This window comes from Pan troglodytes, chromosome 6, assembly GCF_028858775.2.
Source record: "Pan troglodytes isolate AG18354 chromosome 6, NHGRI_mPanTro3-v2.0_pri, whole genome shotgun sequence".
Lineage (NCBI taxonomy): Eukaryota > Metazoa > Chordata > Mammalia > Primates > Hominidae > Pan > Pan troglodytes.
Genome location: NC_072404.2, coordinates 11,029,571 through 11,100,690, shown reverse-complemented (window position 1 = coordinate 11,100,690; position 71,120 = coordinate 11,029,571). Strand labels below are relative to the sequence as shown.

General features: G+C 48.8%; 1 protein-coding gene across 1 annotated transcript; it reads left to right on the top strand.

Annotated features, from left to right (window-relative positions):
- Positions 1-36,849: 36,849 nt before the first annotated feature.
- Positions 36,850-51,779, top strand: LOC740445 (putative protein ZNF815). The gene is made up of 5 exons (XM_016957053.4): positions 36,850-37,101; positions 41,152-41,193; positions 45,885-46,011; positions 46,702-46,797; positions 51,433-51,779. Exons 2-5 carry the CDS (start codon positions 41,185-41,187, stop codon positions 51,777-51,779), a joined length of 579 nt encoding a protein of 192 aa, XP_016812542.1. The 5' UTR covers positions 36,850-37,101; positions 41,152-41,184.
- Positions 51,780-71,120: the final 19,341 nt, after the last annotated feature.

Below are 71,120 nucleotides of genomic sequence, written 5' to 3'. Positions count from 1 at the left end.
CAAACATCACGATAAGCACTTCAGCATGCATACTATTAACTAGAGTTGAATATGTGTTTACCGCTTCGTTTTTGGCAGGGGAAATTTACACGGTGCAATGCACAACTTTTGAGTGAACATTCACTGTGGTTAACAAATGCAGACACATGTGTGAGCCAAAGCCCTTTAAATATATATAGAATCAGCCAGGCGCGGTGGCGCATGCCTGTAATCCCAGCACTTTGGGAGGCCGTGGCGGTGGATTACCTGAGGTCAGGGGTTTGAGACCAGCCTGGCCAACATGGTGAAACCCCGTTTCTACTAAAAATACAAAATCACCCAGATGTGGTGGCACATGCCTGTAATCCCAGCTACTCAGGAGGCTGAGGGAGGAGAATCGCTTGAACCCAGGAGGCAAAGGTTGCAGTGAGCCGAGATCACGCCACTGCACTCCAGCCTGGGCGACAGAGTGAGACTCCATCTCAAAAAAGGCAAAAACAAAAACAACAACAACAACTATATATATATATTCTGGCCAGGTGTAGTGATTCATGCTTTGAGAGCACTTTGGGAAGCAAAGGGGGTGGGTGGGAATGGCTTGAGGTCAGGAGTTTGAGACCATCCCAGGCAATGTGGTGAAACCCCATCTCTAGTCGAAATACAAAATATTAGCCGGGGGTGGTTGCAAGACAGCACCACTGTGCTTCAGCCTGGACACAGAGTGAGACTCTGTCTCAAAATTAAAGAAAGAAAAAAAAAGAAAAAAGGATGGATGAATGTATCAAGGGATAGATACATGACAGGACAAATAGGGTAAGATGCCAGTAGTAGCATCTGGGAGGTGGCCATATGTGTGTTCATGATACAATTCTGTTAAACTTCTCTGAATGCTTGAAAAAGTACAAAATAAAAATGTTGGCAAAATTAACTGTCAGTGATTTATCTTTCTGTCTTTTTTTGTTTGTTTCTGTTTTAGAGACAGGGTCTGGCTCTGTTGCTGAGGCTGGAGTGCAGTGGCATGATCATAGCTCTCTGTAGCCTCAACCTCCTGGGCTCAAGTGATCCCCCTGACTCAGCCCCCCCAGTAGCTGGGATTACAGGCATGTGCCAACACGCCCAGTTGATTTTTAAAAATTTTTTGTAGAGGCTGGGCTCGGTGGATCATGCCTGTAATCCCAGCACTTTGGGAGGCCAAGGTTGGTGGATGACCTGAGGTCAGGAGTTCGAGACCAGCCTGGCCAACATGGTGAAACCCCGTCTCTACTAAAAATACAAAGGAAAAAACAAAAGAAAAAAAAATCAGCCAGGCGTGGTGGCATGTGCCTGTAACCCCCAGCTACTTGGGAGGCTGAGCCAGAAGAATTGCTTAAACTGGGGAGGCAGAGGTTGCAGTGAGCAGAGATCACGCCACTGCTCTCCAGCCTGGGCAACAGAGCAAGACTTCATCTCAAAGAAAATTTAAAAAAAAAAATTTTTTTTTTGTAGATATGGGTCTTGCTCTGTTGCCCTGGCTGGTCTCAAACTCCTGGGCTCAGGGGATCCGACCCCTTCAGCCTGCCAAAGTGCTGGGATTACAGATATGAGCTACCTTGCCTGGCCTGATTTCTCTTTCTTAGTAGTACCTAAGAGAAACATGCATCTTACAGGTGATGGTGCCCTAGATCTAATGAAATATGGTGTTATTTTTAAGCTCAGCCAGGACGAGTGCAGTGGCTCATGCCTATAATCCCAACACTTTGGGAGGCCAAGGCGGGTGGATCACTTGAGGTCAGGAGTTTGAGACCAGCCTGGCCAACATGGTGAAACTCTGTTTCGACTAAAAATACAAAAATTAGGTGGGCATGGTGGTGCACGTCTGTAAACACAGCTTCTGGCAAACCTGAGGCATGAGAATCGCTTGAACCCAGTAGGCAGAGGTTGCAGTCTGCCGAGATTGCGCTACTGCACTCCAGCCTGGGTGACAGAGAAAGACAACTCTCTCTCAAAAAAAAAAAAGATACAAAGAAAAATAAAAGAAGCTCAGCAGCCAGGAACCTAGGCACTGCCCTCAGTGGCCACCACCTGCCCATTTCCTTTGAAAACTCTGGACTCTGTCTCTTGGAATCTGCATTCTCTGATCCCCCCAAGTCAACGTGGAACCAGCTCCTGCCCTAAATGGCAGCACCACCTTTTCCGAGCACCCATGCGACACCCTCCTGTGACACTGAGTGTGTGGTTCCCCTACTTCCTTCCCTCCCCGGCACCTGGAGGACAGAGGCCAGACCCCTTACTCCAATTCTAGGAACCAGAGGGACTCCAATCACACCACACTGCTGCATGCCGCTGAGCCTTTGTGGGTGCTGGTGTTTTTGTTTTGTTTTTTGTTGTGGTGTTTTTTGAGACAGAGTCTCTCTCTGTCCCCCAGGCTGGAGTGCAGTGGCGTGATCTGCAACCTCTGCCTCCCAGGTTCAAGCATTCAAGCGATTCTCCTGCCTCAGCTTCCCAAGTTGCTGTGGGGACTACAGGCACGCACCACCATGCCTGGCTAATTTTTGTATTTTTAGTAGAGATGGAGTTTCACCATTTTGGCCAGGCTGGTCTCAAACTCCTGATCTCGGGTGATCCACCCACCTTGGCCTCCCAAAGTACTGGGATTACAGGCTTAAGCCACCATACCTGGCCTGCTCTTGACCTCTTTTATTGTTGTTTTTGTTGTGTAGATCAAGCCACGACGTCACTGGGTAGCTGTCAATCCATTAGGAACACCACTAGGTCTATTTCCCATTGCCACTGATTGCTTGGGGTTAGGACGCCATGGTTCTCATTCCAGCGTTGCCACCCGTATGATCAGTGTATTTCTCTCACCTCTGATGGCTAAGTGCTACCTCTTAGAATTTATTTATTTATCGTTATTATTATTTTTTCAAGATGGAGTCTTGCTGTGTCACCTAGGCTGGAGTGCAGTAGTGCGATCTCTGCTCCCTGCAACCTCTGCCTCCCAAGTAGCTGGGATTACAGGTGCATGCCACCATGTCTGGCTAATTTTTGTATTTTTAGTAGAGACGGGGTTTCACCATCTTGGCCGGGCTGGTCTCGAACTCCTGACCTCGTGATCCACCCACCTCGGCCTCCCAAAGTGCTGGGATTACAGGCGTGAGCTACCCCACCCCGCCTATTTATTTATTGAAATGGAGTCTCGCTCTGTTGCCCAGGTTGGAGTTCAGTGGCATGATCTCGGCTCACTGCAACCTCTGCCTTCCGGGTTCAAGCAATTCTCCTGCCTCAGCCTTTTTAGTAGCTGGGCTTACAAGCACCCACCACCACGCCCAGCTAATTATTGTATTTTTAGTAGAGATGGGGTTTTGCCATGTTGGCCAGGCTTGTCTCCAACCCCTGACCTTGGGTGATTCATCCTCCTTGGCCTCCCAAAGTGTTGGGATTACAGGAGTGGGCCACCGCACCTGGCCAATTTTTGTACTTTTATTTTATTTTTATATTATATTATTATTTTTTTTCTGAGACAGAGTCTTGCTCTGTCGCCCAGGCTGGAGTGCAGTGGCATCATCTTGGCCCACTGCAACCTCTGCCTCCCAGGTTCTAGGTTTTCTCCTGCCTCAGCCTCCCAAGTAGCTGAGATTACAGGTGCCCACCACCACACCCTACCTAATTCTTGTACTTTTAGTAGAGATGGGGTTTTATCATGTTGCCCAGGCTGGTCCTGAACTCCTGACCTCAGGTGATCCGCCCCCCTCGGCCTCCCAAAGTGCTGGGATTACAGGCATGAGCCATCGCGCCTGGCCAGCTCCACATTTTTAAACAAAGTTTTCTCTTCCTTAACCAATTAGAAATAAAAAAAAAATCTTTGAATCCACCTATGACCTGTAAGCCCCCACTTTAAGATATCCCACCTTTTAGGGCCAAACCAACGTATAGCCTCCATACTGATTTATGACTTTGCCGTAACCTCTGCCTCCTTACCTTTAAAGACGCCTACCTGCAAGCCAGCAGGGAGTTCTGGATGTAAAGCTGCCAGATTCTCCTTGCTTGGCGCCCTGCAAATAAATGCCCTCTTTTTTCTCGCTGCAAACCTTGGTGTGGGTGGTTGGCCTCACTGTGCCAGGCATCTGGACCCTGTGAAGGTCAGTCCTTGCTTCCTCTCACTGATTTTTTTTTTTTTTTTGAGACAGGGTCTCACTCCCTTCTCCCAGCTGCTGGAGTGCAGTGGCACAATCATTGCCCACTGCAGCCTCCACTTCCTGGACTCGGGTGATTCTCCCACTTCAGCCTCCTGAGTAGCTGAGACCACATGCATGTCACCACGCCTGGCAAATGTTTTGTATTTTTAGTGCAGGCAGGGGTCTTGCTATGTTGCCCAGGCTGGTCTCAAACTCCTGAGCTCAAGCGGTCCGCCCGCCTCGGCCTCCTAAAGTGATGGAAATATAGGTGTGTGCCACCGTACCAGGCCCAAGATGTTATCTTTAATTTCTATAGAGAACCAAGTATCTGGTGGCTCTAACTCCCTTGGCTATTGGTTTAAGCTACTTTTTTTTTTTTTTTTGGAGACAGAGTTTTGCTCTGTCACCCAGGCTGGAGTGCAATGGTGCGATCTCGGCTCACTGCAACCTCCGCTTCCTGGGTTTAAGCGATTCTCCTGCCTCAGCCTCCTGAGTAGCTGGGGTTACAGGTGCATCCCACCACACCCAGCTAATTTTTGTAGTTTTGTTTTGTTTTGTTTTGTTTTTGAGACACAGTCTCAGCTCTGGTGCAAGGCTGGAGTGCAGTGGTGCAATCTCGGCTCACTGCAGCCTCTACCTCCTGGGTTCAAGTGATTCGCCTGCCTCAGCCTCCCAAGTAGCTGGGACTACAGCGTGTGCCACCACGCCCAGCTAATTTTTGTATTTTTAGTAGAGACGGGGTTTCACCATGTTGGCCAGGATGGTCTTGATTTCTTGACCTTGTGATCCACCCGCCTTAGCCTCCCGCGGTAGTTTTTAGTAGAGACGGGGTTTCACCATGTTGGCCATGCTGGTCTCGAACTCCTGACCTCAGGTGACCTGCCTGCCTCAGCCACCCAAAGTACTGGGATTACAGCCATGAGCTACCGTGCCTGCGGATTCAAGGCTGTTATCTGTATCCTGAGATCTGTTCCTTCTGGCTCCTTCATCCCCTCACAACCCTGTAGTTGCTTTTCTTGCAGTTACCCGCCGTGATCCAATGCCATTTAACCTGAATCCATGCTCAGGGCTTCCCTGTAAGTGCTGGGCTCTCTCCTGTTGGAAAGAAATAATTTCTTTTTTTTTTTTTTTTTTTTTTTGAGATGGAGTTTCACTCTTGTTGCCCAGGCTGGAGTGTAATGGTGCGATCTTGGCTCACTGCAACCTCCGCCTCCCGGGTTCAAGCGATTCTTGTGCCTCAGCCTCCTGAGTAGCTGGGATTACAGGCACCCATCACCACGCCCTGCTAACTTTTTTGTGTGTTTTTAGTAGAGACATGGTTTCGCCATGTTGGCCAGACCGGTCTTGAACTCCTGACCTCAGGTGATCCGCCTGCCTCCACCTCCCAAAGTCCTGGGCTTACAGGTGTGAGCCACCACGCCCAGCCGGAAAGAAATATTTTCTGAGATACATAAGCTTTTTTTAAAAATTAAGGGCCGGGCGCAGTGGCTCACATCTGTAAGTGCAGCACTTTGGGAGGCTAAGGCAGGAGGATTGATTGAGGCCAGGAGTTGGAGGCTACAGTGAGCTGTGATTGCACCACTGCACTCTAGCCTGGGAGACAGAGCGAGACCCTGACTCTAACAATAATTACATCAATAAAATTTGAAAGTTAAAATTAAGATTCTTCAGCTTCTTTTGGGCCGGGTATGGTCGCTCATGCTTGTAATCCCAGCACTTTGGGAGGCTGCAGCAGGTGGATCACTTGAGGCCAGGAGTTTGAGACCAGCCTGGCCAACACTGTGAAACCCCATCTCTACTAAAAATACAAAAATTAGCCGGTGTGGTGATGCATGCCTGTAATCCCAGCTGTTCAGGAGGCTGACACAGGAGAATCGCTTGAACTTGGGAGATGGAGGTTGCGGTGAGCTGAGAGCATGCCACCCTATTCCAGCCCGGGTGACAGAACTAGACTCCGTCTCAAAAAAAAAAAAAAAAAGATTCTTCAGTCTCTTTTGATCTTCCTATGCCCACTTCATGGTGCCCGGAGCTGCTCATGTTTAGATTTGCCATGGGCGGTGCTCCCCTACATCTGAAGATGCAAAGATCTCTCTTCTTCCTGGTCACCTAATCCTGCTGGCCTTCTCAGGCTCATCTGCACAAGACCCCACTCAAAAGTAGGGTCTGGCCAGCCGCGGTGGCTCATGCCTGTAATCCCAGCACTTTGGGAGGCTGAGGCAGGTGGATCACCTGAGGTCAGGAGTTCAAGAACAGCCTGGCCAACATGGCGAAACCCCGTCTCTACTAAAAAATACCAAAATTAGCCAGGCATGGTGGTGGGTGCCTATAACCCCATGTACTCGGGAGGCTGAGGCTGGAGAATAGCTTGAACCTGGGGGTTGGAAGTTGCAGTGAGTCAAGATCATGCCACTGGGTGAAAGAGCGAAACTCCATCTCAAAAAAAATAAAAATAAAAAAAGTGGGGTCTTCTTCAGAAGATATGTTTGCATGATTTCCATGAGGAAGGCATGTGCTCTGTCCCTTTCTTCCCAATGCTCACTGTGTCTTTTTTTTTAATATATGTTTGCATGATTTCCATGAGGAAGGCATGTGCCCTGTCCCTTTCTTCCCAATGCTCACTGCGTCTTTTTTTTTTTTAATAGACTTGACTTTTTTAGGCCAGTTTTAGATTCATGGCAACATTGAGCGAAAGGTACAGAGAGTTCTCACATGTTCCCTGCCCGTGCTAATAGCCTCTCCCATTATCATCTTCCACCAACGTGGTACATTTGTTACAATCAGGGAACCTATATTGACATCATTTTCACCCAAAGTCCACAGTTTACATTAGGGTCCGTCTTGGTGTCGTGCATGTCATGGGTTTGGATAAATGTGTCAGAACATGCATCCACTGTTACAGCTCTCTCATTGGAGTTTCCCTGCCCGAAAAATCCTCCGTGCTCTGCCTCTTCATGCGTCCCTCCCTTCATGCATCCGTCCCAGGGACAAAAGGTTGTCCCTGGCAACCTTTTATTTCCAGACCCTGGCAACGGATCCTTTTACTGTCTCCATAGTGTGGCCTTTTCTGAATGTAATATAGTTGGAATAATACAGCATTAATTTTTTTTTCCACTGAGACAGAGTCTCGCTGTGTCACCCAGGCTGGAGAGCAGTGGTGCCAGCATAGCTCACTGCAGCCCTAACGTCCTGGGCGCAATTGATCCTCCCGCCTCAGCCTTCTGAGGAGCTGGGACTATGGGTATGCGTCCCCACGCCCAGCCAAGTGTCCTGGATTTTTTTTTTTTTTTTTTGAGATGAAGTCTTGTTCTTGTCCCCCAGGCTGGAGTGCAATGGCGCGATCTCGGCTCACTGCAACCTCCACCTCCCGGGTTCAAGCAATTCTCCTGCCTCAGCCTCCCAAGTAGTGGGATTACAGGCGCCCACCACCACGCCCAGCTAATTTTTGTATTTTTAGTAGAGACGGGGTTTCACCATGTTGGCCAGGCTGGTCTTGAACTGCTAGCCTCAGGTGATCCATCCGCCTTGGCCTCCCAAAGTGCTGGGATTACAGGCATGAGCCACTGTGCTCTGCCGTGTTCTGGATTTTTGTCATCCTAATAGGTTTGTAGTGGTATCTCATTGTTTCAGTTTGCATTTTCCCAATGACATATGATATGAAGCATCTTTTCATATGCATATTTGCCACCTGTGTATCTTTTTTTTTTTTTTGAGTTGGTGTGTTGCTCTGTCACCCAGGCTGGAGTGCAGTGGCGTGATCTTGGCTCACTGCAAGCTCCACCTCCTGGGTTCACGCCATTCTCCTGCCTCAGCCTCCCCAGTAGCTGGGACTACAGGTGCTGCCACCATGCCCAGCTAATTTTTTGTATTTTTAGTAGAGACGGGGTTTCACTGTATTAGCCAGGATGGTCTCGATCTCCTGACCTAGTGATCTGCCTGCCTCGGCCTCCCAAAGTGGTGGGATTACAGGCGTGAGCCACCGCGACCGGTCTCCACCTGTATATCTTCTTTGGAAAGATGTCTCTTAAGGTCTTTTGGCCCATTTAAAAATCAGGTTGTTTTCCTATTGTTGAGTTTCAAGAGTTCTTTGTATATTTTGGTTAACAGTCCTTCTTCATTTTTTATTTTTTTTGAGACCGAGTCTCACTCTGTCGCCCAGGCTGGAGTGCAGTGGTGTGATCTTGGCTCACTGCAAGCTTCCGCCTTCCAGGTTCACGCCATTCTCCTGCCTCAGCCTCCCCAGTAGCTGGGACTACAGGTGTATGCTGCCACGCCTGGCTAATTTTCTGTATTTTTAGTAGAGACGGGGTTTCACCGTGTTAGCCAGGATGGTCTCGATCTCCTGACCTCGTGATCTGCCCACCTCGGCCTCCCAAAGTGCTGGGATTACAGGAGTAAGCCACCGTGCCCGGCCAACCGTCCTTCTTTATCAGCTATATCTTTAGCAAATATTTTCTCCCCGTCTGTGGCTTGTCTTTTCATTCTCTTGACAACATCTTTCAGAGGGAAGACATTTTTTAATTCAGTGAAGTCCAACTTAGCAATTTTTTTTCTGTTTTTTTTTTTTTTTTGAGACGGAGTTTCACTCTTGTTGCCCAGGCTGGAGTGCAATGGCATGATGTCGGCTCACTGCAACCTCTGCCTCCCGGGTTCAAGTGATTCTCCTGTCTCAGCCTCCCCAGTAGCTGGGATTACAGGCATGTGCCACCATACCTGGCTAATTTTGTATTTTTAGTAGAGGTGGGGTTTCTCCATGTTGGTCAGGCTGGTCTCAAACTCCCGACCTCAGGTTATCTGCCCACCTCAGCCTCTCAAAGTGCTGGGATTCCAGACGTGAGCCACCGTGCCCGGCCTAGTTCCACCACTTCTAACCTCATGTATTTTGATGCTTTTGTTAGGTGCATACACATTAGGGATTAATTACGTGTTTTTGGAGAATTGACTCCTTTATCATTCTGTAATGCAACCCCCCCCCCCTTTTTTTTTTTGACACAGGGTCTCATTCTGTCACCCAGGCTGGAGTACAGTGGTGTGACTATGACTCACTGAAGTCTGGAGCTCCCAGGATCAAGTGATCCTCCAGTTTTGGTCTCCTAAGTAGCTGGGACTACAGGTATGCACCACCATGACCAGCTGATATATGTATATATATTTTTATTTATTGTAGAGACAGGGTCTTGCTATGTTGCCCAGGTTGATCACAAACTCCTGGGCTCAAGCAATCCCCCCCCACCACCTTGGTATCCTAAAGTGCTGGGATTATCGATGTGAATGGAACACCTGGCTGTAATGCCTCTTAAGCTCTGACAACTTTCTTTGCTTTGAAGTCTGCTTTGTTTAGTATTATCATGGTATAGCTTTCCCCACCTCTTTATTTATTTATTTATTTATTTATTTGTTTGTTTATTTATTTAGAGATGGCATCTCGCTCTGTCACCCAGGCTGGAGGCAGTGGTGCCATTTTGGCTCGTTGCAACCTCCGCCTCCCGGGTTCAAACGATTCTCCTGCCTCAGCCTCCCGAGTAGCTGGGACCACAGGCGCACACCGCCATGCCTGACTAATTTTTGTGTTTTTTTTAGTAGAGATGGGAGTTTCACCATGTTGGCCAGGCTGGTCTTGAACTCCTGACCTCAGTTGATCCGCCCTCCTCGGCCTCCCAAAGTGCTGAGATTACAGGCGTGAGCCACTGCGCCCAGCTGACCTTTTTAAAAAAACACCTTCTACAAAGCTTCTGGATGGTTTTTGCATTTTATTATGCCTTATAATTTTTTCTCCGATAACTGGACATAATTTATTGGGTAAAAGGAGCTGCTATAAATAGAACTGGGGGAAAGTAGTGGTAAGGTGTGGTGGGAGGAGAAGCCTTCTGTAATAGTCCTCTGAGCAGGTCTTAATCTTTGTTTTAAGTTATTATTTTTTAAAGATGAGGTCTCACTATATTGCTCAGGCTGGTCTTAAACTCTTGAGCTCAAGCAATCCTCCCACCTCAACCTCCCAAAGTACTGGGATTCTGGGCATGAGCCATTGTGCCCGACCAGATCTTTTTTTTTTTTTTTTTTGAGACGGAGTCTCGGTCTGTCCCCCAGGCTGGAGTGCAGTGTTGCCATCTGGGCTCACTGCAAGCTCCGCCTCCCGGGTTCACGCCATTCTCCTGCCTTAGCCTCCCGAGTAGCTGGGATTACAGGCACCTGCTACCATGCCCGGTTATTTTTTGTGTTTTTAGTACACACGGGATTTCACCGTGTTAGCCAGGATGGTCTCGATCTCCTGACCTCGTGATGCACCTGCCTCGGCCTCCCAAAGTGCTGGAGTTACAGGCGTGAGCCACCGCTCCCGGCTGTGCCCGGCCGGATCTTAATCCTTTAGTGAGCCTGTGCCTCTGGACTGGACTTCATAAGTGCTTATTAACACCCCAAGTCACCCGCTGAGGCGGGACAGGGTGGCTCCCGGGGGCTGGGGTTGGGTTTTTCCTTTTCTCCAGGTGGAAGTCAAGGGCCAGCTGGAGTTGGGTATTTTTCTTCCCCCGGGTCAGGTAGGCACTGATGAAGCCCCAGCAGGTTCAGCTGTGGTTAAGTAGTTTCTCCTGAGGGTTGACCTTGTTAAGAACAGAAAGCCCGGGCTTGTCTTTTTTCCCCTCCCGCTGCTGGAGGCACGAGGGGATTTTTCTCTAATATCCACTCTGAGAACCTGGTTGAGCCTCTGTAGGTAAAACTCACAAGAGCACAGGGCGCCCTGTCTGGGTCCGCTCGGAGGTTTTTTAAATTTTGTTTTGTTTTGTTTTGTTTTGTGATGGAGTTTCACTCTTGTCGCCCAGGCTGGAGTGCAATGGCGTGATCTCTGCTCACTGCAAGCTCCGCCTCCCGGGTTCAAGCGATTCTCCTGCCTCAACCTCCCCAGTAGCTAGGACTACAGGCACCTGCCACTACGCCTGGCTAATTTTGTATATTTTTAGTAGAGACGGGGTTTCACCGTGTTAGCCGGGATGGTCTAGAACTCCTGACCTCGTGATCCCCCGCCTTGGCCTCCCCAAGTGCTGGGTTTACAGGCGTGAGCCACCGCGCCCGGCCCTGCTGGGAGTTTTTGTCTCAGACTTCTTCAGCGGGGCACAGCAATTCAGCTCCTCAGCCTTCTGCTCTTTCCACCCCTCTTCACTGGGTCCCGTGTGGGGCTTCTGCCCGTGGGTTTCTACGCAGGTAAGTTTTAATTCTCTGTATCCGCCTGTCTCTCCAATTTTGTGGCGGGGAGTTTGCCCTGTGACCTCCCTCCGCGGACGGATTTCAGAGGAGTTGTTGACTTTTCAGTTTGTTCAACTTTTTACTTGTGAGCTCAGCGTGGTGACTTCCAAGATCCTTCTGTGCCAAACTGCAAGTCCTATCTGGCTGTTTGTAGGCACTTGGTCCACCCATATGTGAAACCGTAGGGTTGTGGGGGTTTGATAAGGCTGGTGGATTTCTCCCCCATGACCCTTGGTAGCTTTGGTCAGTTCTTGATGGAAGTGGGGATATTTAAATGAGCCTGTCAAATATGCGCCTGTAACACGAGGACATAGTTTTTTCAGGCCCAGATATGGTGGCTCCAGCCTGTAATCCAGCACTTTGGAAGGCCGAGGCAGGAGGATCACTTGAGACCAGCCTGGGCAACATGGCAAAACCCAGTCTCTCTTTTTTTTGAGATGGAATCTTGCTCTGTTGCCCAGGCTGGAGTGCACTGGCGCGATTTCGGCTCACTGCAACCTCCGCCTCCTGAGTTCAAGCTATTCTCCCGTCTCAGGCTCCGAAGTAGCTGGGATTACCGCGCCTGCCACCATGCTCAGCTAATTTTTGTGTGTGTGTACACATATATATATAAATTTTTTTTTAAATTGAGATGGAGTCTTGCTCTGTCACCGAAGCTGGAGTACAGTGGCCGGATCTCAGTTCACTGCAACCTCCACCACCGGGGTTCAAGCGATTCTTGTGCCTCAGCCTCCTGAGGAGCCGGGACGTCAGGCGCGTGCCACCACGCCCAGCTAATTTTTTTTGTATTCTTAGTAGAGACAAGGTTTCACCACGTTGGCCAGGCTGGTCTTGAACTCCTGACCTCAGGTGATCCGCTGGCCCCGATCTCCCAAAGTGCTGAGATTACAGGCATGAGCTACCACGCCTGGCCCCCAGTCTATTTTTTTTAAGATTTTTGTTTTGTTTTGTTTTTGAGACAAGGTCTCACTCGTCCAGGCTGGAGTGCAGTGGCTCAATTACAACTCATTATAGCCTCGACCTCCCAGGCTTAGTTTATCCTCCCATCTCAGCCTCCTGGGTATCTGGGAGTACAGGCATGTGCCGCCATGCCTGGCTAATTTTTTGTAGAGACAGGGTTTCACCATGTTGCCCCAGGCGGGTCTTAAACTTTTGGGCTCAAGCGATCCTCCTGCCTCGGCCTCCCAAAATGCTGGAATTACAGGCGTGAGCCACTGTACCTGGCCTTTTAAAAAGTTTTTTTCAGCACCTGATATATGCTGGAAACTGTGCTAGATGCTGAGGATGCAGAAATGGATGCTTTCCTGCCCCCAGGACGTTTCTTGCTTGGAGAGGATTCATTCATCTTTTTTATTTTTTGGAGATGGAGTCTTGCTTTGTTGCCCAGGCTGGAGTTCAGTGGCACTATCTTGGCTCACTGCAACCTCCACCTCCCAGGTTCAAGCAGTTCTTGTGCCTCAGCCTCCTGAGTAGCTGAGACCACAGGTGTGTGCCACCCCATGCTCGCCTAATTTTTTTGTATTTTTAGTAGAGACAGGGTTTCACCATGTTGGCCTTGAACTCCTGGCCTCAAGTGATCCACCTACCTGGGCCTCCCAAAGTGCTGGGATTACACGCATCAGCCTCTGCTCCTGGCCCCCATTCATCTTTGAAGTGCAACTTCCAATATCCCCTGCTCTGTTGATCTCAGCTTGTAGCATGTTCCTAAGGAGGCTACTGAGATATCCCCTGCTTCAGAGTTCATGGTTTTGAATTAGACCAAGACATAGCCAAAAGGTAGAGCCGATATCAGGATGAGGTATCGAACCCCCCACCCCACACATCCCATGTTTACATTTCATATTGTTACCCTCCGCCCTGGAGAACTTCCTTGAGGCCAGGAGTTAGTGTCAGGAGACTGCAGAGAAAATATTTCTTATTTCTTTTTTTTTTTTTTTTTGAGACAGAGTCTTGCTCTGTTGCCCAGGCTGGAGTGCAGTGACATGATCTCAGCTCACTGCAAGCTCCGCCTCCCGGGGGTCACACCATTCTCCTGCCTCAGCCTCCTGAGTAGCTGGGACTACAGGTGCTTGCCACCACGCCCGGCTATTTTTTTGTATTTTTAGTGGAGACGGGGTTTCACTGCATTAGTCAGGATTGTCTCAATCTCCTGACCTCGTGATCCGCCCATATCGGCCTCTCAAAGTGTTGGGATTACAGGCGTGAACCACCGCGCCCAGCAAATATTTCCCTTTTACAGTCCCCAGCTGATAAAAGAGAAGGTCGTTCTTTGCACGCCGACCTCAGAGGCAGAGAAGGATGCAATCTCATGAAGACGTGTTTCATAAATGAATGAGGAATTCTTGCCACAGCTCTGTGGTCTCTGATATCAACATCTCTACGTTCATCCCTGGCCGACTCGCTCTTCCTCCATCAATCAAAAAATTCTTTTTTGTTCCTAATAACATAGGACAAAGCCTCTGATTAAATCAGCCAAAAACCCAGCAGCCCAAGTGGATGTTCCCTGCTATCTTATTGGTATCAAAGTTCATTTTATTTCCAAACAACAACAAAAAAATAGGTACAAGGCTATGAAAGCTATCTGAATGGTAAACGACTCTTTTTGTTTGTTTCTGTTGGGTTTTGTTTTAATCTAAGAGGTTGGACTCAGCGCTGTTGCCACTTGGCTCCAGAGCACAGTGATTCTGCGATTCTGTGTTGCTATGGGGATGAGATGATGTGATTCAAATGCACAGCATGTTCTGTTGCTAAGGTAATTACAGGCGTCCTCACCCTCTTGATCAGGGCAGGCTTTGCCATAGATTTTAGCCATGGATAAACTGAGCGTGAGGTCTCGGGTGCAGACAGAGAAGGAAGAATAAGCTTTGTGTGAAAAGTTTCAGAGGAAGTTTGCCCTTTCTTTCTTTCTTTCTTTCTCTTTTTTTTTTTTTTCAGATGGAGTCTCGCTCTGTTGTCCAGACTGGAGTACAATGGCACGATCTCAGCTCACTGCAGTCTCTGGCTCCCGGGTTGAAGCGATTCTCCTGCCTCAGTCTCCCAAGTAGCTGGGATTACAGGCGTGTGCCACCACGCCCAGCTAATTTTTTTTTTATTTTCACCATTTTGGCCAGTGCTGGAACTCCTGACCTCAGGTGATCCACCTGCCTCAGCCTCCCAAAGTCCTGGGATTACGGGCATGAACCATCGCGCCCGGCCAGAGGAAGTGTTTTTTTTTTTTTTTTTAAAGTATACTCGCTGCTTGACCTGGGTGACTGCATGGTGACAGCCAGCAGAGTGGACAGCATGATTACTTGTGTCTTCAGGGAAGTGGCCGGTGACTGCTGTTTCGCAGGAGCCTGATGGGTAGATGGCTTGCCCAGAACCGCTGGCTGGCAGAGAGACCCAGAAAGTTTGAGTGCTCTGGGAAGTATCAGAACCTTTCCTATTTGCAGTCCAAGGGGAAGGGGATTGAGTGAAAAGAGACATGAAGGAAATTTCTGGGAGCATGGACACTGCTGTATCCTGATTGGGTTTCAGTTAGATGGGTGTCTTAACCCATCAAACTGCACACTGAGGTTCTGTGTGTTCGCATACAATGTACAGTTCATCAATAAAAGCAATCCTTTAGCTCTTTTAGGATGAGAAGGGAGGTGAGGGATGGGCGATGAGGACAGAAGTGGGAATGTGATGATCCTCCTGCCTCAGCCTCCCAAAGTGCTAGGATTACAGGCGTGAGCCACCATGCCCAGCCTATTTACTTTTAAGACAGAGTCTCACTCTGTTGCACAGGCTGGAGTGCAGTGGTGCAATCATAGCTGACCGCAGTCTTGAACTCATGGTTTGGAGGAGGTTTGGAGGTTTGCTCAAGCAATCCTCCCACCTCAGCCTCCCAAGCAGCTGGGACAACAGGCATACATCACCATGCCTGGCTAATCTTTACATTTTTTGTAGAGATGGGATGTCGCTATGTTGCACAGGCTGGTCTGGAACTCCTGGCCTGAAGTGCTCCTCCCACCTCAGCCTCCCAAAGTGCTGGGATTGCAGGCCTGAGCCACAGCGCCCCACCAAGACTGGAGTTTTGAACTACAGTGGTCTCCCCTCTTATTAACAGTTTCAGTTACCCGAGGTCAACCGCAGTCCAAAAATACTAAATGGAGAAAAGAGAAAGCAATCCTTCAGACTAGGCAGGGAGAAAGCAGCCTTGAAGAACCACAGGAGAGCAGCCGTCTCCTGTCTCTGGACAAGACTGTTTCACGTGCTAGAGAGCTGGCTTAGCATTTGCTACAGTGTGCGTTCCCTGCTTTTGGGGGGCAGGGCATGAAGCTTGGGCTTGGGTTTCATATACACGACGATGCAGGAGCCTCTGAGGATGTCAGTGCCAGCCTCACCCTCCTTTGCCCTCAGTCCAGGCCATCTGAGTTTCTTGTCGTCTTTCCTTCCAGGACTGGGACACAGTGTCCAGAGAGCATAGCATTGGAGTAGGAGTTTGGGAAGCAGATTTCTAGTCCCTACCTGGTATGGTTAGGGTTTGTGTCCCCACCTAGAATCTCATCTTGAATTGCAATCCCATAATCCCCACGTGTCAAGAGTGGGACAGGTGGAGGTAATCGGATCATGGGGGCAGTTTCCCCCGTTCTGCTCTCGTGATAGTGAGTGAGTCTTGAGGTGTCTGATGGTTTTATATGCACTGGTATTTCCCCTGCTTGCACTCACTCCATCCTGCCTCCTGAGAAGGTGTCTGCTGCTTCTTTGCCTTTCGCCATGACAGTAATTTTCCTGAGGCCTTCCCAGCAATGTGGAACTGTGAGTCAATTAAACCTCTTTCCGTCATAAATTACCCAGTCTTGGGTTTATTTATTTCTTTTCTTTCTTTTTTTTTTTTTTAATTTTGTTTGTTTGTTTTTGAGTCTGAGTCTCACTCTGTTGCCCAGGCTGGAATGTAGTGGTGTGATCTCAGCTCACTGCAACCTCCGCCTCCTGGATTCAAGTGATTCTCCTGCCTCAGCCTCCAGAGTAGCTGGGATTATAGGTACCCGCCACCATGCCTGGCTAATTTTTATATTTGTAGTAGAGATGGGGTTTCACCGTGTTAGCCAGGCTGGTCTTGAACTCCTGACCTCAGGTCATCTGCCAGACTTGGCCTCCCAAAGTGCTGGTATTATAGCCGTGAGCCACTGTGTATTTCTTTCTTTCTTTCTTTCTTTCTTTTTTCTGGGACGGAGTCTCGCTCTGTCGCCCAGGCTGGAGTGCAGTGGCGCAATCTCAGCTCAGTGCAAGCTCTGCCCCCTGGGTTCATGCCATTCTCCTGCCTCAGCCTCCTGAGTAGCTGGGACTACAGGCGCCCGCCACCACACCTGGCTAATTTTTTGTATTTTTAGTAGAGATGGGGTTTCACTGTGTTAGCCAGGATGGTCTCGATCTCCTGACCTCATGATCTACCCGCCTTGGCCTCCCAAAGTGCTGGGATTACAGGCATGAACCACTGTGCCTGGCCTTCAGGTATTTCTGTTTTGTTTTGTTTGTTTTTGTTTTGTTTTGATTTTTTTTTTTTTTTTGAGATGGAGTCTTGCTCTGTCACCCAGGCTGGAGTGCAGTGGACGATCTTGGCTCACTGCAAACTCCGCCTCCTGGGTTCACGCCATTCTCCTGCCTCAGCCTCCCGAGTAGCTGGGACTACAAGCGCCCACCACCACACCTGGCTAGTTTTTTGTATTTTTAGTAGAGACAGGGTTTCACCGTGTTAGTCAGGATGGTCTTGATCTCCTGACCTTGTGATTCATCTGCCTCGGCCTCCCACAGTGCTGGGATTACAGGAGTGAGCCACCACGCCTGGCCAGGTATTTCTTTATAGCAGCGCGAGAACGGACTAATATACTACCTGGCCACTAACTTACTGAACATTGGCTAAACAATCTGGGCTACAGTTTCCCCAGGTGCACAACAGGGTTAGTTGCTTTCAGGGCTACCATGAGGAGTCAAAGTTCACTGGAGGTGTCCTGTATACAAAGGTGAAACAGGTGCTCTGCAGAGGAGACAGGAGGCTGCCTTATGATGTTTAAAAAAAAAAAAAAAAAAAGGGCAGGGATCTGTTGGTGAAAAACCATTGGCAGCCACCAGGCAGTCAGGAGCCTCCATGGCTTCTATTTTTGGGGGAATGAAGAAATTGATCTTGGTGGCTCACACCCGCAGTCCTAGCACTTCGGGAGTCTGAGGCAGGAGGATCGCTTGAAGCCCGGAGTGCAAGACCAGCCTGGGCAACAGAGTGAAACCTTGTCTCTGCAAAAGATACAAAAATTAGCCAGGCATGGTGGTGTGTGCCTGTAGTCCCAGATACTTGGTAGGCTGAGGTGGGAGGATTTCTTGAGTCCAGAAAGTCGAGGCTGCAGTGAGCTATGACCACGCCACTGCCCTCCAGTGTGAGCAACAAGAGTGAGACCCTGCCTCTGAAAAGGAAAATATTGTGGTATAAAAATATATTATTTATATGTAATATATAATATGTATCATAGGCCCAGTGTGATGGCTCACACCTGTAATGCCAGCACTTTGGGAGGCTGAAGGACACGGATCACTTGAGGTTAGAAGTTCAAGACCAGCCTGGCCAACATGGTGAAACTCCTTCTCTATTAAAAATACAAAACAATGACCATGCACGGTGGCTCACGCCTGTAATCCCAGTACCTTGGGATGCCGAAGTGGGCAGATCACCAGGTCAAGACATCGAGACCATCCCGGCCAACGTGGTGAAACCTCATCTCTACTAAAAATACAAAAATCTGCTGAGTGTGGTGGAGTGCGCCTGTAGTCCCAGCGACTTGGGAGGCTGAGGCAGGAGAATCGCTAGAATCTGGGAGGCGGAGGTTGCAATGAGCCAAGATCGGGCCGCTGCACTCCAGCCTGGGCGACAGAGTGAGACTCTGTCTCAAAAAAACAAAACAAAAAATTAGCCAGGCATGGTGACACATGTCTGTAATCCTAGCTACTTGGGAGGCTGAGGTGGGGAGATCAGTTGAACCTCGGAGGCAGAGGCTGCAGTGAGCCCAGACTGCTCCACTGCACTCTAGCCTGGGTGACAGGGCAAGACTGTCTTAAAAAAAATAAAAAAAAAACATGGCTGGGCATGGTGGCTCACGCCTGTAATCCCAGCACTTTGGGAGGATAAGGCGGGCGGATCACAAGGTCAGGAGATGGAGACCATCCTGGCTAACACGGTGAAAACCTGTCTCTACTAAAAATACAAAAAATTAGCCGGGCGTGGTGGCGGGCACTTGTAGTCCCAGCTACTTGGGAGGCTGAGGCAGGAGAATGGTGTGAACCCGGGAGGGGGAGCTTGCAGTGAGCTGAGATCCTGCCACTGCACTCCAGCCTGGGCGACAGAGTGAAACTCTGTCTCCAAAGAAAAAAAAAAAAAAAAAAAGATACTATCTGTTACATATTATATATAATATAAACTATATATTATACGAACTATATAAGTCTTTATATATAAAAACATATTTAATATACAGTATTATATATAATATCTAATACAAACCATATTATATAAAATATATAATACAAACCATATTATCTAAAATATATTTTATAATTTGTATATCGTTTTATATTTATATATTTTTATATATAAAAATATTTGTTACATATAAAATGTATGCAATATATTACATACAAATAACATATTTTATATTACATATATATAATATATAATTTTTTTTTTTTGAGACAGAGTCTTACTCTGTCACCCAGGCTGGAGTGCAATGGTGTGATCTTAGCTTGCTGCAGCCTCCACCTCCCGGGTCAAGCGATTCTCCTGCCTCAGCCTCCTGAGTAGCTGGGATTGTAGGCACCTGCCACCACACCCAGGTAATTTTTATATTTTTAGTAGAGTCGGGGTTTCACCATGTTGGCCAGGCTGGTCTCAAACTCCTGATCTCAGGTGATCTGCCCACCTTGGCCTCCCAAAGTGCTGAGATTACAGGCGTGAGACACTACGCCTGGCCTATTTTATATTTATATTTTATATATCCATATTTTTATATTTTACATACAAATATATATTTTAATATTATAAATATATATTATATATAATATATATAAAATATCAAACCATGGAGACAGTGTTAAGCATCTTCCCAGTACGTGGCCCTGATAAAATGTCATTTTTCCTGTTGCTGTTTTTTCCCAGTGGAGACCTGGAAACAGGATGGCACAGAAGACGCGGAATGAGCCAGTGCGGTTAGCAAGAAGAAGCACAGTTCAGTGAGCTCTTGTTTAGATAATAGGATCCATACATCACTAGTGATATTTTCCTTCATTCTCTTGTGATCCATAGATTCCATTTCCCTCTCTTCCTTTCCTCCCTCCCTCTCTCTGTTTGCATTTTATTTGTAGAAAAAAGTGTAGAATTTGTTACAGCCTGGATCTTGCAGATTGTCTCATTGTGGTGTCATTTGACATATTTTTCTTCTGCCCTTTTATGTCCTGTAATTTGTTGATTAGATCAAGAGGCTTAAACTCAAGTTTTGTTTGTTTTTTTTCCCCAGGATTACTCATAGGTGATGTCGTGTACAGCCATATAGATGGACAGGGTGTCTGGTTTTCTTATTTTTTTTTTTTCAAAAAGATGTCAGTAGTCATTGGTGATCATTACCTAAGGGTGTTTTTGTTTGTTTGTTTGTGTTTGAGATAGAGTCTCACTCTGTCGCCCAGGCTGGAGTGCAGTGGCACAATCTCGGCTCACTGCAGCCTCCACCTCCCAGGTTCAAGTGATTCTCCTGCCTCAGCCTCCCCAGTAGGTGGGACCAACGATATTAATAATCATATTGCATGTGAATGTCTTAGTATGATTTTATATGATTGGTAGTAGCAGGATGATACTTTATGTTTACATTGATTTGTTACAACATACGTTTATTCTGCCTTTCAAATAAATGGAAAAAATGAACATCTATAAGCAGGGCTTTATATATATATATATATATATATATATATATTTTTTTTTTTTCTTTTGAGGCAGAGTCTCACTCTCTGGACTGCAGTGATGCAATATTGACTCACTGCAACCTCCGCCTCCTGGGTTCAAGCGATTCTCCTGCCTCAGCCTCCCGAGTAGCTGGAACAACAGGCATGCACCACCACGACCAGCTAACTTTTGTATTTTTATTATATATATATATATATATTTATTTATTTATTATATTTTTTTGAGATGGAGTCTTGCTCTGTCACCCAGGCTGCAGTGCGGTGGCACAATCTTGGCTCACTGGGCAACCTCTGCCTCCCAGGTTCAAGCAATTCTCCTGTCTTGGCCTCCCAAGTAGGTGGGGCTACAGGTGTCCACCACCACACTTGGCTTATTTTTCTTTGTTTTTGGTAGAGACAGTGTTTCACCATGTTGGCCAGGCTGGTTTTGAACTCTTGACCTCAAGTGAGGTCCGCCTCGGCCTCCCAAAGTGTTGGGATTACAGGTGTCAGTCACCATGCCCAGCCAATAAACAGGGCAATTAGAGTCCCTTGTCTCCAGCCCTATGCAGCATATCTAGGCAGCTATTACTGCTTATTATTTATTTTCCTATCCCTAGAACAGCAAAGTTTTATCCTCTGGTGAAATGGAGAAAATGAAAACATTAACTTCAACACTATGCGTAGTTTAACTCAGTTGGGAGGGAACTCCTGGTTAATATCACTTGTCTGTTTCACTTGTTCCCCCGGTGTTCCCTGCGTCCTATCTTTTCCCTGTGGTGGAGACCGCTGGTTATTTCCCAATATCTGTTCTCTCCTTCTAATGCAATAGAGCCTTCAGTTTTTAGCTAGGAGTTGCCCTCCCAGAATGGAGACTCCATTTTCCAGCCTTCTTTGTAGATGGAGGTGGCCACGTAACTGAGATCTGTTCAATGGGATATGAGCAGAAGTGACTTGTGCCTTTTCTGAATCAAGCTCTTAAAAGAAAGGGCATTTGGGCCAGGCACAGTGGCTCATGTTTGTAATCCCAGCACTTTGTGAAGCTAAGGCGGGCAGATCACTTGAGGTCAGGAGTTCGAGTCCAGCCTGGCCAACATGGTGAAACCCTGTTTCTGCTAAAAAATACAAAAATCAGTCAGGCATGGTGGCGGGTGATTATAATCCCAGCTACTCAGGAGGCTGAAGCAGGAGAATTGCTTGACCCCAGGAGGCGGAAGTTGCAGTGAGTCGAGATCCCACCACTGCACTCTAGACTGGGCAACAGAGCGAGACTCCATCTCAAAAAAAAAAATGTTGGGGTGGGGGGCATTCTGTCCCCTTCCTTTTCCCCTTTTACTGCTGACTGAAATACAGATGTGGCCAACTTGAACCTGCTCTAGGGATGGTAGAGCAGGTTTTTTTTTTTTTTTTTTTTCAGACAGTGTCTTGCTCTGTTGCCCAGACTGGAGTGCAGTGACACGATCATGGCTCATTGTAGTGCTTTGACCTCCTAGGCTCAAGCAATCCTCCCATCTCAGTCTCCTGAGTAGCTGGGAGTACAAGTGTATGCCACCATGCCCGGCTAATTAAAAAAAAAATTTTTTTTTTTTTTTTTTTTGAGACAGAGTCTTGCTCTGTCGCCCAGGCTGGAGTACAGGGGCGCGATCGCGGCTCACTGCAAGCTCCGCCTCCTGGGTTCACGCCATTCTTCTGCCTCAGCCTCCCGAGTAGCTGGGACTACAGGCGCCTGCCACCACACCCGACTAATTTTTTGTGTTTTTAGTAGAGACCGGGTTTCACCGTGTTAGCCAGGATTGTCTCGATCTCCTGACCTCGTGATCCACCCGTCTCGGCCTCCCAAAGTGCTGGGATTACAGGCGTGAGAAAAAAAAAGTTTTTTAGAGATGATGTCTTGCCATGTTGCCCAGGCTGGTCTTGAACTGGGCTCAATCAATCCTCCCACTGTAGCCTCCCAAAGTGCTGGAATTACAGGTGTGAACCACCAAGCCCAGCTAGAGCACTCATTTAGGAGTCTAGTTTTCTGACTTCTTCAGAGTCACATGGATTTTTTTAATGAGAAATAATCATTGGTGATTTTTTTTTTTGAGTTAGTCTCACTCTGTTGCCCAGGCCGTGGATTAGTGGCATGATCTTGGCTCACTGCAACTTCCACCTTCTGAGTTCGAGCAATCCTTCTGCCTCAGCCTCCCAAGTAGCTAGCACTACAGACAGGTGTGCACCACCACACCTGGCAAATTTTTTTTTTTTTTTTTTTTTTGGAGACAGAGCCTTGCTCTCTTGCCAGGCTGGAGTGCAGTGGAGTGATCTTGGCTCACTGCAACCTCTGCCTCCTGGGTTCAAGCGATTCTCCTGTTTCAGCCTCCTGAGTAGCTGGAACTACAGGTGCGCACCACCACACCCAGCTAATTTTTGCATTTTTAGTAGAGATGGGGTTTCACCGTGTTGGCCAGGGTGGTCTTGATCTCTTGACCTCAGGATCCACCTGCCTCGGCCTCCCAAAGTGCTGGGATTACAGGCATGAGCCACTACTCCCGACCAATTTTTGTATTTTTTAGTAGAGACAGGGTTTTACCATGTTGCCCAGGCTGGTCTTGAACTCCTGGCCTCAAGTGATCCACCCACCTCAGCCTTCCAAAATGCTGGGATTACAGATATGAGCCACCACGTTCGGCTTTATCAGTAATTTTTAGAGCACTTTTATTTTGGGAGCTCTGTTACAGCAGTTTTATCCATGTCCTAAATAATATAGTTGCATACGTTTTTAGCTCTCATTTTGTAATTAGAATTGGAATATTCCCCTTCCCATTCATTTTACAGGAGTTTTCATGTTATCTTGATATTAGAAGATGATAGCCGTAAGAGTTTTATTTTCTCTCTTACTAGGGAAGAGAGGAAAAATAATAAAGATTTTATCTTTGGAAAAATAAACAAGTGATAGACAAATCTCTGGTGACACTAATCAATATAAAAGAGAAATTGTTGGAAAACTCTCTAAAAATATATCTAGGAATTTAATTTTTTTTGCTACTGTTTCATAGCAACCATGAATTTATTGGGAAGGAAAACATTTTCAACCATTTATTATTACTTTTTCTTTTCTTTTCTTTTTTTTTTTTTTTTGAGAGGGAGTCTCGATTTGTTGCCCAAGCTAGAGTGCAGTGGCGCTGTCTCTGCTTACTGCAAACTCTGCCTCCTGGGTTCAAGCAATTCTCCTGCCTCAGCTTCCCTAGTAGGTGGGATTACAGATGCCTGCCACCACACCCAGCTAATTTTTGTGTTTTAGTAGAGACAGGGTTTCACCATGTTGGCCAGGCTGGTCTTGAACTCCTGACCTTGTGATCCGCCCGCCTTGGCCTCTCAAAGTGCTGGGATTACAGGAATGAGCCCCCTCCCCCAGCCTATTATTACTATTTTTTTTTGAGACAGGGTCTCGCTCTGCTGGTCAGGTTGGAGTGCAGTGGTGTGATCATAGCTCACTGCAGCCTCAAGCTCCCAGGTTCACGCGATCCTCATACCTTGGCCTCCCAAAGTGCTGGGATTACAGGTGGGAGCCACTGTACTAGCCTTTGTACCATAATAAAATAAAGTCAGCCCTTCATATTTGGAGGGGATTGGTTCCAGGACACAACCCCTTTGTATTAGTTCATTCTCATACTGCTATAAAGAACTATCTGAGACTGGGTAGTTTATAAAGGAAAGAGGTCTAATTGACTCACAGTTCCGCAGCCTGTACAGGAAGCGTGGCTGGGGAGGCCTCAGGAAACTGACAGTCATGGCGGAAGGCAAAGGGGAAGCAGGAATGTCTTACATGGCCAGAGCAGGAGGAAGAGAGAGAAAGACGGGAGGTGCTGCACACTTTTAAACAACCAGCAATCATGATAAGTCACTCACTCTCACGAGTACAGCACGAAAGGGGAAACCTACCCCCATGATCCAGTCGCCTCCCACCAGACCCACCTCCAACACTGGGGATTATAATTTTTTTTTTTTTTTTTTCCTGAGATGGAGTCTTGCTTTGTCGCCCAGGCTGTAGTGCAGTAGTGCAATGTCAGCTCACTGCAGCCTCTGCCTCCCGGCTTCAAGCAGTTCTCCTGCCTCAGCCTCCCAAGTAGCTTGGATTACAGGCATGTACCACCATGCCCGGCTAATCTTTGTTTTTTTAGTAGAGACGGAGTTTCATCATGTTGGCCAGGGTGGTCTCGAACTCCTGACCTCAGGTGATCCACCTGCCTCGGCCTCCCAAAGTGCTGGGATTACAGGTGTGAGCCAGCGCGGCCAGCCGGGGATTATAATTTAACATGAAATTTGGGCGGGGACACACACCCAAACCATATCACCCTCATACCCAAATCTGCCATACTCAAATCCCACAGTTGGCCTTGCGGAACTGTGTATATGAAAAGTTGGGCTTGTATTTATTTGAGTTTCACATCCCTCAAATACTGTATTTTCTATTTGTGTTTGGTTGAAGAAAAAAAACCCTGTATATAAGTGGACCTTCGAAGTTCAAACCCATGGTGTTTGAGGGTCTACGTAGTGTATTTTTCCCCCACTGATCTAAAATACAAATTTGTAGAGAAATCTTGAAAAAGTAATAGGCATAACAAATATCTGAGTTAAAAACATGTCCTGATTAAAGGACAATCTGGAAGAAAATATGTATAACCAAAATGACCTAAAGAGGAAGAAAGGAACAAATGACATAAAACCCCAAAAGGATTATTCTTTTATATGCATATATATAATTTTTTTTTTTTTTTTTTTTTTTTTTTTTTTTGAGACAGAGTCTTGCTCTGTCGCCCAGGCTGGAGTGCTATGGCGCAATCTCGGCTTACTGCAACCTCTGCCTCCTGGATTCAAGTGATTCTCTTTCAAACAATTCTCCTGACTCAGCCTCCTGAATAGCTGGGATTACAGGGCCCACCACCACGCCCAGGTAATGTTTTTTTTTTTTTATTTTTATTTTTGAGATGAAGTTTCGTTCTTGTTGCCCAGGCTGGAGTGCAGTGGTGCAATCTTGGCTCACTGCAACCTCCGCCTCCTGGGTTCAAATGATTCTCCTGCCTCAGCCTCCCGAGTAGCTGGGATTACAGGCATGTGCCACCACACGTGGTTAATTTTTTTTGTATATTTGGTAGAGACGGGGTTTTGCCCTATTGGTCAGGCTGGTCTCAAACTCCCGACCTCAGGTGATCCGCCCATCTTGGCCTCCCAAAGTGCTAGGATTACAGGCGTGAGCTGCTGGCCAATTTTTGTATTTTTAGTAGAGACGGGATTTCACCATGTTGGTCAGGCTGGTCTGAAACTCCTGACCTCAGGTGATCCACCCACCTTGGCCTTCCAAAGTGCTGGGTTTACAGGTGTGAGCCACTGTGCCTGGCCCCAAAAGGATTATTCTAAAAAGAGTTTACACCCACAAGATTTGTAAATGAATCATTTTTATGGAGATGATTTCTACTGTTTATTTGTTTTCTTTTTGTTTTGTTTTGTTTTTTTGAGATGGAGTCACGCACTGTGGGCTCGGGGCTGGAGTGCAATGGTGCTATCTTGGCTCCCTGCAACCTTTGTCTGCTGGGTTCACGCAATTCTCCTGCCTCAGCCTCCTGAGCAGCTGGGATTACAGGCCTACACCACCACACCTGGCTAATTTTTTGTATTTTTAGTAGAGCCAGGGTTTCACCATGTTAGCCAGGATGATCTCGAACTCCTGTCCTCGTGATCTGCCTGCCTCGGCCTCCTAAAGTGCTGGGATTACAGGCATGAGCCACTGCGCCCGGCCTAGTGTTGATAATTCTCTCTAGAACCACACGGTAGAAACCACAGGTAGAATCTACCACAAGTTAGAAATCTATGTAGTTGAATGTGCAAAGGACTCCAATTACTGATGTCCAAACTCGATCCAGGAAACCAGATACAAAACCTTTTACAAAGAGACAAAATATTTTTGTAGAAACAAAAGGAAAAGCCAGCTGGGCGGCTGGGTGTGGCGTCTTATGCCTTTAATCCCAGCACTTGGGGAGGCTAAGATGGGAGGATCCCTTGAGCTCAGGAATTCAAGACTAGCTTGGGCAACATAGACCACATCTCTACAAAAATTAACAGAATTAGCTGGGCATGGCAGCATGTGCCTGTGGCCCAAGCTCCTCAGGAGGCTGAGGTGAGAGGATTTCTTGAGCCTTGGAGGTCGAGGCTGCAGATCGCACTACTGCATTCCAACCTGTCTCAAAACAAACAAACAAACAAAAAACCAACAAGCGATCCCATGTTATAAAATAAAAGGATTGTTTTTCTCCCACTCAAAAAGAGCATGATTAGCTGGGCAGGGTGGCATATGCCTGTAGTTCCAGCTACTCAGGAGGCTGAGGTGGGCGGATCACCTGAGCCTGGGGAGGTTGAGGCTGCAGTGAGCCGTGATCATGCCACTGCCCTCCAGCCCGGGCAACAGAGTGAAACCCTGGCTCAAAACAACAACAAACCATAAGCCGGATCTAAGAGTAAATTTTAAAAAGTCTCAGTGGCTGTGTCCAATAATTCAAAATAGATTGATATGAAGCTTACTGTTTAAACATATTAAAAACTGAAATCATTGGATAATTTTCAAATAAAATCACATGGAGACATTCAGTGTCCCCCTCCATGATATATGAAACCATAAGGAATATCAATTTTAGATAACTATTATACTTGTTTGAACTCTACAGACAATTCCATTAACATTGTAAAACAGGAATTCTAATTTACTAAGTTAAATAAACTAGGATATCTCAAAGTTTTAAACATTACTAACTTCAAAGGTAGAAATAGTCAAGCATACAAAAAGCATCATTTTAAACTTTATTAAACTTCTTTTACTCTCACTTTGTAAGTTTTGGATAAATTTATTTTTTAAGTTATTTCATGATGGAGTCTCGCTCTTTCATTCAGGCTGCAGTGCAATGGTGTGATCTTGGCTCACCGCAACCTTCGCCTCCTGGATTCAAGTGATTCTTCTGCCTCAGCCTCCCGAGTAGCTGGGATTACAGACGCTTGCCACCGCACCCGGCTAATTTTTGTATTTTTAGTAGAGACAGGTTTTCACCACGTTGGCCAGGCTGGTCTCGAACTCCAGACCTCGTGATCCACCCGCCTCAGCCTCCCAAAGTACTGGGATTACAGATGTGAGCCACCGCACCCGGCCTTTTTTTTTTTTTTTTTTTTTTTTTTGAGATGGACTCTTGTTCTGTCGCCCAGGCTGGAGTGCAATAGTACGATCTCTACTCACTGCAACCTCCACTCCCGGGTTCAAGCAATTCTCCTGTCTCAGCCTCCTGAGTAGATAGGATTACAGGTGCCACCACACCCGGCTAATTTTTGTATTTTTAGAAGAGACGAGACTTAGCCATGTTGGCCTCAAACTCCTGACCTCAAGTGATCCACTTGCCTTGGCTTCCCAAAGTGCTGAGATTACAGGCGTGAGCCACTGTGCCTGGCCTACAGATAAAATTTTTTTAAAAAAAGAGATGGAGGTCTCACTGTTTCCCAGGCTGGAGTGCAGCGGTGCAATCCTGGCTCACTGCAGCCTTGACTTCTGACCTCAAGTGAGCCTCCCGCCTCAGCCTCCCAAGTAGCTGGGATTACACGAGCAAGCCATCACGCGCGGGTCCCAGACATCATTTTTATGCAGGGTTTCCTCCAAGGTAAATATTGAGATGGGCTACCTCTGATTCCTCCCCTATGAAATGAAAGTAATGACATCTATTTTGGGGACTATCATGAGGACTGAAGGATAGGCCTTAATACAAAAATAAAGTTTTTAGCCAGGCACTGTGGCTCACGCCTGTAATCCCAGCAGGAGGATTCATTGAGCCCAGGAGTTCAAGTCTAGCCTGGGCAACATAGGGAGACCCTATCTTTACAAAATAAGAAATAAAAAAATTAGCCAGCATGGTGGTGCGGGCCTGCAGTTTCAGCTACTGGGGAGGCTGATGGGGGAGGATCACTTGAGCCCAGGAGTTGGAGCCTGCAGTGAGCTCTGATCGTGCAGCTGCACTCCAGCCTGGGTGACAGAGCCAGAGCATAGTCTTAAAAAATTCTTGGCCAGGCGTGGTGGCTCACACCTGTAATCCCAGCAATTGGGAGGCCCAGGTGGGTGGATCACCTGAGGTCAGGAGTTCGAGACCAGTCTGGCCAATATGGTGAAACCCCATCTCTATTAAAAATACAAAAAATTAGCTGGGCATGGTGGTGGGTGCCTGTAATCCCAGCTACTAGGGAGGCCAAGGCAGGAGAACCGCTTGAACCTGGGAGGCAGAGGTTGCAGTGGGCCAAGATCATGCCACTGCACTCCAGCCTGGGCGACAAGAGCAAAACTCTATCTCTAAATAAATAAATATTCTTATGATCTCCCCAGGTAACAGACTATCTAGGAAGGAGGCCCAGTGCCAGTCCCAGGTGGGACTTCGAGTTCGGGCCAGCCATATCCCGCCCCACAGGATGGAACAGGGCTTGGGGCAGATCAGATCAGACACGTGGGGCTCATGAGGGCCACCCTTGGCCATGGGGGACATGTAAGAGGGCGCATTCACCCCCAGCTCTGTGTCAGCCAGAGCCATGGCGCCACACCCTGCCAGCCCATGGCCACCTCCCATGTGACTGCAGCCATGGCTGTGGCTGGAAGTGCAGGGTGGCCTAACCGGAATCATGGCATCGTGGGGGGTTCTGGGAGTTGTAGTCCCAGGGGGTTCTTTTACGCAGTGTTTTGAGGTGCAAGACTGCAATGCGCGCACCTCCGGACCCCAGGCTGTTCCCATGGCGACTGACACCTCAGACACGTGTGGGAGGAACGGCGTCTTGGCTCCCGGGCTGTGCGCAGCGCCAGCGTGGCCGGCACCCACTTGCTGCAGAGCCGGCACTGCACTGGGGTCCTGGGGGCGGCTCCTCCAGACGTCTCCGCGGGTTGTCGGTTGCTGCCAAGTTGGGTTGGGGGACACCACAGGTAGTGGTGGGTCCCGAGCAGCGGCTGGCCCCTTATCTCACTGCCCCTCCCCGCAGCTCTGCCTCCTCGGACCCCACCGTCCCCTGGAAGCTCGCGCAGGGCACCTGCCACTGTGACCACTTGGACGCGGGTGAGCTGGGGGCTTGTTCTCTGCATAGGGGACCCAGCTCTTCCCCAAGAGTGGGTTTGTTGCCGTCCCTTCCCCTGGAGCTTCTCTGCCCATCCAGGCCCCTGATCTCCACTGCACTGCGGTGCCTGGGTCTCAGGGGGGAAGAGTGGGGCTGTTGGGGAAAGTCCCTGTCTCTTGCAGAGGGTAACCCCCTTCTTCCTCTCCAACCTGGCTCATGCAGAACCCCGATCACAGCCAGTGGTGGGCACTGGGCTAGGAGGGAAACGAAGGCAGGATGCGGAGGGGTTATTTCAGGCGTCTGGGCTCATTCAAAACATCTACTGAGTGCCTGGGTCTGATCTGGGGGAGTACGGAGCTGGGGTCCCTCGTTGGATGCAGTCCTACAGAGGTGTTGGTCACGTTAACATGGGGCGATCCAGGGGTAGGCGCCCTGTTAGTTACCTCAACTATCAGGATGCATAGACACCCAGGGGAGGGAGGATCAGTTTCAACTGGGGAAGGAGTGACTTTAGGTCAGACTTAAGGAAAAATAAGATGTTGCAGATGAAAGGACAATAGGGTCTTTGAGGACCAGGGAGGAGCATCCCTAAGGAGTAATGATGGGTGGTACTGAGGACTCGGCACAGGGGGGGCGCCCCGTGAGGCTGGGGGCGGGGTGGGGGGCTGACCGGCAGGGTCCAAGGCTGGGGTCTCCCTCTTGCTCCAGCTGCAAATGCAGTACTTCAAGGCAGAGGCATGATCATATTTGGGTGTTGGTCAAAGTACCCCTGCAGGAAGTAGAGTTATGAGGGTTGGACTGAGGGTGTGAGAAAATTGAGTAGGGAGACGGGAGACGCCAGACTAAGGCGGGACAGTGCCAGCAACTCTGTTGGAGACTGGTGGAGAAGGAGGCGGCTGCGCCAGTTCCGTGTAGACTGTTCTTTTCCAGCCCTTGGTGAAGAAAGGTGAGCAACACTCGGGATGGTGTGATGTGATGGAGTTGGCGGAGGATGTCTGTCTGATGCTTTTTTAAAGATGAAACTCACTTGATTTGGGGAGAGAATGAAACTGGTACTATGGTTTTAAATCTTGATAAGAGCAAATGTTTTCGTGTTGGTGGTTTTTCTATCACACTTGCGCTTGGGTCTTACTGAAAGAGGTTTTTCTTTTCCTTTTTTCTTTTTTCCTTTTTTTTTGAGACTGAGTCTCACTCTGTCGCCCAGGCTGGAGTGCAGTGGCACGATCTCAGCTCACTGCAACCTCCACCTCCCGGGTTCAAGCGATTCTCCTGCCTCAGCCTCCTAAATAGCTGGGATTACAGGCGGGCACCACCACGCCCGGCTGATTTTTGTATTTTTAGTAGAGATGGGGTTTCATCATGTTGGTCAGGCTGGTCTCGAACTCCTGACCTTGTGATCCACCCGCCTCGGCCTCCCAAAGTGCTAGGATTACAGGCATGAGCCACCATGCCAGGCTTAGAGTAATCTTACAATTATAAAACTCGACCATGGCCGGGTGCTGTGGCTCATGCCTGTAATCCCAGCACTTTGGGAGGCCAAGGCGGGTGTATCATTTGAGGTCAGGAGTTGGATACCGGCCCGGCCAATGTGGTGAAACCCCGTGTCTACTAAAAATACCCCCCAAAAAAATTAGCTGGGCAGTAGTGGCACACGCCTGTAATCCCAGCTACTCAAGAGGCTGAGGCAAGAGAATCGCTTGAGCCTGGGAGGCGGAGGTTGCAGTGAGCTGAGATCATGCTGCTGCACTCTCGTCTGGGCGACAGAGTGACACCCTATCTTAAAAAAAAAAAAAAAAAAAAAAAATCAAACCTCGACCGTATCTGAAATTGTCTTTTTCATGCCTTCTCTTGCTCAATTGTGCCTGGATTCTGGTCGATTTTATTAATCTTAAATACAAACCAATTATTTTATTAGTTTTAATAAAACTTTTCCAAGAATTGATTTAAGTTTTTTCTTTTTAACTTATTGTAGTCCTAATATATGTATTAAATAAAAAGAATGAAACTTAATGACATTCAGCTAGGTGGTTAGCATATAAAAAGGAATAGGGCACATCCACTCCCATTTGTCCAGTCTGTGTCTCCCAGAAAAAGATATTTAAAAAAGAGAAAAGCCAGGCATGCCTGCAATCCCAGCACTTTGGGAGGCCGAGGCGGGCGGATCACGAGGTCAGGAGATCGAGACCATCCTGGCTAACACGATGAAACCCTGTCTCTACTAAAAATACAAAAAATCAGCCAGGTGCGGTGGTGGGCGCCTGTAGTCCCAGCTTCGCGGGAGGCTGAGGCAGGACAATGGCGTGAACCTGGGAGGCGGAGCTTGTGGTAAACAGAGATTGTGCCACTGCACTCCACCCTGGGAGACAGAGCGCAACTCAGTCTCAAAAAAAAGAAAAGAAAAGAAAAAAAGCACAAACCCCCAAAGCTAAAAGCATATGAGGAGAAATTAAAAGGAAGAGAGGAAGATTTACTCTGTTTTATGGAATAAAGTGTTTTCCCACTTAAAACAAAAAAATAGAGCAAGTTAAAACAAACAAATTTCTGCCACAAATGTATCATCTGAATCGAATCATGAGACATTAAACCTAAATTGAGTAATTTTTTTTTTTTTTTTGAGACAGTCTTGCTCTGTTGCCCAGGCTGGAGTGCAGTGGCACTATCTCAGTTCACTGCAACCTCTGCCCCCTGGGTTCAAGTGATTCTCCTGCCTCAGCCTCCCCAGTAGCTGGGATTACGGGCACCCACCACCACACCTGGCTAATTTTTGTAGTTTCAGTAGAGACGGTTTCACCACGTTAGCCAGGCTGGTCTTGAACTCCTAATCTTAGGTGATCCACCTGCCTTGGCCTCCCAAAGTGCTGGGATTATAGGCGTGAACCATCACACCTGGCCTTTTTTATTTTCTAATAGAGACAGGGGTCTTGCTATGTTGCCCAGGTTGGCCTTGAATTCCCGGGCTCAAGGGATCCTTTCGCCTTGGCCTCCCTGAGTGCTGGGATTATAGGTGTAAGCCACCATGCCTGGCCCCAGTTGTTTTATTTTGTTACAAATCTTTTTTTTTTTTTTGAGCTGTCACCCAGGCTGGAGCACAGTGGCGCCGTGATCTCGGCTCACTGCCAGCTCTGCCTCCCGGGTTTACGCCATTCTCCTGCCTCAGCCTACTGAGTAGTTTGGGACTACAGGCACCCGCCACCACGCCTGGCTAATTTTTTGTATTTTTAGTAGAGACAGGGTTTCACCGTGTTAGCCAGCATGATGGTCTTGATCTCCTGACCTCGTGATCCACCCGCCTTGGCCTTCCAAAGTGCTGGGATTACAGGCGTGACCCACCACGCCTGGCCTGTTTTATTTTTTAATAGAGACGGGTCTCGCTATGTTTCCCAGGCTGGCCTTGAACTCCTGGGCTCAAGGGATCCTCTCGCCTTGGCCTCCCTGAGTGCTGGGATTACAGGTGTGAGGCACCATGCCTGGCCCCAGTTGTTTGAATCATAGCCCAAGTACATGCAGATTTGTAGTGATTTAGAGATCTCTTGGTGTGCATACCTGGGAAACTGTACCCAACATCTGCCGGCCATGTATAAGACAAACCATGTGGCTATTAAGACCCCAAGGCTAGCTGGGAGTGGTGGCTCATGCCTTTAACCCCAGCATATTGGGAGGCTGAGGCAAGCGGATCACCTGAGGTCAGGAGTTGAAGACCAGCCTGGCCAACATGGGGAAACCCTGTCTCTACAAAAATTAGCTAGGCATAATGGCAGGGGCCTGTAATCCCAGCTACTCGGGAGGCTGAGGCAGGAGAATCACTTGAACCCGGGAGGCAGAGGTTGGAGATCGTGCCATTGCACTCCAGACTGGGTGACAGAGCAAGATTCCATATCAAAACAACAACAACAAAAAAACCCTAAGGCTCTCAGAGATACCCAGGAGCTGGCCCTGTGCCCTCTCCTGGGTAATGGCCCCCATGCCACAGCCCTGGGACGGCCTCTGGTGTGAGGGCCTTCCTGCCTGCACAAAGCCTCGCCCAGGTGCTGTCGTGTTTACTCTGCCACCTTGTGGTGGGACCTTTTTCATCAGCCGCCTGCGCAAATGTGGTAAAATGTTAATATTTGGGAGATCTAGATGAGAAGGGTATTTGGAAATTCTTTGTACTATTCTTGAGACTTTCCTTTGAGTCTCAAGTCACTTAAGTAAAAAGTTAAAAAGCTAAAATCACTTATTGGGGCCAGGCGTGGTGGCTCACGCCTGTAATCCCAGCACTTTGGGAGGCCGAGGCAGGTGGATCACAAGGTCAGGATATCGAGACCATCCTGGCTAACACGGTGAAACCCTGTCTCTACTAAAAATACAAAAAATTAGCCGGGCGTGGTGGCGGGCGCCTGTAGTCCCAGCTACTCAGGGGGCTGAGGCAGGAGAATGGCGTGAACCCGGGAGGCGGAGCTTGCAGTGAGCCGAGATTGTGCCACTGCATTCCAGCCTGGGCAACAGAGCGAGACTCCGTCTCAAAAAATAAATAAATAAATAAATAAATAAAATAAAATCACTTATTGGAAAGGATTTGTTAAACCTCCCCCCCCCAAAAAATTTTGATTTGTATTTAAAACTAATAAATTAAACAAACTTCAGTCTGCACTGATGAAGGGAGAATAGAAATAAGCTATTTATTTTTTTATTTTTTATTCTTTGAGATGGAGTCTCACTCTGTCACCCAGGCTGGGGTGCAGTGGCACGATCTCGGCTCACTGCAAGCTCCACCTCCTGGGTTCATGCCATTCTCCTGCCCCAGCCTCCCGAGTAGCTGGGACTACAGGCACCTGCCACCACGCCCGGCTAATTTTTTGTATTTTTAGCAGAGACGGGGTTTCACCGTGTTAGCCACGATGGTCTCGATCTCCTGACCTTGTGATCTGCCCGCGTCAGCCTCCCAAAGTGCTGGGATTACAGGTGTAAGCCACCGCGCCTGGCCAAAATAAGCTATTTTTAGAATGGAAGATGAGATGATTTCAGATACAGTAGATTTATTTTTATTTTTATTTATTTTTATTTTTTGAGATGGAGTTTGCTCTGTTACCCAGGCTGGGGTGCAGTAGTGTGATCTTGGCTCCACCGCAACCTCCATCTCCCTGGTTCAAGCAATTCCCCTGCCTCAGCCTCTGGAGTAGCTGGGATTACAGGCACACGCCACCACGCCCGGCTAATTTTTTTGTATTTTTAGTAGACATGGGGTTTCACTATGTTGGCCAGACTGGTCTCGAACTCCTGACCTCAGGCAATCTGCCCTCTTCAGCCTCCCAAAGTGCTGAGATTACAGGCGTAAGCCACCGTGCCTGGCCTTCTTTTTTTTTTTTTTTTTTTTTTTTTGAGATGGAGTTTCCCTCTGTCGCCCAGGCTGGAGTGCAGTGGCATGATCTTGGCTCACTGCAACCTCAACCTCCTGGGTTGAAGCGATTCTCCTGCCTCAGCCTCCCTGAGTAGCTGGGACTACAGGCATGTGCCACCATGTCCAGCTAATTTTTTTTTTGTAGTTTTAGTAGAGACGAGGTTTTACCATGTTGACCAGGCTGGTCTCGAACTCTTCACCTGAGGTGATCCACCTGCCTTGGCCTCCCAAAGTGCTGGGATTACAGGCATCAGCCACCGTGCCTGGCCAGTAGATTTTTAAAAAATGAGATGTTACTATAAATCATTTAATGGCATAACTCTGAAATTAAGTAAGACACATTTGTAGAAAATTGTAAATTGCTAAAATTGACTGACATATAGAAAACCTGAATAAACCACTTATACACATTGCAAAAGTCTTGAAGACAGTTTTATAAAATTCCTGAAAAACATATAGGCCTCGTGTTTCTTTGGGAATATTTTTGAGTATGGATTCATTTCATATTTGGTGGTTTAATTTTTTTTTTTTTGCATTCTTTTAATTTTCTAATTGTATTGTTTTTTTGAGTCAGTGGGATCTATGCAATATATGTATTTTTCTTTTCTTTTCTTTTTCTTTTTTTTTTTTTTTTTGAGACAGTCTTGCTCTGTCGCCCAGGCTGGAGTGCAGTGGTGCGATTTTGGCTTACTGCAAACTCTGCCTCCTGGGTTCACGCCATTCTCCTACCTTAGCCTCCTGAGTAGCTGGGGCTACAGGCGCCTGCCACCATACCCAGCTGATTTTTTTGTATTTTTAGTAGAGACAGGGTTTCACTGTGCTAACCAGGATGGTCTTGATCTCCTGACCTCATGATCCGCCCACCTCAGCCTCTCGAAGTGCTGGGATTACAGGCGTGAGTCACCGTGCCTGGCCGCAATATATGTATTTTTCTTTTGGTATTCAGGTTTGCTTTTTATGCTTGCCATTTTTTTTTTTTTTTTTTTTTTTTGAGATGGAGTTTCACTCTGTCACCCAGGCTGGAGTACAGCAGTGCAATCCCGGCTCACTGCAACCTCTGCCTTCTGGGTTCAAGTGATTGTCATGCCTCAGCCTCCCAGGTAGCTGGGATTACAGGCGCCCACCACCATGCCCGGCTAATTTTTGTATTTTTAGTAGAGACAGGGTTTCGCCATGTTAGCCAGGCTGGTTTTGAACTCCTGACCTCAAGTGATCCACTTGCCTTGGCCTCCCAAAGTGCTGGGATTACTGGCGTGAGCCACTGTGCCTGGCCTGTAGTAATTTTCTATTGTTGTATGACAGATTGCCACTCATTTGGTGACTAAAACCACGCCCACTTACTAACACAGAGTTTGGGAGGTCAGAAATCCTGGTGGCCTCACCTATGGGTTCCACGCTCCAGGTAGCATCAGGCTCTGAGAAAGGCGTGGGCTGGGCTGGGCTTTTAGCCGGAGGTTCTGGGAAGAATCTGCTTCTCAGTGCATTCAGGGGGGTTGCAGAATTCTGTCTTAAGACTTAGGTCCCCGATTTCTTGCTGGCTGTCAGCTGGGGGCCATGCTCAGCTCCCGAAGCCCACCAGCTTGCTTTCCAATGGGATCTCCTTTTTTTTTTTTTTTTTTTGAGACAGAATCTCACTCTGTCACCCAGGCTGGAGTGCAGTGGTGCGAGCTTAGCTCACTGCAACCTCTGCGTCCCGCGTTCCAGTGATTCTCCTGCCTCAGCCTCCCTAGTAGCTGGGATTACAGGCGTGCGCCACCACACCTGGCTAATTTTTGTATTTTTAGTACAGAAGGGTTTCACCATATTGGCCAGGCTGGTCTCCAACTGCTGACCTCAGGCGACGCACCCACCTCGACCTCCCAAAGTGCTGGGATTAGAGGCATGAGCCACCGTGCCCAGCCGGTCCCTCCATTTTCAAAGCCAGAAACAGAGCATGGACTCTGTCTCGTGTTCTAGGCTTTCTGACTTTCCCTTCTGCCACAGATTGGTTTCTCTCTATCAGCGGTAAAGGTAACCCTGCCAATGTCTTCTTTTCCCCCTGTAGAGGTGGGGTGTTTGTTGACTAGGCTGGTCTCGAACTCCTGGCCTCAAGCAATTCTCCTGCCTCAGGCTCCCAAAGTACTGAGATGACAGGTGTGCTAATATTTTCATGTGAGCCTCCCTGCGTCATTTTAATTTCAGGTTTTCCTGGTGTCTTTGCAAAAGCTCAGGATCGGACTTTGTCAGCAAGGTGGGTCCCTCCTCTCGGCATAGCAAGCTTGTTTCTACCCTGGTCCCGAGAACCTCAGAGGCTGAAGCTTGAGTCCCCACCTGAAGGTAAGTTCTCAGTAGGGGAGCAGAGCCTTGGCAGCCAAGTGGAGTTGCCCAAGTGTTCGAGACCCAGGCATGCTGGGAGTAAAAGCATTCCTATGAAGAACTTGACAACGGGGAGCAGGAATCTGCTTTGGAAAGCGAGACCCCAGTTCTGAGACCTCTTCACATAGCTTAGGGCTGAAGCCGGAGGGTCACGTGGAGGGTGGCAGCTCCCAAGGTCCATGTACCTGGGGCTGGGCATGGTGGCTCATGCCTGTAATCCCAGCACTTTGGGAGGCTGAGGCGGGCAGATCACCTGAGGTCAGGAGTTTGAGACCAACCTGGCTAACATGGCAAAACCCTGTCTCTACTAAAAATACTAACATTACCTGGGTGTGGTAGTGGGTGCCTATAATCCCAGCTACTCAGGAGGCTGAGGCTGGAGAATCGCTTGAACCCAGGAGGCAAAGGTTGCAGTGAGCCAAGATCGCACCACTGCACTCCAGCCTGGGCAACAAGAGCAAAACTCCATAAAAAACCCAAGGTCCATGTGCCTGAAATGGTCCCAGCCCGCTGGGGGACACAGCAAACATGGGTTTGCTGGGTGGTCACGTTGAGGGATCATCTAGGTTTCAGTTGAGTGGAAGGTTTGCTAGGAGGAGAAAGAGGCTCTTGCTTTAGGGAGTACAAGTTTGTGGGCTCAGGGCCAGAGCATGTCCCTGGTGCTCAGAGGACAAGCCCGGACCACACTGTCCCTGGATCCTACGCTATAGTCAAGCCATAGAATTTGCTTTCTTTGGGGTGGGGGTTGGGGGGGAGCCAATCTTTTTTTTTTTTTTTTTAAGTGACTGATCTCGGCATTCTGCAACCTCCGCCTCCTGGGTTCAAGCAATTCTCCTGCTTCCACCTCCCGAGTAGCTGGGATTATAGGCGCCCACTACCACATCCGGCTAATTTTTGTATTTTTGGTAAAGATGGGGTTTTGCCATGTTGGCCAGGCTGGCCTCAAACTCCTGACCTCAGGTAATCCACCTGCCTCAGCCTCCCAAAGTGTTGGGATTACAGGCGTGAGCCACCACGCCTGGCCAGAGTTTGCTTTCTTAAACTGAGTTTTTTGTTTCTCCTTCTCACGTCAAAGACCAAACAAAACGGGTGTGAGAGAGACATTCAGAACCGCCACGCACAGTAGAGGGTGAGCCGGCACTCACGCCCAGGGCTCCCGAGCACCAGACAGGGTCTTCTTCCACTGTTCCATAATCATGGCTAAGACTTGGCCCGTCCCACCTTCTCCGCCTTCAGCCCTCCCCATGGCTTCCCTTTCACCAGGGGAAGGACTTTGATAGGAGCCCATGGGGAGAAAACCCAGTAAAATGCATGTATATTCTTATGAAATATTTACATGTGAAACAGCACCAATTTATCGTTGAAGAAATTAGAAAATATCAATATGTTAAGAAAAAAATCCGCCCAGTGAGGCAGCTCATGCCTGTAATCCCAGCAACTTTGGGAGGCTGAGGCAGGAGGATCACTTGAGCCCCTAGGAGTTCGAGACCAGCCTGGGCAACATGGTGAAACCCTGTCTCCACAAAAAATACAAAAATTAGCCAGGCATGGTAGTATGTGTCGTAGTCCCAGCTACTTGGGAGGCTGAGGCCGGAGGATCAATTGAGCCCGGGAGGCAGAGGTTGCAGCGAGCTGTGAATGTGCCACTGCACTGCAGCCTGGGCAACAGAGCGAGACCCTATCTGAAGAAAAAACACCAAAACAAAACCAACCAAATGAAAGTCCTACGATGCAAAGATAATCATTGTTAATATTCTGTGTCTTTTCTTCAGAATCTTTTTTATTTTATTTTTTGAGATGGGGTTTTGCTTTGTTGCCCAGGCTGGAGTGCAGTGGCGCGATCTTGGCTCACTGCAACTTCCGCCTCCCTGGTTCAAGTGATTCTCCTGCCTCTCGGCCTCCCGAGTAGCTGGGATTACTGGCACCCGCCACCATGCCCGGCTAATTTTGTATTTTTAGTAGAGATGGGGTTTCACCATGTTGGTCAGGCTGGTCTCGAACTCCTGACCTCAAGTGATCCACCCGCCTCCGCCTCCCAAAGTGCTGGGATTACAGGCTTGAGCCACTGTGCCTGGCCCAGAATTTTTTGTTTATAGATGTATGTTTACAAACTTATTACATGTGCTGTAGTTTGTAGTCGATGTATACAAACAAGAAACAGGCCAGGCACAGTGATGCATGCTTGTAATCCCAGCACTTTGGGAGGCCAAGGTGGGAGGATCACTTGAGGCCAGGAGTTCGAGACCAGCCTGAGCAACATCGCAGGACCATGACTCTACAAAAAGCATATATATATGTTTTGGTTTTTAGACGGAGTCTCACTCTGTTGCCCAGGCTGGAGAACAGTAGTACGATCACAGCTCACTGCCACGTCCACCTCAGAGGCTCAAGCGATTCTCCTGCCTCAGCCTCCCAAGTAGCTGGTATTACAGGGGTGAAACACTGCGCCTGGCCTCTACAAAAAATAAAAATAGGCCGGGCATGGTGGCTCACGCCTGTAATCCCAGCACTTTGGGAGGCTGAGGTGGGTGGATCACCTGAGGTCAGGAGTTGGAGACCAGCCTGGCCAACATGGTGAAACCCCATATCTAGTAAAAATACAAAAAATTAGCCAGGCTTGCTGGTGTGTGCCTGTAATCCCAGCTATGTGGGAGGCTAAGGCATGAGAATCACTTGAACCCAGGAGGCACAGGTCGCAGGAAGCCGAGATTGCACCACTGCACTCCAGCCTGGGCAACAGCAAGACCCTATCCCCTCAAAAAAGTTTTCTTATTTTTTGGGGGGGATGGAGTCTTGCTGTGTCGCTCAGGCTGGAGTGCAGTGGTATGGCGCAATCTTGGCTCCCCGCAACCTCTGCCTCCCAAGTTCAAGAGATTCTCCTGCCTCAGCCTCTTGAGTAGCTGGGATTACAGGCACATGCCACCACACCCAGCTGATTTTTGTATTTTTAGTAGAGATGGGGTTTCACCATATTGGCCAAGCTGGTCTTGAACTCCTGACCTCAGGTGATGCACCTGCCTCGGCCTCCCAAAGTGTGGTGATTACAGGCGTGAGCCTCTGTGTCCGGCCTGTTTCTTCAGAATAAATTTCTAGTAATTACATTTTTGGGTAATGGGTGGGGATTGTAGTAAATTGCACATTGGTTACTGAGACACAGATGCACATACTCATTAAGAAAAACTCCAGTCAGTCGTGGTGGTTCACCCCTCTAATCCCAAGGTTTTGGGAGGCTGAGGCAGGCAGATTGCTTGAACCCAGGAGTTTGAGACCAGCCTGGGCAATACAGTGAGACCCTGTCTCTACCAAAAAATTTAAAAATTAGCTGGGCATGGCTGGGCGCAGTGACTTACGCTTGTAATCCCAGCACTTTGGGAGGCCGAGGAGGGCAGATCACGAGGTCAGGAGATCGAGACCATCATGGCTAACACGGTGAAACCCCGTCTCTACTAAAAATACAAAAAATTATTCAAGCATGGTGGCACACGCTTGTAGTCCCAGCTACTCGGGAGGCTGAGGCAGGAGAATGGCATGAATCCGGGAGGCGGAGCTTGCAGTGAGCCGAGATAGCGTCACTGCAGTCCGGCCTGGGCGAAAGAGTGAGACTCTGTCTCAAAAGAAAAAAAAAAAAAAAATATATATATATATATATATATTAGCTGGGCATGTGACACACCTATAGTCCCAGCTTCTCGGGAGGCTGATGTGGGAGGATCGCTGGAGCCTGGGAGTCCAGGGCTGCACTGAGTCGTGATTGCATCGCTGTGTTCCAGCCTGGGCGACACAGTGAAACCCCATTTCAAAAAACAAAAAAAAATCCAAGTCAGGCCTCACAAGATTGAGTCCCTATGACATTTGCAAGGTGAGGGCTTTGCTTTGATAATGGGGACCCTTCAGAGGAGGTTTTCTCCCACCTGTGCCAGGGCGGGGGTGGTCCCAGCAGTTGATTGGGAGCCCACAGGCAAGCATGGCCTCTCATATCCTCTCTCCCCACCCTGATGTCTGCCTTCACAGGTGTCCGCTTTTCCAGAACAGCAAGGAAGAACCATGGCCCAGGTGAGTGTGGCATTTCTTTCTACTGCATTTTTTCAGCAGGGATTTCGGATGCTCATAAGAACATGACTAATAAAGGCTGGGCGTGGTGGCTCACGCTGGTAATCCCAGCACTGTGGGAGGCCAAAGTAGGCGGATCACCTGAGGTCAGGAGTTCAAGACCAGCCTGGCCAACGTGGTGAAACCGTGTCTCTACTAAAAATACAAAATTAGACAGGTGTGGTGGCACGAGCCTGTAATCCCAGCTACTCAGGAGGCTGAGGCAGGGGAATCACTTGAACCCAGGAGGTAGAGGTTGCACTGAGCTGAGATCGCGCCATTGCACTGCAGCCTGGGTGACAGAGTGAGACTCTGTCTTAAAAAAAAAAAAAAAAAAAAATGGGTATCCGATAAAACAAAATGCAAACGGAAATCAGGATCAGTGAAAACAGGAAGAGAATGGAAGATCAAGGTTGTGGGAAGGGCAGGGTGGAGATACTGTAGAGGCTGCCGCAGTTATGAGATGCCTTATAAATTTTTTTTTTTTTTGAGACGGAGTCTTGCTCTGTCACCCAGGCTGGAATACAGTGGCATAATCTTGGCTCACTGCAACCTCTGCCTCCTGGGTTCAAGCGATTCTCCTGCCTCAGCCTCCTTACAGGCACTTGCCACCACACACAGCTAATTTTTGTATTTTTAGTAAAGACAGGGTTTCACCACATTGGCCAGGCTGGTCTCGAACTCCTGACCTCAAGTGATCCACACACTTCGGCCTCCCAAAGTACTGGGATTACAGGCATGAGCCACCACGCCCAGCCCGATGCCTTGTAAATTTATATCTGACATTTCTGTCACTTTAAAAAGGCAGGCAGATTCCATCTAATATATGACTTGTGTTGTCTGTTTTGGACAACCGTGTGTACTTCTCAGGGGAAATACAGCTCTTTAGGGCATTTAAAGATATATTTGATCTTTGTATGCAAGATGTAGCAGGCCCGTTCCTCAATAACAACCACCTTGAAAGAAACACAACAGGAAATCTCTTGTGACTTTTCTTCCTCTCTGTATAAACAGCAGATATTATGCCAAAGCAGCCGTCTGTGATTCTGGTTGTTTGGGGATGCAGAACACTCAGGTCTACAGAGACAGCCTTGTGCGGTGCCCAGTGACCTGGATGTAACACTGCATTATCTAGAGGAATGAATGAATGAACTGTGTGTTCTTGAAACAGCCTGCCATGTCTACCACCACACCACCCTGAACATGCCTGATCTCGTCAGAAATTGCTTGCCATAATGGTTTTTTTTAATTAAAAAAATTTTTTTTGAGATGGAGTCTGGCTCTGTCGCCCAGGGTGGAGTGCAGTGGCACTATGTTGGTTCACTGCAATCTCTACCTCCTGGGTTCAAGTGATTCTCCTGCCTCAGCCTCCTGAGCAGCTGGGAATATAGGCATGTGCCACCACGCCCGACTAATTTTTGTATTTTTAGAGATGGAGTTTCATCATATTAGCCAGGCTGGTCTCGAACTCCTGACCTCAGGTGATCCGCCCACTTGGCTGTTAGCTCTCTTTGCATGTGAGTGACATCAGTGTTTTCCATCAGCCTGGAAGCATTCTCCTTCTTCTGCTCTTCACCCCGGGTTCTAGGAATGTGTGAGTGTGGAGTGCACTGGTGAGAAGTTCTAATCCTTGAAGTTGGAAAAGCCAGAAATCCAACTAGAAGTAGGTTAGGATTAAAAAAAAAAAAGTAATTCTAGAACTTTGGGAAGCTGAGGCAGGAGGATTGCTTAAGGCCAGGAGTTCAAGACCAGCCTAGGTAATGTGGCAAGACCCCATCTCTACAAAAAATACAAAAATTAGCCAGGCGTGGTGGCACATGCTTGTACTCCCAGCTGCGCGGGAGGCTAAGGTGGGAGGATCACTTGAGCCTAGGAGGTCGAGGCTGCAATGAGCTGTGATCGTGCCTTTGGACTCCAGCCTGGGCAACAGAGGGAGAGCCTGTCTCAAAAAAAAAAAAAAAAAAAAAAAAATCTATAAGGCAGCACGCGAGCCCTGGGAAGAGCTGGTGTGCAGTCAGGCTCCAGAGGCATCTGGCAAACCAGGTATCGCCAGGAATCTTTGTTCCCTGTTCTCTGCCTCTGTGACTTTTTCTTTTTTTTTTTGGAGATGGAGTCTCGCTCTGTCACCCAAGCTGGAGTGCACTGGCGCAATCTCAGCTCACTGCAAGCTCCCCCTCCCGGGTTCACGCCATTCTCCTGCCTCAGCCTCCCCAGTAGCTGGGACTACAGATGCCCGCCACCATGCCTGGCTAATTTTTTGTATTTTTAGTAGAGACAGGGTTTCACCATGTTAGCCAGGATGGTCTCGATCTCCTGACCTCATGTCCGCCCTCCTCGGCCTCCCAAAGTGCTGGGATTACAGGCGTGAGCCACTGCACCCCGCACTTGTGTGACTTTCTTCTCATGCTGACTCTATGTGGCCAGAAATAGCGTGGCCCCAGCTCCTCTCCTCCCAGCTGCAAGTTCTGCCGCTGTGAGGGACTGAATCTCCCTTCATTGATCCAATTTTGAAAGCTCTTCGGGGAGGATTCTGTTGGTCCAGCCTAGCTCAGGTGTATTAGGCCCTCTGTCCAGGCAGCTGTGCACAGGGGCAGGAAGGGGCTGGTCCCAGAGGAAGATGAGGCCTCATGAACATTACCACTGTCCACTCCAGGAAGGAAAACTTTCACAGGGCCTGGGTTTCTTTGTGCTTTGTGAAGCCAGGGATGTCTGGGTGTTTCACACCAGAAATGTCTCAGAGCAGTAGGAGAGGCCAGAACAAGGTGGCGAGCCACACCCACCCTGTCTGTGAAGCTGGAGGTTTCCCTTGTTGTCTTTCTTGGAAGCCACTGTTGGTTTTTTGTTTTTGTTTTTGTTTTTTGAGATGGAGTCTTGCTCTGTCGCCCAGGCTGGAGTGCAGTGGCGCGATCTCGGCTCACTGCAACCTCTGCCCCCCAGGTTCATGCCATTCTCCTGCCTCAGCCCCCCGAGTAGCTGGGACTACAGGCGCCTGCCACCATGCCTGGCTAACTTTTTTGTATTTTTAGTAGAGATGGGGTTTTACCATGTTAGCCAGGATGGTCTCGATCTCCTGACCTCGTGATCCGCCTGCCTCAGCCTCCCAAAGTGCTAGGATTACAGGCATGAGCCACCGTGCCCAGCCAGAAGCCACTGTAGGAAGGCAAATCCCACTGGGAGTGACTCTGTGTTAGGGCAGTCTGTGTACTGAAGATGACAATGACCGGGTTAAACGCTGTCTGTCCAGCACTTTTGTGGTCTCTGTGCTTTTCATATGTTATTTCATGAATAAACCCATGAGAGGCATATCTATAGAAATTATATATTTACACGGAAATTATATATTTATATAGAAATTATGTATGAATAAATTACATAGAAATTACAGACATGAATTAACTATGTAGACATTGGATGTGTATGTATAAAAACTATGTAGACATTGTATATATATATACATGTATGTAAACTACATTGACTATATATATATGTAATGTATATACATATACTACACTACGTAGACGCCAGGCATGATAGCTCACACCTGTAATCCCAGCACTTTGGGAGGCTGAGGTAGCTGGACCACCTGAGGTCGGGAGTTTGAGACCAGCCTGGCCTCATGGTGAAACCCCGTCTCTACTAAAAATACATAAATTAGCTTGGCGTATGCCTGTAATCCCAGCTACTTGGGCCGCTGAGGCAGGAGAATTACTTGAACCCAGGAGGTGGAGGTTGCAGTGAGCCGATATTGCACATTGCACTCCAGCCTGGGCAACACAGTGAGATCCTGTCTCAAAAAAACAAGTCACTGGCTTCAGCAGCCTTTAGCTCTTGGTCATAAGTTTTCTAGAGATCAGAGTGTGGTCTGGAAGAGAACCCAGGGTCCGTAGGGTGATCAGAGCTCTGGGCTGCTTTGTGGATTGCCTCTCCCCACCCCCACATAGCTCCCGGTCCCTGCTGCTGCCCCCGGGCTGTGCCCTGCTTCCTGCCCCTCCTCTGCAAGCGCTTGTCTCACCATTGGGGACAATTTGGGTCACCCATTTGCCTATGAACATCCCTCACCACCCCAGCAGCATGTGTCTGGGGGACCCACCACAGCTCTTTCTACCCAGCATCCCCCCTTGACCTCTGCCACAGTGACGAAAGCCCCCCAACCCTCACATGCTTTTTTTTTTTTTTTTTTTTAAAGATGGAGTCTCACTCTGTTGTCTAGCCTGGAGTGCAAGGGCGGGATCTCGGCTCACTACAACCTATGCCTCCTGGGTTGAAGAAATTCTCCTGCCTGAGCCTCCCTGGTAGCTGGGATTATAGGCACCCACCAGCACATCCATCTAATATATTTTTTGTAGAGATGGGATTTCACTATGTTGGCCAGGCTGGTCTCAAACTCCTAACCTCAAGCAATCCACCCATTTCAGCCCCTCAAAGTGCTGGGATTACAGGCGTGAGCCACTGCACCTGGTCGAGATTTTTTTTCTAATGATTATTTTTTTTCTCTTCCACAAAGTGTAGTACAAAGTTAGGGGTGTGCTCAGCTTCCTATGTAACCTAATATGGGGAAAGCTGACCTCGGAAGGTGTAAGATCAGTCTCCTCTATGCCTTTGCCATGGTACCCAGTGCCAACCACTCCACATTAATCAGCCATGTGCTGTTCCAGGGATCACTGTCATTCGGGGACGTGGCTGTGGGCTTCACCCGGAAAGAGTGGCAGCAGCTGGACCTGGAGCAGAGGGCCCTGTACCAGGATGTGATGCTGGAGAACTACAGCCACCTGCTCTCTGTGGGTGAGGAAGACTTCCCCGTGGTCCTCGGGTTACATGAACGCTTTTTCTTAGTTGTATAAAACTGGGAAACTGCTCACGCACTGAAAGTGCTAGGCTGGGCATAGTGGCTCATGCCTGTGATCCCAGCACTTCAGGAGGCCGAGGTGGGAGGATTGCTTGAGCTACAGGTGTAAGACCCGATCTATACAAACAAAAAATAAAAAATTAGCCAGGCATGGTGGCATGTGCCTGCAGTCCCAGCTACTTGCGAGTCTCAAATGGAAGGATCACTTGAGGCCCGAGTTCAAGACTTGCCTGGGCAACATGGCAAAACCCCATCTCTACAAAAAAATTAAAAAATTAGTTGAGGGTGGTGATGCCTGCTTGTAGTCCCAGCTACTCGGGAGGCTGAGACGGGAGGACCACTTGAGTGGAGTGCAGGAGATTGAGGCTGCAGTGAGCTGTGATTGTGCCATTGCACTCCAGCCTGGGCAACAGAGCAAGACCCTGTGTGAAAAATAAAAGTGCTTGGCCTTGGGTTTCAGTGGTCAGAGTCTCGATCCCACTGGAGTCCTTGTGAAGTTATCCTGCCAAGCGAAACAGCTCTCTGTGGCTGAGACGTCCACCTTTTGTTTTGCAGGCTGAACTGTCTGCTTGCTTGGAAGGCCCAGCTGGCTCAGCACAAATCCTTTAACTGTTTCTCCCCAACAGGGTGTCAAGTCAGCAAACCAGCTGTGATCTCCAGTTTGGAGCAGGGGAAGGAGCCATGGATGGAGGAGGAAGAGATAAGGACGTGGAGCTTCCCAGGTGAGCGGGTGGCCTGCAGGGGGCCGGGGGATGAGGCTCCTGGAAGTCTGCAAAGCAGAACCCGTGGATGTTGTCTTGTCTTGTTTTTTGAGATGGAGTCTCACTCAGTTGCCCAGGCTGGAGTGCAGTGGCGCCATGTCAGCTCATTGCAACCTCCACCTCCCAGGTTCAAGCCATTCTCCTGCCTCAGCCTCTTGAGTAGCAGGGATTACAGGCGCCTGCCACCATGAGTGACTTATTTTGTATTTTTAGTAGAGACCGGGTTTCACCATGTTGGTCAGGCTGGTTTCAAACTCCTGAACTCAGGTGATCCACCTGCCTTGGCCTCCCAAAGTGCTGGGATTACAGGTGTGAGCCATGGCGCCTGGCCGGATGTCCTCTTGTTTCAGGCAACTGTTCTTAAAAGCCTGGGATTTTGGCTGGGCGTGCCGTTTGTTGTTGTTTTCATCTTTTTCTTTCACTGTGAAATGCCTCAAAAACATCTTTGCCACACGTAAAATTTAGTCCCCTTTCTCTTCTTCATACCCAGAAACTGGAGAAAGCTATTCCTGTCCTTTAGTGTACTTAATGACTATTTTTGAGATGGAGTCTCACTCTGTCTGCCAGACTGGAGTGTAGTGGCGTGATCTCGGCTCACTGCAACCTCTGCCTCCCGAGTAGCTGGGACTACAGGCGTGCACCACCACACCTGGCTAATTTTTGTATTTTTAGTGGAGATCCTGTTTCACCATGTTGGCCAGGATGGTCTCGATCTCCTGACCTCGTGATCCACCCACCTCAGCCTCCTAAAGTGCTGGGATTACAGGTGTGAGCCATTGCACCTGGCCAACTTGATGAGGTTAAATCACTGCTGTCTCCCTCCCAGCTCACCTTCCTGTGGCATTGATTTATGCTGATCACCCAGTTTCTGCTGCAGAAAACGAAGGGGCTGGGTTATTTTCTATTAAATGCTTATTCAGGGGCCAGGCATGGTGGTTCACACCTGCAATCCCAGCACTTTGAGAGGCTGAGGCAGGCAGATCACATGGGTTTAGGAGATTGAGACCAGCCTGGCCAACAGGGTGAAACCCCATTTCTACTAAAAATACAAAAATTAGCTGGGCGTGGTGGCACGTGCCTGTAGTCTCATCTAATCGGGGGCTGAGGCGGGAGGATCACTTGAGCCCAGGAGGTTGAGGCTACAATGAGTTGTGGTTCCTCCAGCCTGGGCAACAGAGCTTGACCGCATCTCAAAAAAACAAAAATCGAACATCAGCTGGCACCAGTAATGGAATCAGAAGTAATTAAACCCTCCAGGCATGGCAGCTGTCACCTGTAGTCCCAGCACTTTGGGAGGCTGAGGCTGGAGGATCGCTTGAGTCCAGGAGGTCGAGGTTGCAGTGAGCTATGATCACGCAAGACCCTGTTTCTTAAAAAAAAAAAAAAAAGAAAAAGAAAAAAAAAAAAGAAAAAGAAACTTGGCTCATCTTCAAGGTTTTTTTTGTAGAGATGGGGTCTCACGATGTTGCCCAGGATTGTGTTGAACTCCTGGGCTCAAGCGATCCTCCCACCCCGGCCTCTTAAAGTGCTGGGATTACAAGTGTGAGTCACTGTGCCTGGCCGATCTTAGAGGTTAATGTCAACTTTGTTTACTTCACGCATCTGGTTACTCTACTATCCAGCCTAGTACATTACCTTTTATATGACTTTTAAATTCTTCTTTCAAAACCATGTAATATGGCTCCATTCTGCCTAATGGGCTGTACTCAGTATAACCCCATGGGGAGAAGAGCTGTTATTTCATTTGTCCGTGTTTCTTTGAAAAGCTCTGGGGGACACTCCTTTAATCTCTCTTTGGATCAGGAGAAGGATTCTTTGTCACGTGTTTGTTCAGGACGCTGCTAATTAATTGATGATCCACACGAAAATTACTTGGGGAGCTTTAAAAATACCCCTGGATGGGTCTCACCCTAGAAATCTGATGGCGGAGATGAACAGGTGGTCTTTACCTCTCAGAAATTCAGCAGTTCGGCTGGGCGCAGTGGCTCACGCCTGTAATCCCAGCACTTTGGGAGGCTGAGGCGGGCGGATCACAAGGTCAGGAGATCGAGACTATTCTGGCTAACATGGTGAAACCCCGTCTCTACTGAAAAATAAAAAATAAAAAAAATTAGCCTGGTGTGGTGGCAGGTGCCTGTAGTCCCAGCTACTCGGGAGGCTGAGGCAGGAGAATGGTGTGAACCTGGGAGGCGGAGCTTGTAGTGAGCCAAGATCGCGCTACTGGACTCCAGTCTGGGCTACAGAGCTGAGACTCCATCTCAAAAAAAAAAAAAAAAAAATCAGCAGTTCAGCTCAGGAACTATTTTTTTTTTCTTTGTGTCAGAATTTCGCTCTTGTTGCCCAGGCTGGAGTGCAGTGGCATGATCTTGGCTCACTGTAACCTCTGCCTCCCAAGTTAAAGGGATTCTCCTGCCTCAGCCTCCCGAGTACCTGGGATTACAGGCATGTGCCACCACGCCCAGCTAATTTTTTTGTATTTTTAGTAGAAAGGGGGTTTCTCCATGTTGGTCAGGCTGGTCTCGAACTCCTGACCTCAGGTGATCCACCTGCCTCGGCCTCCCAAAGTGCTGGGATTACAGGTGTGAGCCACTGCGCCTGGCCAGGAACTTTTTTTTTTTTTTTTTTTTTTTTTTTTTTGAGAGAATCGTTCTCTGTCGCCCAGGCTGGAGTGCAGTGGTACAGTCTTGGCTCACTGCAACCTCTGCCTCCCGGGATCAAGCAGTCCTCCTGCCTTAGTCTCCCAAGTAGCTGGGATTACAGGCATGCGCCACCATGCCTGGCTAATTTTTGTATTTTTAGTAGAGATGGGGTTTCACCATGTTGACCAGGCTGGTCTCAGACTCCTGACCCCAGGTGATCTGCCCACCTTCGCTTCCCAAAGTGCTGGGATTACAGGTGTGAGCCACTGCACCCAGCCAGGAACTTCTAAACAGAGGAGTGACACCCTTGAGTTGGACATGAGCCTCAGAGGTGAGGCAGCAGGTAGCATCTTTAGTTTAAAATGCAAATGAAGATATACCAGGTGTGGTGGCTCATGCCTGTAATCTCAGCATTTAGAGAGGCTGAGGCAAAAGAATCGCTTGAGGCCAGGAGTTCGGGACTAGCTTGGGCAACATAGCAAAACTCCATCTCTACAAAAAAAGAAACTAGGCATGAGCCACCATGCCTGGCTAATTTTTATAATCCCAGCTGATTGGGAGGCCAAGGCAGGAGGATCGCCTGAGGCCACAAGCTCAAGACAAGCCTGGGCAACATCGTGAGACCCCCATATCTACAAAAACAATTTTAAAAACTAGCTGGACGTGGTGGCATGCACCTGTAGTCCCAGCTACTTGGGAGGCTGAGGTGGGATGATCGCTGGAGCCCGGGAGTTTGAGGCTGCAATGAGCCATGATTGCACTACCATGCTTCAGCCTGGGTGACAGAGTGAGACCCTGTCACCAAAACAAAAACAAGTGGTAATACAGGCATCAGGAGATAGCAGGGAATCTGAGGCCAGGATGGCTTGTGTGTACTCTAGTATTCTTCTGTTGGACATCATAAAGATCCATAGGTCCACGTGAGAATAAGTCACTGCAGAAAATGCTGCTAGCTCTAAGATAATTCCTTTAACAATAAAGACCTCATGGCTGGGTGCGGTGACTCAAGCCTGTAATCCCAGCACTTTGGAATGTCCAGGTGGGCGGATCACCTGAGGCCAGCCTGACCAACATGGTGAAACCCTGTCTCTACTAAAAATACAAAAAATTAGCCGGGTGTGGTGGCATATGCCTGTAATCCCAGCTACTTGAGAGGCTGAGGCAGGAGAATCGCTTGAACCCAGGAGGCTGAGGTTGCAGTGAGTCGAGATTGCGCCACTGCACTCCAGCCTGGCGACAGAGTGAGACTCCATCTCAACAACAAAAAGGAACTCATGTTTTGAGAAAATCCAGTTGGTATACAGAATGAAAGGGAGCATAGGTCGGGAGAACATGGGAAGGGTGGATAGTGAAGGCCTCTGTGTAACCCAGGCCTTAAGAAAGGGACCGGGAACTTGGTTTTACTACTTTTTGGGACAGAGTTTCACTCCATCACCCAGGCTGGAGTGTGGTGGTGTGATCATGGCTCAGTACAGCTTCAACCTCCCAGGCTCAAGCGACCTTCCCACCTCAGCCTCCTGAGTAGCTGGGATTACAGGCAATTAGGCTTAAAACCACAAAATGAATGCTCCCTTCAAGCTTTTCTGCCAACAGTTTTGTGATACAGTACTCCAAGATTAACAAATTTATGGCCGGGTGCGGTGGCTCACGCCTGTAATCCCTGCACTTTGGGAGGCCGAGGCCAGCAGATCACCTGAGGCCAGGAGTTCAAGACCAGCCTGGCCAAAATGGTGAAACCCTGTCTGTACTAACAATACAAAAATTAGCTGGGCATGGTGGCTGGCACCTGTAATCCCAGCTACTCAGGAGGTTGAGGCGGGAAAATCACTTGAACCTGGGAGGCAGAGGTTGCAGTGAGCCAAGATCATGCCAGTACACTCCAGCTTGGGCAATGGAGTGAGACTCCGTCTCAAAGAAAAAAAACCCAAGAGTTTGTGTTTTGTTTTTTTTTTTCTAGAAGAAGTTTGGCAAGTTGCTACCCAGCCAGATAGCCAACAGCAACACCAAGACCAACGTTTGAGCAATACGGTCCTAGACAAGAAAGACTGGACCCGAAATGAGCTTCATGACTGTAACGAACTAGGAAAAAAACTCCATCAGAACCCAAACCTCCTTCAGCAGGTCCGCACATGTGACTTGTGCAGAAAGAGTTTGATGTGTAACCTGGACTTCACTCCTAACGCCTACCTGGCGAGGAGGAGATTTGAGTGCGACGGCCACGGAAACTTGTTCTCTATTCGCAACTTGAAACTCCACCTTCAGGAGCGAATCCACGCGGAGGTCACCAGTGTAGAAGTGCTTTAAGCTGTGACGAGGGATTTCCTGCAGCTCAGGGAGCCAGTAGTGAGAAACCCCACGAATGCACGAAGTGTGGGAAAGCCTTGTCCTGCAGATCGGACCTCAGGGTACGTCACGGGGTCCACGCGGGGGAGAAATCACTGCGTGCAGTGAACGGGGGAGTGGTTTCAGGGAGAAGGTTTGTCCTGACAAACAGGGAACTCACACAAAGGAGAAACCCGCTAGAGACAGCAGAAGTGGTAAAACGATCTTCCGGAAGACACGCCTGTGTGTCCCGGGCACAGTTCACGCCGGAGCGAAGCCTTACAAGTGTTGGGAGTGTGAGAAAACTTGCCACAAGTCGCGCCTCATCGAGCACCTTCGCTCCCACACGGGGGAGAAGCCCTGCGGCTGCGGGGGATGCGCGCGGTCCTTCTCCCGGAAATCCTGCCGCCTCATCCACTCCAGGATCCACACCGGGGAGAAGCCCTACGGCTGCGGGGAATGCGGAAAGGCCTTTTTCCAGAAGTCACACCTCACCCTGCATCAGTGGACTCACACGGGGGAGAAGCCCTGCGGCTGCGGGGGATGCGCGCGGTCCTTCTCCCGGAAATCCTGCCGCCTCATCCACTCCAGGATCCACACCGGGGAGAAGCCCTACGGCTGCGGGGAATGCGGAAAGGCCTTTTTCCAGAAGTCACACCTCATCCTGCATCAGAGGACTCACACGGGGGAGAAGCCCTACGGCTGCGCGGAGCGCGGGAAAGCTTCTCCCAGAACTCCTGCCTCCTGATCCACAGGCGGACTCGCGGGGAAGAAACCGTACGAGTGCTCCGACTGCGGGAAGACCTTCTCCCAGAAGGCGAACCTCATCCGCCAAGCTCATCCGCCACCACGGGATCCACACGAGGGAGAAGCTGCACGGGTGAAGAGACCGTGGGATCGTCACAAAGTCACATCACGAGGTCGCCGAACCTCTAGGAGGGACATCGCCAGGGAAACAGCCCTCAACCAAAACTACGACGCCACCCTAGGCAGAGGTCCCATATCGGGATGAAATTCGGCCACTTTGGTGGCTTAAGGAACGCATGGTCAGCTGGGCGCTGTGGCTCACGCCTGTAATCCCACCACTTTGGGACGCCGAGGCGAGTGGATCACCTGAGGTCAGGAGTTCAAGACCAGTCTGGCCAACATGGTGAAAGCTCGGCTCTACTAAAAGTACAAAAAATTAGCCGGGAATTGTGGCAGGCACCTGGAATTCCAGCTACTCAGGAGGCTGGAGGCAGGAGAATCGCTTGAACCCGGGAGGCGGAGATTGCAGTGAGTCGAGATCGCACCACTGCACTCCAGGCTGGGTGACAGAGTGAGACTCAGTCTCAAAAACAAACAACAAAAAAGCATGGTCTGTTAAAACTAACGATGGAAGGGTAATGGTAATGTAGAGTGATCTATTTTTGTAAGTATACTTTTTTTTTTTTTTTGAGACAGAGTCCTCGTTCTGTCACCCAGGCTGAAGTGCAGTGGTGCAATCTCGACTCACTGCAACCTCCGCCTCCCAGGTTCATGTGATTCTCCTGCCTCAGCCTCCTGAGTAGGTGGGATTACAGGTGCCCGCCAGCGTGCCTGGCCAACTTTTTGTTTTTAGTAGAGATGGAATTTCACCATGTTGGTCAGGCTGGTCTCGAACTCCTGATCTCATGATCTGCCCACCTCGGCCTCCCAAAGTGCTGGGATTACAGGCCTGAGCCACTTTAGCCAGGATATACTTAATTATAAAGACAACTGTGGATATGAAGTTTTTTTTTCTTTTCAGATGGAGTTTCACTCTTGTTGCCCAGGCTATGGGAAGAAATGAAATCATTACGACTAACAGATCTAAAAAGCATGAGAACGTCCCAGAGGGACGCAGGGGTGTGTTCCGAGTGTGCTACAGACAGGTAATTTTTATTTTTGTGTTGCACTGGTGAACAGAACCTAATTGTGAATCTGTAGACATACATACCATAATATATAGAAGATCTATGGAGACTTTCTATGCTAAATTATACCCTTCTGTATTTGTGATACAGAACTGGAGTAAGATGAACATATTATTAAACCAGAGAGGCCCACTGCAGCACCACATACCATTTCTTCTGTTTGTCGTCACGTATTACAGAGCCCCTGAACCTGGAAGCTAACAATTTCATGACATCTGATAACTCACAGTCAACTAGTTTATATTTCTGGCTGGGCTCGGTCGCTCACACCTGTAAACCCAACACTTTGGGAGGCTGAGGTGGGCGGATCACCTGAGGTCAGGAGTTTGAGACCAGCCTGGCCAACATGGTAAAACCCCATCACTATGAAAAATACAAAAATTAGCCGAGCATGCTGGTGCATGCCTGTAATCTTAGTAATCCCAGCTACTTGGGAGGCTCAGGCAAGAGAATTGCTTGAGCCCGGGAGGCAGAGGTTGCAGTGAGCCGAGATCACACCACTGCACTCCAGCCTGGATGACAGAGCAAGATTTTGTCTCAAAAAAAACCCAAAAAACCCAAAACAGGGTTTTGGTGTCATGGTGTTTGAAACAGCTTTTGGAAGCAAAAATATTTTGGAAAGAAGAGTCCCTCAACCAATGTTTCTCTGGAATCTAACGAATCTAACATAACCTCAGTGAAGTGCATCTTGTTTAGGGACAGGGGTAAATGGGATGTCTCTGTACCTTCCTCTCAATTGTGCTGTGAACCTAAACTGCTCTAAAAAAGTCCTTAAAAAGAGCTGTCGTAGGCCAGGCGTGGTGGCTCATGCCTGTAATCCCAGCACTTTGGGAGACCAAGGCGGGCGGATCACAAGGTCAGGAGTTCAAGACCAGCGTGGCCAACGTAGTGAAACCGTCTCTACTAAAAATACAAAAAATTAGCTGGGCATGGTGGCGGGCACCTGTAATCCGAGCTACTCGGGAGGCTGAGGCAGGAGAATCGCTTGAACCCAGAAGGCGGAGGTTGCAGTAAGCTGAGTTCGAACCATTGCTCTCCAGCCTGGGCAATAGTGTGAGACTCCATCTAAAAAACAAAAACAAAAAAACAAAACAAAATGCATACACACAAAAAAACCAGCTGTCTTAAATCTGTTTAGGGGTGATCATGTTCCATATACCGGTAGCATTTGGGGAGAAGGCTGGGAGGCTCTCCTGCTCCAGGGCTAGGGCTTTTGTGTTTCAGGTTTCCTGACACCAGCCTCAAGAAGCCACAGATAAGGATGGAAATGGTATGAAGAGACTCTTCCTCTTTCCCAAGACTCCTGAAGCCATTGTAAGCTTCCTTCTTGGTGCTCCTCACTGGCGTAGACATAATTCTTCCCAATCAGCCTTGATAGGCGTGCACATCCACCAGCCAGGTGGTTAGGTAGGCAGAGGTTACCTGCACTGACCATGCCTCTGAGGTTCCTGGCTCCTAAATGGGCCCTTCAGGAGGTATTTTTTTGTTTGAGATGGTGCTTTGCTCTGTCACCCAGGCTGGAGTACAGTCCTGCAATCATAGCTCACTGCAGCCTCCACCCCCTGGGCTCAAGTGATCCTCCCGCCTCAGCCTCCCACGTAGCTGGGACTACAGGCACACAGCAGTACACCTGGCCAATTTTTGTAGAGGCGGGGTTTCACTGTGTTAGCCAGGCTGGTCTCAAACTCCTGGACTCAAGATCCTCCTGCCTTGGCCTCCCAAAGTGCTGGGGTTACAGGCATAAGTCACTGCGCCAAGCCCAAGAACATTTTTGATTATCACACAGGGTAGTGGGGTGGAGGGTGCCACCGGCATCCAGTGAATAGAGAAAGACTCAGAGCGTGGCCAAGCACTTTGTAACGCATGGGACATCCCCCAACAGCAAAGAACCATCCAGCGCAAGACGTCAACGGACACAGCAGCGCTAGGCTGGAGTCGGATTGGTGGTCTTTGCGTGCTATACTTAGATTTACGCCCCGTAGGCGTTGGGGAGGCTTAGATGGCTCCGGAATGGTGAGATTCCCCTCAGTGGGAGAAATCTCAGGACAGACACCGCCTGGCACCCAGCATTAGGCAAAATCGACCTGGTGGCCATCCCCAGCGTCCTCTGGCCGACCATGCGTTGCAGGGCCTCCTGCATGTCCCGGTTCCGCAGCGTGTAGATGGCCGGGTACAGCAGCGGGGTGACGTTGATATAGATGAGCGAGACCAGCTTGTCCTCCTCAAGGGAACGGCTGTTCAGGGGCCTGGCATACATGGCCGTGGCACAGCCGTAGTGGAGCACGGCCACGGTGAGGTGGGACGCCACCGTGTTGAAGGCCTTGCGGCGGCCCGCGACCCCCCCAACACCCAGGATGACCACCAGCACCCGGGTGTAGGAGAGCAGGATGAGGAGCAGGGGTAGCACCAGCAGCAGCAGGCAGGCCACCAGGAGGACGCGCTCCTGCAGGGCCCGGCACCCGCAGGCCAGCACCAGCACGGCCGGGAGGTCGCAGAAGACGTGGTTGACCAGGCCGCCGCGGCAGAAGGGCAGCTGGAAGATGGCCGCGGTGAGGCCCAGGGCCAGGACAGAGCCACCCGTGCAGCAGGCGGCCAGCAGGCCCCAGCAGACGTCCATGGTCATGAGCCGAGGGTAGTAGAGTGGGTGGCAGATGGCCAGGTAGCGGTCTAGGGCCATGGCAGCCAGCAGCAGGCACTCGGAGCCCCCCAGGGCCACGAAGAGGCCCATCTGGGCGGCGCAGGTAGATGGGGCCACAGCCTGGCCCCTGGAGGGCAGGAGGAAGCCGGCCAGCATGCGTGGCGTGAGCACCAGCGTGTAGGCTGCCTCCGCCGCGGACAGCGCCCCCAGGAAGAAGTACATTGGCGAGTGCAGGGCGGGGTCCACCAGGGCCAGGCCCAGGATCAGTAGGTTCCCCGCCAGGGTGGCCAGGTAGAGCGGCAAGAAGAGGATGAAGAGCAGCACGCGGAGCAGCCCAGGATCACGAACTCCTGCAGGGCTGTCCCATTGGACTCAGGCCAGCAGCTCGCGTTGGGGTCTGCGGCAGGGACAGGAGTGCAGGCTGGAGAGGTGTCACTGTGACACCTCCCTCCCAGACACCTGTATGCCTTTTGCCTGTCCTAGGCCCCAGAACCCCACGCCCAGCCTTCTGAGGGCTACCCTTTCTCACTCTGACCCCACCTTCTCCCAGGAACCCAGAATCCTCCCCTCAATCCATCCTGGGCACCCCTCACTTCCCCCAGTCCAATGTTCCCCGGAAATTCAGATGGCCGGAGCTGCTGTGCTGTGCCCTGCATGCTTCCAGGCACCCAGGGGTCTCCTTCAGACCTGGCCACCCCCCCTCCCAGTTCTATCCCACCTCCTAAAACCTACCTCGTCCATACCTAGGAAGGCAGGCATCCTGGTTCCCAGCCTACAGTGAGAAGGAAGAGCTGCAGCCGGCGGGGAAGGACTGGAAGGAGTCCGGGTTCTCCCGGGTGATCTCTGCGTGGAGTGGGCTGGTTCTGAGCAGCAGGAATGACCAGTCCTGCAGACAGAGCCACGCGGGTGAAGTCTCAGGAGCAGCGGGAGAATCCTCTGTGCACAGAGGCCGCCTGACCCCCTGCACACCTCCCGGCCCTGAGCTGATAGAACAGTGCATCCATCATCTCTCCTGCCCTGGGATGGGTGCTTTATGATTCCCTTTTCTTCCCCTTTGCTGGATTCAGGACAAACCCATTGCAATCCTGGGTTCATCATTTCTCCCTCAGTCGCAGAGAAAATAACTACCAGGGAAGCGCATCCACCCTCTCCACGGGGGCAGCCACCTCGTGAGGAAGAGCAGCCTTCACGAGTCAGAGCACCTGCTGCCCTGGTCATGAGGAGAATTCCAGTCCTTCCTCTTAGATGAAGAATCATATATCATCATCATTATTGAGACTGGGTCTTGCTCCGTTGCCCAGGCTGGAGGGCAGTGGTGTGGTCTTGGCTCACTGCGCTCTCCGCCTCCTGGGTTCAAGCAATCCTCCCATCTCAGCCCCCCAGGTAGTTGGGACCGCAGGTGAACACCGCCTCATCTAGATAATTTTTCTAATTTTTATTTTTTGAGACAGTGTCTCATATCACTCTGTTGCCCAGGCTGCAGTGCAGTGGCGCAATCTCAGCTCACTGCAGCCTCTGCCTCCCAGGTTCAAGTGATTCTCCTGCCTCAGCCTCCCGAGTAGCTGGGATTACAGGCATGTTCCACCATGCCCAGCTAATTTTTGTATTTTTAGTAGAGATGGGGTTTCACTATGTTGTCCAGGCTGCTCTCAAACTCCTGACCACAGCTGATCCGCCTCACCTTCCCAAAGTGCTGGGATTACAGGAATGAGCCACCGTGCCTGCCCTAATTTTTCTATTTTTTGTTGAGACAGGGTTTCGCCATGTTACTCAGGCTGGTCTTGAACTCCTGCACTCAAGCGATCTGTCTGCCTTGGCTTCCCAAAGTGCTGGGATTACAGGGGTGGGCTACTGCACCCTACCTTTTTTTTTTTTTTTTTTTTTGAGACAGGGTCTCATTCTGTTACCTAAGTTGGAGTGTGGTGGTGTGATCACACAGCTCACTGCAGCCTCAACCTCCCAGACTGAGGCAGTCCTCCTGCCTCAGCCCCCAGGTAACTGAGACCATGGGTGCCTGCCACGACACCTATTTTTTTTTTTAATCACTTGTAGAAATAGGGTCTCCTTATATTGCCCAGGCTGTTCTCAAACTTCTGGGCTCAAGTGATCCTCGTGCCTCAGCCTCCCAAAGTGCTGGGATTACAGGTGTGAGCCACCACACCCAGCCCATGTTTTAAAATTTTTAAAAACTTCTTTACATTTTTTTAAATGTTAGAAGACTTTATAACTTTTTTAATTTTAAAACGCTTAATTTTAAAAAAAAGCTTAAGCATTTTTAAAATTTAAGGAACTTTTAAAAAAACTAAAAAATTTTTTAATTTTAAAAAACTTAAAAATTTTTAATTTTAAAAAAACTTTAAATTTTTTTAAGTTAAAAAAAAAAAAAAAAAAGCTTTGTAGAGATGGGGTCTAGCTGTGTTACCCAGGCTGGTCTCAAGCTGTGGGCTTCAAGTGAAACTCCTGCCTCAGCCTCTTGAGTAGCTGGGACTACAGGTGTGTACCACAATGCTCAGTTAATTTATTTTATTTGTGTAGACATGGGACTCTTGCTATGTTGCCCAGGCTGGTCTCGAACACTCCTGGGCTCAAGTGAGCCTTGGCCTCCCAAAATGCTGGAATTACAGGCATGAGCCACCACACCCAGCCCAGAACCATATTTCCTACTGCCTCCTGAACAGTTCCAACAACCCTTCCAACTCAACCTGTCCCAAGCTCAAGCTGTTATTTCTAACCCAAGCCTCCCCACCCTTTCTGGGAATGGAGCTGGCCCAGTGCGGAAATCAGGAAGATTCATTCCAAATTAATTCTCTTTCCAGCACCCTCGAATGCAACTGGGCACCACAGATGCACCTCCACCTTGGAAAGTCTTCTCTTTCCCCTGAGTCCTGTTTCCTCTTTCCTTTCTGAGAAAGAGTCTCGTTCTGTTGCCCAGGCTGGAGTGCAGTGGCGCGATCTCGGCTCACTGCAACCTCTGCCTCCCTGGTTCAAGCAATTCTCCTGCCTTGGCTTTCCGAGTAGCTGGGATTACAGATGCGTGCCACCACACCTGGCTAATTTTTGTATTTTTAGTAGAGAAAAGGTCTCACCCTGTTGGCCTGGCTTGGTCTCGAACTCCTGACCTCTAGTGACCTGCCTGCCTTGACCTCCCAAAGTGAGCCACTGGGCCTGGCCCTGTTTTCTCTTTCCTAACAGATCCTCCCTGATCTTCCAGTTGCAGCCAACTTCTGAATCACTTTTCCATGCCACGAATTAGAACAGCCCTTCGGATCCACAGGTATCAATTCTTTGCTTAACCATCCCTCTCAACCATCAGGGTCGAGTCCACACTCCTTAGCACGGCACTCGTGTTTGTTTGTTTTTTTTTTTTGAGACGGAGTTTCGCTCTTGTTGCCCAGGCTGGAGTGCAATGGCACGATCTCAGCTCACTGCAACCTCCACCTCCTGGGTTCAAGCAATTTTCCTGCCTCAGCTTCCCAAGTAGCTGGGATTACAGGTGCCCACCACCACGCCCGGCTAATTTTTGTATTTTTAGTGGAGATGGAGTTTCGCTATATTGGGCAGGCTGGTCTTGAACTCCTGACCTCAGGTGATCCACCCACCTCGGCCGCCCAAAGGCACTTGGGGTCTTTCACAAGGTCATGCCCTGCATCATCTTTTGTTCCCTTCCCCTGTGCAACACGTACCCCCGTTGGAGTGAGGGACTCACGTCCTGAATGCACCGTGACTTTGCTCAAGCTGTTCTCATTTCCTGGATCTACCCACCTGGGAAAGTTCTAGTCATCCTCCAAGGCTGCATGTGTACGCCACGTCCTGGGTGATGACTCTTGTTCCCCAGGCAGGCTCGGTGCCACCCTCTAATCCCACCGTCATTTAGGCAACTCTGCTAAACTCCATTTCCTGCAATCAAAGATTTGAATTGTGTTTATCTGTCTTGTTTGCTGAATTATCATAAGTGAAGGAATGGCCGGGCGTGCTGGCTCATGCCTGTAATCCTGGCACTTTGGGAGGCCGAGGTGGGCAGATCACAAGGTCAGGAGTTAGAGACCAGCCTGGCCAACATGGTGAAACCCTGCCTCTACTAAAAATATAAAAATTAGCTGGGCGTGGTGGCGGGCACCTGTAATCCCAGCTACTCAGGAGGCTGAGGCAGGAGAAACACTTGAACCCAGGAGGTGGAGGTTTCAGTGAGCCGAGATTGCGCCACTGTGCTCCAGCCTGGGCGATAGAGTGAGACTCCATCTCAAAATAAGTGAAGGAATTAGTTGTGCTGTCCTTATTTCTCCATCATGTGTGCCTCCTCTCACTGTCCCCCTGACTTGGGGTTCTGGCCCTGGAACCTCAGAGAGCCAGAGGCTACCGCCTTGTGCTGCAGTCAGTTGTTTCGAATTCTGTTGGATCCTCCCCTAAAAATGCCCCTTGGCATTTGCCATCAGTTACCATCAATCTCAGATGAGGTACCTGCAGTAAATCAGCTTCATGGTCAATACTGCCCCAAATTACTAGAATCACGTCCCTCTGCGCACCCAGCCAAAGGTCAACCATCCAGCCTTCCTCTGTTCTCATTCAACTGAGGTACATCCTTCTCCTCCTCTTTTTCTTCGTGTACCCCAGTCCTTAAGACTTTATACTCCTTTAAAGATGCCTTAAGGAACTAAAAGTAGATCTATCATTCGATCCAGCAATCCTACCCCTGAATATCTACCCAGAGGAAAATACATCATTATATGAAAAAGACATGCATATTTATAGCAGCACAATTTGAAATTGCAAAACTGTGGAACCAGCCCAAATGCCCAACAATCAATGAGTAAAGAAAATGTGGTGTGTATATATATACCATCGACTACTACCCAGCCATAAAAAGGAATGAAGTAATGACATTCGCAGCAACCTGGATGGAGTTGGAGACCATTCTTCTAAGTGAAGTAACTCAGGAATAGAAAACCGAACATCCTATGTTCTCACTTGTAAGTAGGAGCTCAGCTATGAGGATGCAAATGCATAAGAATGATACAATGGGATGGGCACGGTGGCTCTTACCTGTAATCCCAGCACTTTGGGAAGCCAAGGCAGGCAGATCACAAGGTCAAGAGATCGAGACCATCTTGGCCAACATGGTGAAACCCCGTCTCTACTAAAAATACAAAAATTAGCTGGGCATGGTGGCGCATGCCTGTCATCCTAGCTACTAGGGAGGCTGAGGCAGGAGAATCGCTTGAACCCTGGAGGTGGAGGTTGCAGTGAGACGAGGTCGCGCTAGCGCACTCCAGCCTGGCCACAGAGCAAGACTCTGTCTCAAAAAAAAGAAAAAAAGAAAAAAAGATACAATGGACCTTGGGGACTTGGAGAGAAGGTTGGGATCGGGGTGGATAAAATGCTACGCATTGGGTACAGTGTACACTGCTTGGGTGACAGGTGCACGAAAATCTCAGAAATCGCCACTAAAGAGCTTATCCATGGAACCAACCACCACCTGTTCCCTAAATACCTATTGAAATAATTTTAAAAAACTTAACTCCTTTGAAACCGAACACAAACTCTCCTTCCCTAAGAAGCCTTACCTGGCTAGGTTGACGCAGTGCTTCAAGACACTTACACACCCACCAGGGTGGATGCCCACCAATGTCCAGCAAACTACGGGATCAGGCTGATACTGACATTTCATCATCAGAGCCATTCCTTGATATTTAACTGATGGTTCCTCTCCTCACAGGAGGCTGTTAGTATGTTGAGGTTACTTTTTTAGAGCTTAGACTAACAGCCACTGCATTGAGAACCATGAAATCCATCTTTGAACATCTACCGTGTAAGGATGAGCTGATCAGTGTATGAGCTCGTCTCCTCACCAGAAAATAAGAGTTGGACCAGATGTTTTTTTTTTTTTTTTTTTTTTGAGACAGAGTCTTGCTCTGTCGCCCAGGCTGGAGTGCAATGGTGTGATCTTGACTCACTGCAAGCTTCACCTCCCGGGTTCAAGCGATTCTCCTGCCTCAGCCTCCCGAGTACCTGGGACTAACAGGCCTCCACCACCACCCCTGGCTAATTTTTTGTATTTTTAGTAGAGACGGGGTTTCACCATGTTAGCCAGGATGGTCTCGATCTTCTGACCTCGTGATCTGCCCGCCTTGGCCTCCCAAAGTGCTGGGATTACAGGCATGACCCACCACGTCTGGCCCAGATGATCTTTATGTTTCTTCTGGTTCTGATTTTTTTTTTTTTTGAGACAGTCTCACTCTGTCGCCCAGGGTGGAGTCCAGTGGTGCCAGCTAGGCTCAGTGCAATATATGCCTCCTGGGTTCAACTGATTCTCCTTCCTCAGCCTCCCAAGTAGCTGGGATTACAGGCATGCACCACCACGCCCAGCTAATTTTTGTAATTTTAGCAGACATGAGGTTTTGCCATGTTGGCCAGGCTGGTCTTGAACTCCTGACCTCAGGTGATCTGCCCACCTTGGCCTCCCAAAGTGTTGGGATTACCACATGCGGCCTCTGGTTCTGATACTTTATGGTTCCATTGAAAGTTGTGTTTGTGCCAGACAGCAGCTCACGCCTATAATCTCAGCACTTTGGGAGGCAGAGGTGGGAGGATCTCTTGAGTCCAGGGGTTTGAGACCAGCTTTGACAACATAGGGAGACCTCATCTCTACAAAAAATTTAAAAATTAGCCAGGCATGGTGGCACGCATCTGTAGTCCCACCTATTTGGAAGGCCGAAGCAGGAGGATTACTTGAGCCCAGGAGTTTGAGGCTGCAGTGAGCTATGACTGCACCACTGCACTCCAACCTGGGCCACAGAGCAAATACCTCATCTCTAAAAAAAAAAAAAGGAAAAGAAAGTTATGTTTGTAATTATACTTTTATTTCCAAGGTAAACCGTATTTAAAAAAAGAAAAGACATTTTGTTTCAGGAGCCGTGTTGGGAACAGGCCTCCAAATCTGGCCATAAACAAAATCTCTGCAGCACAGTGACATGTTCACGATGGCCATGAGGCCCACGCTGAAGGTTGTGGGTTTACCGGAATGAGGGCAAGGAACACCTGGCTCACCCAGGGCGGAAAACCGCTTAAGGCGTTCTTAAACCACAAACAATGGCATGAGCGACCTGTGCCTTAAGGACATGCTCCTGCCGCAGATAACTAGCCAGAGCCCATCCCTTTGTTTTGGCCCATCCCTTTGTTTCCCATAAGGAATACTTTTAGTTAATCTATAATCTATAGAAACAATGCTTAACACTGGCTTACTGTCAATAAACATGTGGGTCAAACTTTGTTTGGGGCTCTCAGCTCTGAAGGCTGTGAGTCCCCTGATTTCCCACTCCACACTCTATATGTGTGTGTGTGTGTCTTTAATTCCTCTAGCACCGCTGGGTTAGGGTCTCCACGACCGAGCTGGTCTTGGCAGAGCCAGGCTGCTATGAACTGTGATCAAGCCACTGCACTCCAGCTTGGGCAACAGAGCAAGACCCTTTCTCGAAAAAAGTTTGAAGACATCAGTTTACTTTAGAATTGTAAGTCAGTAAGGCAGGTGTTAAGCGATGCATAATATGATACCTATTCACAGACACCCATTCACAGATCTTAGAAGGGCCTCAGACCAATGTACATACCAAAAAGCCTCTTTTAGCTGGGTACGGGGATTCATGCCTGTAATCTCAGCGTTCTGGGAGGCCGAGGCAGGTAGATCACTTGAGCCTAGGAGTTCAAGATCAGCCTGGGCAACACAGAAAGACCTCGTCTCTACAAACAATTTAAAATTCAGCCAGGCATGGTGGTGTGCACCAGTAGACCCAGCTACTTGGGAGGCTGAGGTGGGAGGATCGCTTAGTCCAGGAGTTCGAGGCTGAAGGCAGCTATGTTCAAGCTACTGCAGTCCAGTCTAGGCAACAGAGCAAGACCCTGTCTCTTAAAAAAAAAAAAAAAAAAAGAGTTGGGGAAGGGGCCAGGTGTGGTGGCTCACGCCTATAATCCCAGCACTTTGGGAGGCTGAGGCAGGTGGATCACCTAAGGTCAGGAGTTTGAGACCAGCCTGGCAAACATGGTGAAACCCCATCTCTACTAAAAATACAAAAAATTAGCCAGGTGTGGTGGTGGATGCCTGTAATCCTAGCTACTTGGGAGGCTGAGGCAGGGAGAATTGCTTGAATGCGGGAGGCAGAGATTGCAGTGAGCAGAGATTGCACCACTGCACTGCAGCCTGGGAGACAAAAGTGAGACTCCATCTCAAGAAGAAAAAAGAAAAAGCTCTTTCTAGCTATACGAATTTGTTTGTGTAAGTGCCCATTTGCACAGCTGTTTGCCAGTGTACAGTGCAATCTGGGATGTGGTTGCCTTCTTCATCCAATTCTGGGGTCACCTCAGGGAAGTCTGGGGGCTGGAGTCTAAAGGCTTGGTTTCTGTTCCTGTCTGGCCTGTGGAACGGCATGTGATGTTGACAAGTTACATTTTTTTCTCTGGGTTTTAGATTCTTCATCTACCCCCCTTGATGAGGAACTCAAGGGCTGTGGCCACTGAGAGTGCCCCAAGATCAAATTTTCCAGTTCCCTGAGGCAGGAGCCTAGCTTTTGTCTTCGCCTGGGGCACAGTGAAGGGACAAACAGGAGCTTTGGGTTCATAGCTGCGTTTTCCTCTCAACTCTTTCAGTTATGAGTCGGGAGAGCTTAGGGGGAGTTTTTTAACATTTTCAAGCATCAGCAACGTCCTTAAACCCACAGGATTGTTTTGGTTTGTTTATTTATTTATTTATTTTTGAGAGAGAGTCTCGCTCTGTCGCCCAGACTGGAGTGCCGTGGTGCGATCTCGGCTCACTACAAGCTCCATCTCCTGAGTTCTCGCCATTCTTCTGCCTCAGCCTTCTGAGTAGCTGAGACTACAGGTGCCCACCACCACGCCCGGCTTTTTTGTATTTTTAGTAGAGATGGGGTTTTACCATGTTAGCCAGGATGGTCTCGATCTCCTGACCTCGTGATCTGCCAGTCTCGGTCTCCGAAAGTGCTGGGATTACAGGCGTGAGCCACTGCGCCCGGCTTATTTATTTATTTTTGAGATGGAGTTTCACTCTTGTCACCCAGCCTGGAGTGCAGTGGCATGATCTCGGCTTATTGCGACCTCTGCCTCCGGGTCCAAGCGATTCTCCTGCCTTAGCCTCCTGAATAGCTGGGATTACAGGCGTGCACCACCACACCTGGCTAAATTAAAAAAATTTTTTTTTGTATTTTTAGTAGAGACTGGGTGTCACCATGTTGGCCAGGCTGGTCTTGAACTCCTGACTTCAGGTGATCCACCTGCCTTGGCCTCCCAAAGTACTGGGATTATAGGCGTGAGCCACTGCACCCGGCCTGTTTTAGCGATTAATTTAAATGATGTATAGAAAACATCTCCTGCAGTGCTTCCTGTATTTAGTAAGTCTTATTTTTTGTAGGGACAAGGTTTCACTCTGTCACCCAGGCTGAAGCGCGGTGGCATGATCACAGCTCACTGCAGCCTCAATCTCCCAGGCTCAAGTGATTCTCCCACCTAAGCCTCCTTAGTAGCCGGGACCACAGGTGCACACCACCATGCCCAGCTAATTTTTAAAATTACCTGTAGAGACAGGGGTCTCGCTATGTTGCTCAGGCTGGCCTCGAACTCCTGGCCTCAAGGAATCCTCCCATCTCAGCCTTCCAATGTGCTGGGATTATAGGCATGAGCCACTGTGCCCGGCCCAGGAAGTGTTAATGAATAAAAATTACCCAAATCGCAAGATGTCCTTAGTCCTTTTACTTTGCTTCTGGCTCATCACATGCTTGTTACAGTCTACACTGGCTGAAAATCTCAGGATGGAAGACATATCTGGAGAGATTAAATAACCAGTGGGGTAGAGAAGAAAATGCAGGCATCTGGGTGGCAGAGGCATGCGATAGACAAGCATCACCTCCTAGCTGCTCCGTTTCCAAGACCCTGGATGCCTTTACGTTTCCAGCCCGTCTCTCTTTCCCCTTTCCCAGTCCCCAGGCCCCCAACCCCAGCTCTTCCTCCGTGCTTTCCTGGACAATGGCCCAGAGATGCTGACATTGTCTCCAACTTTCCCTTCCTCGGCAGTATCCCCGTATTCCTTCTAAATACTGATGGGAGTGAGAGAACAGAAAACAGCAACGCCTACTGCTGTTATTATTACTGCTATTTGTTGAGCCATTACAATGGGCAAGTGATATGCTAAGTGCACCATAAGCACAATACATTTATTTATTATCTATTTATTTATTTATTGACACGGAGTCTCGATCTGTCACCCAGGCTGGAGTGCAGTGGTGAGATCTCAGATTACTGCAACTTCCACCTCCTGGGTTCAAGCGATTTTCCTGCCTCAGCCTGCTGAGTAGCTGGGATTACAGGCACCCACCATCATGCCCAGCTAATTTTTGTATTTTTAGTAGAGATGGGGTTTCACCATGTTGGCCAGGATAGTCTCTAACTCCTGATCTCAAGTGATCCACCCGCCTCAGCCTCCCAAAGTGCTTGGATTACAGGTGTGAGCCACCACGCCCGGCCAAGCACGAGATTATGTAATCTTTGCAAGACCACTGTGTGGTAGTAGGCATTATTATTATTAATTTACAGAGGAGAGGCCGGGTGTGGTGGTGCAGGCCTATAGTCTCAGCTGCTTGGGAGGCTGAGGCAGGACGATCGCTTGAGTCTGAGAGTTCGAGGCTGCAGTGAGCTATGATTGTACCACTGTACTCCAGCCTGGATGACAGAGTAATACTCTGGTCTCTTAAAAAATAACGTAATTGACGGTGGAGGAAGCTGAGCCTTAGAGAGACTGACTTGGTAAAGGAGTCACATAGCTTCTCTCTGAGCTGGGACCTGTCCCTAGGACTGACTGATTTCAAAGTCTGTTCTTGTATGTAGGGGGATGCTGCCGTTCTGTCTCTCTTATCAGTCTGTATCTTCCCACCCAAATGCGGAGAAAATGAAAAGGGACTGAAAGAGAGACTCAGAGGCACACAGAGAAAAAGAAGTGCAGAACCAGAATGAGGCACGTGACCAGAGGTTGTATGTAGCAGGGAAATTAAAAGTGAAGACATTGGATGGAGTGCCCCCTGCTCAGGTAGCTCACCAGGCTCTGGGCTACAAAAGAGAGAGGAGGGATTGAGAGAGAGAGATTTGGAATCTTCTGTGCCCCACCAGCCTTCTGTACCCAAGACTCCCTTTTTATAGGATTTTCTCTTTACTTTAAACATGGGTTTCAGTTGGGTGAATTCTTTTATATATTTTTTTCCCCAGAGTCTCGCTCTGTCATCCAAGGCTGGGGTGCAATGGTGCAATCTTGGCTCATTGCAACTTCCGCCTCCCAGGTTCAAGCGATTCTCCTGCCTCAGCCTCCCGAATAGCTGGGATTACAAGCGTGTGCCACCATGCTTGGCCAATTTTTGTATTTTTAGTAGAGATGGGGTTTCACCATGTTGGCCAGGCTGGTCTCGAACTCCTGACCCCAAGTGATCCCCCCACCTCAGCCTCCCAAAGTGCTGGGATTACAGGCATGAGCCACCATGCCCAGCCATTGGTGCATTTTTTTTTTTAATTTATAAAGAACAGCAGTTTATTTGACTCATGGTTCTGGAGACTGGGATGTTGATGAATTCTTTTTTTTTGAGACTGAGTTTCACTCTTGTCACCCAGGCTGGAGTGCAATGGCACGACCTCAGCTCACTGCAACCTTTGCCTCCTGGGTTCAAGCGATTCTCGTGCTTCAGCCTCCTGAATAAACTGGGATTACAGGTGCCTGCCACTGTGCCTGGCTAATTATTGTATTTTTAGTAGAGACGGGGTTTTACCATGTTGGCCAGGCTGGTCTTGAACTCCTGACTTCAGGCGATGCACCCGCCTCAGCTTCCCAAAGTGTTAGGATTACAGACGTGAGCCACCACGCCCAACCTCAGTTGGTGAATTCTATCGAGAGCTTTGAACTCAGTCCCCGGCACCCACACCCCAAAAGGAACCATCCCTGGAGAAAGAAGACTAGAGTATGTGACACTCATTTAAAAGAGACATCTGGACAGGCGCGGCGGCTCACGCCTGTAATCCCAGCACTTTGGGAGACTGAGGCAGGTGGATCATGAGGTCAGGAGTTTGAGACCAGCCTGGCCAACATGGTGATACTCTGTCTCTACTAAAAATACAAAAATTAGCTGGGTATGGTGGCAGGTGCCTGTAATCTCAGCTACTCGGGAGGCTGAGGCAGGAGAATCACTTGAACCTGGGAGGCAGAGGTTGCAGTGAGCCGAGATCATGCCACTGCACTCCAGCCTGGGCGACAGGGCGAGACTCCGTCTCAAAAAAATAAATAAAATAAAATAAGACATCCATGCCAGGCGTGGTGGCTCATGCCTGTAATCCCAACACTTTGAGAGGCCAAGGTGGGAAGATAGCTTGAGGCCAGGAATTCAAGACCAGTCTGGGAAACATAGAAAGATCTTGTCTTTACTATTTTTTTAAAAATTAGCCTGGCATGCTGGAGTGCACCTGTAGTCCTGGAGTCCCAGCTACTTGGGAGGATGAGACTAGAGGATCACTTGAATCCAGGAATTCAAGGCTACACTGAGACGCGATCACACCATTGCACTCCAGTGTGGGCGACGGAGCGAGACCCTGTCTCTAAAAATTTCAATTCACATACCAGCATGAGACCCCCTAGCAGAGTGATTAGAGTGTGTGTTTGAGCCAGACTGCCTTTGTCAAAGCTTTGCTCACCCACTAACTAGAGACAAGTGACTTAACCCTCTGCCTCAGTTTCCTCAACTGCAAAATGAGGATCACAGTGGAATCGATTTTGTAGAGGAAGGAAGACCAAATTAGTTAATGGATATAAAGTGTTAGAACATAGGAAGTACGAGGTAAGGGTTGCTAAAGCATTGCTAATAATGTTATTGACTCTGATTAATTAGCTGGGAGGCTAAAAAACAACAAGCCAATAATGGACATGTCCAGACTCAAGACCATCATACCTGAGTTCCAGCCTTCTCTAACTCTCCACTCTTTAGTTGGCCAGGCTCAATTGGTCACCTTCCTATCCTGGAAGGAATACAAGTCCTAACAGTGACTCCTAAGAGAGGAAGAGATCAAGTTTAAGTTGAGGAGAAGATGACTTGGATTCTGAATGGAAGAAGCCCAGGTTCCAACAGTCACAATATGCACCCAGCATAGCTTTGTGGTCTCAACCTCTACCATCTTCTACCTCATTCCTTACGAGCTATACAACAACCTGAATGTGCCCCACTCACTCATTTATCCCAGATCTATTTTTTTTTTTGGCGGGGGGAGGGGGTGGTTTGAGATGGAGTTTCACTCTTGTTGCCCAGGCTGGAGTGCAATGGCACGCTCTCAGCTCACTGCAACCTCCGCCTCCCAGGTTCAAGTGATTCTCTTGCCTCAGACTCCCAAGTATCTGTGATTACAGGCACGTGCCACTATGCCTGGGTAATTTTGTATTTTTAGTTTAGAAACATGGGGTTTCACCATGTTGGTCAGGCTGGTTTTGAACTCCTGACCGCAGGTGATCCACCTAACTCGGCCTCCCAAAGTGCTGGGATTACAGGCATGAGCCACCGTACTGGACCATTTTCCCCAATCTTACCTCTCCAATATCGCAATGACCTTTTCCCACCTGGAAATTTACTCATTCTTCAGGCCCAGATGAAACGTCAGCTCCTCTGTAAACAAAAGTAAGAGCGGAGTCAACTGTAGAAGGATTTTGTAGGAAATGGGAGGAGACAGACTCTACCACACCTTTCTCCCTTATCTCTGTCAATCTTTCAACTTCTATTCCCAGTAAGAAGGGAATACTTATACTCTTAATAAGAAAATAGTTACTTAATAGGTTTCCCAGGGCCCACTTAAGGGTCTGGCTTGATCCAAAGCCCCAGGGCCTCATTACTGATCTTCTCCCCCAACACTGTGGTGCCTAAGGGACAGGATGGTCTCTGAAGGATGAGGGCTGGAGGGATGAGAGGGAGTGGAAGAGTTGGGAATTCAAAACTGCCGAATCCTGGGGGAATCTGAAACTTCTGGGCTAAGGGGATAGGAGGCCACCTCCCTGCAGTGATGAAGAGACTGTACAAGTCTTAGGATAAACTTGAACCTAGGAAATGAATAGCCAAAATACCTATCTCCAGAGAGGTAGGCAGCTCTCTGGAGAGAGGAGAGGCAAGTTACAGCTCTGTCCACATTTTCTTAAAATGTAAACCAAAGGGTGGCCGGAAGACAGATGATCTCAGAGTGGACTGATTCTTGGTGTAATGTGATCAAGATGGTGGACTAGGAGGTCCTAGCCCTTGTACTCCCACAAAAACAATGATTTAACAACTATCCACAGACTAAAATAGCTCTGGGAGAACTCCCAAAAAGTCCAGTTAAAAAGACGCAGCCACCGAGTAGAGCAGAAAAGCCAAGGATAACTGCATAGAAAAAGAAACATGACATCACCAAAGGAACACAACACATTTCAAATGACCAACCCCAAAGAAAAGGAGATCTATGAATTAACTGAAAAAGAATTCAAAATAACTGTTTTAAAGAAGCTCAGCATGTTACAAGAGAACACAGATACAACTCGTCAAAATCAGATAAACAATATATGAACAAAATGTAAAGTTCAACAGAGATACAGAAATCACAAAAAAAGAAATTCTAGAGCTGAGGGGAACAAGGACTAAAATGAAAAAATGCCATTTAGAGCTTCAACAGCAGTGGCTTATGCTTGTAATCTTAGAACTTTGG

Excerpts from the sequence above, each read along its gene's own strand:
- LOC740445 (XM_016957053.4), top strand. Across the intron at positions 46,012-46,701 it reads CAGCCACCTGCTCTCTGTGG|GGTGTCAAGTCAGCAAACCA; the intron begins GTGAGGAAGACT and ends TCTCCCCAACAG. Across the intron at positions 46,798-51,432 it reads AAGGACGTGGAGCTTCCCAG|AAGAAGTTTGGCAAGTTGCT; the intron begins GTGAGCGGGTGG and ends TTTTTTTTCTAG.